Raw genomic sequence first — 72,089 nt, 5'->3', positions numbered from 1 at the left:
TAAGTACTTATGCTTCAAAATAGTATACAGATAGCAGGGGCATTTCATTTCATGAGCAGCAATGACCTACTTCAAACTTACAGTTAGGATTCTGCCTATTCCCAAGTTAGCAATAGTCAAATCCAATCCTGTTTTTAATCCTATGTTACATAATGCAAAGAGAGACCAAGCAATTTATTGGTATCCTGTCCCATAAGACAGGATCTCCTGGGATCCTGATGGAGATGAGGACCTTGGTGATTAATTAAAACTTGGAATTTGCTTGGAAGTCATGAAGCGCTCTTATCTGAGCATTTGAAACTCAAGAAAAGTTCCTGTTTATTTTTCTTGATTTGTAATTACATCGCCACTGGAATTTTATTCAGAAAGATCCACACCAGAATGTGCTCACTGGGGCTACATTAACCTTTTCATAGGTGCTGTCTCCAGTGGTAAAGTAGAGTAAATCTAAGAAAAAGGCTACAGCTTTCCTAGGTACATTATCATTACGTATCCTCCATGTTCCCCATTGCATGCTAAAGTCCTTCTGACTTGTCCATACTATGGGTCATTTAAATACATAAGAATCATACTGTACGAAAAATATCTGAAAAATTGGAGCTGTCTCTACTTGGAATGGACCGAAGTAACTAATTCACTATCCTTAAGTTCTTCAAATGGAGACTGGATGATCAGCTATAGGTAATGCTGTAGAAGAGGACTGTATTTGAAAATACCGAAAGCATCATGATAAGATTACAGGATTCAAAAAAAAGGGTTTGGCTAGGATGAGGATGCCCAGATGTCCCATAAGATAGGGAATTACTATCTGAGGGAAAAGAAGTCATTAAGTAGGGTCTTTTATCTGCTAGCTAATCTGGGTCAGTTTGGAGTTCAGTTGAAGGACGGATTTGCTCCTATTAATCCTATTAACCCAGGGTTTCATAAAAATACTTTTGGATAATAAGTACATATACATTTTGGATAATAAGGTACCTCCATCAAATCCAGGTGATCCATATATTCATATTAACAAAACCAACAATTATACCATATTATGTGATAAATATAAAATAAATAACACAACCTGAATATTAAAAATTATATCATCAGAAAAAGTGAAAGGGAAGGTAATCATGTACCTTTCACAGCCATGAGTAGGAGAGTATTCTTAACCAAATAATGGATAAAGATAATTGCAATAGATAAAATAGATCAGCTTGATCACACTAAATAAAACAACCTTTTTGAACAAAAATAAGAATTTAAACAAGATTCTAAGATAGGACTCGAAATAAGCAAATAGGGCAAATGTATGAAATTTCTCGGATAAGGTTTTGATTTCCAAGATGCTTAGAAAACTAAAAGAAATATAGAAGACCAAAAGTCACTTAAGTAAGTCAGAGGTACGTGGTCAAAGGATGTGAACAATGACTTCTCAAAAAAACTTCAACAACTAACCATATGAAAGATGCTCCAGATAACAAATAATAAATGAAATGCAAATCAAAACAACACTGAATTCCCACTAAATTGGCAAAGAGAACCAAAAATGAGAATAGTCAATGTTGGAGAAATTGTAGAAGGGACAGGAACACTAGTACATTGTTGGTGGATCTGTAATTAGTACAACTACTATGGAAAGCAATTAAATATTGCTGAATAATTAAAAAAATGACCTAGGAACCTCAAGAGCTAATTTATTTTACCAAAAGTAGAGAGAAGAAAACACCAAAATGCAAGAGTCAGTGATAAGAATGTTGGAGGCATTGAGCGTAGATTACTTTAGGAAAAGTTGGGCTTCAAAAGAGAAGAGAGAGTAGCTGATGAAGTAAAGAATCAAGAGAAAGCTTTTTTAGGATTGGGGGTTGTTTATAGAAAGGACAGAGACCTCATTCTGGATTTCAAGGCCTTCTGCAATATGTCTGCAACCTAAATTTTCAGTCTTATGTCACACTACTTAATATGCTTTATCTTCTAGTCCAACTATTACTTTTCCCCTTCTGTTCTTATTCTGTACTTCAATCTCAGTGTCATACCCTATGCCTGGAATGGTTTTTAAATGTTATGTCCTCCTTATAGCCTTCCTATATCCATCCAGGTAAAATGATGTGCCTTTCTGAGATTTCTCATAGCACTTTCCCTGAACCTCGACATTAACTCTTCCCTTTTTCTTTTTTTTTCTTTGTTTCTTTCTTTCTTTCTTTCTTCTTTTTTTTTTTTTTTTGGCACGGCAATGAGGGTTAAGTGACTTGCCAGGGTCACACAGCTAGTAAGTGTCAAGTGTCTGAGGTCACAATTTGAACTCGGGTCCTCCTGAATCCAGGGCCAGTGCTCTATCCACTGCACCACCTAGCTGCCCATATCAGTAGCTATTTCTGCCAAGTGGGGGAAGACTGCCTGGTACCTGAGCTCAGTAAGAGTCTTATAGAAGTCTCAGAAAGAAAAAGCATTAACAATTCATAGTGGGTGAATGAAAGTGGAGGCTGTTTCTCTTTTAAAATCGATGCTCCCCTGTTCCTAACAATTAATGGTCTATAATTTTTCCATATCCCCAAATCCAGAAAGGATTCTGAGACCCCAGAGAGAATCAAGCAATTTCCTTCAAGTGCCTCCAAAAAAAATCCACAAGTGACCTCTCAAGTACCACATAAAAGTTCCAAGCCAGGTCCTTCAACAGTTTCTCAACTATCCAAACTTACAGTCCTGAGGCCCTGGGGGAGGTAGTCCCTGACCAGGCTAAGGAGTAGGACTTACATTTAATAAGTCTGGAAATACGGTCACTCCAAATACAAGATATTATGCAAATTCATCCAACAGTTGTTTTCAGGATACACTTCTTCGTGACACAGAGCATATTTGACACTCTAATCTTCAAGATCTGAGGGAGGGAGCATCTCATGTTAATGCAACTACCATCCTATAGGCAACAAAATAACCATCAAAAACATAGATACCAACTTGGGCTCTTTTCTCACTTTGTTCTCCCGATCCCTCCCACCCACCCTCTCCCACCTTCAGCAAGGTAAGATCCTTCCACCCCAATCCTGAAGAACAATACCAATTATTCGGGGCTAGAACTGACTCAATCCAGTTCTCAGAGTGTACAGTCTCAATATTGGAATAAAAATAAGAATCTCAGATCATTCAATAGTTAACAAAGAAGATTTATTTAACCATAGAAAGGAAAGGATATCCAATTAGGATATCTATCAAGAACACTATTTCATTCAGCTAAACAAATCTCCTTGCCTGTGAGCATATAGGCTAATTTTCTCTCATTTCCCATTGCCAAGGAAATATCACATGGATTTGGGATGTAAACATGACTTAAGTTAAATCCAAAAAGGTTTAAAAAGATGAGTAGCTAGCTCTCCCTTCCAAAGTTGGCGGTGATAGCAAAGATGAAAAGTAGGCGAAAGTGATTTTGTACCAGCACCAGGGTAGTGGCAGAGGTATGGTTTACCCTCTCAGGCCCTAGGGGAGAAATAAAAACCATGGGACTTCATCCCAAATAAAGATTGCTCTTTATATTTTTCAGCTTGCCATGTGGCTAGAGCTAGATAGTAAAAGTAAATATGTTGCAGGGAATACAGAAGAATTTACGTCTTTATCTCCCCCATCTTACCATCCTTTAGCTGGGTGTGCCTGGCACCTGTTTTTTAGTTTATTCCTTTACTTTAAGTTAGTTGGGTTTTTTTTTTGTTTGGTTGGTTGGTTTTTTGTGGGGCAATGGGCGTCAAGTGACTTGCCCAGGGTCACACAGCTAGTAAGTGGTCAAGTGTCTGAGGCTGGATTTGAACTCAGGTACTCCTGAATCCAGGGCCAGCGCTTTAAACTACTGCGCCATCTAGCTGCCCCAGGTTTTTTGTTTGTTTTTTAAAAAAACTCACCTAGTTTTACTGCTAAGAGATATATTCGGTTAACCAAGACTTGTAGATTTTTTTTGAGTCCCTTTGTGTTATGAGAATGCAGTGACAACTATGGTGGTTTTATCCATAGAGGACATTGATTTGCAAACCTTCTCCGAGTTAAGGCCTTGGAATCCTAATCCCTGGTCCATTTTCAGAGATTCTCTCTCTGATTACAGGCATATGTATTATAAGCCATCTAGCCAGTATAGTATACAATTATAAGCTCTCAAAAGCAGAAATTTAAAGGGAATTTGGGACTTTTCACTTTTAAAACTGAAGAATCTGACTTTCTTTGCAGTCTGATTAGCAGACCCCTGAGGAAGCTATGGGGAAAAAAAATAGGAAGAGCAATTCTAATTTCAGTTTTGTATCTACCCTGAACCTCTAAACATTATTTTAAAATAATATTTTCCCAATCATATGTAAAAATTTTTAGCATTCATTTTTTTAAAATGTTGAGTTACAAATTATCTCCCTTACCCCCTCCCTAAAATGGTAAGCAATTTGATACAGTTATATACGTGCATTCATAGAAAACATTTCCATATTAGTCATGTTGTAAAAGAAAACACAGACACCCCCTCCCAAAAAAAACCCACCCTCTAACATTTTGAGTGTGTGTGTGTGTGTGTGTGTGTGTGTGTGTGGTGTGTGTGTATATACAGTGATCCCCTGGCTCTTTCCTCTCCTTCACCTCTCACAGCCAATCCATAACCAAGTCTTACTGATATCAAAATTATCTGGTGCTAGGGAAAAAATTCAATCATTGGAACAGCATAGTGATTCCATAATACAACTAAATATATAGAAAAGGTTAATGTTTGTTATATACCTGTTTATGTTCAACTATAGGGAAAGGAATCATTCATTATTCAGTCAATGCTGTTAAGGAAAACTGTGTAGCAAATATGGCAAAAAAATAAATTTAGATCTGTATCTGATACCATTTGTCACAGATTCATCTGTATCAACAAGTTAACCTTTTAAAAGTTAGAAGAAAAAGAATAGTATATTTATCCCAAATATAGGCAAGGAAATAATTTTTTATCCAAGAAATTAAATTATTGGGTCAAGGCAGATGAGTTTGTACATTTATTTTCATTCTACAATAAAACTCAAAAGTTGTGGGGAAAAAAGAGATTTGGGGAAAGCTCACATAAGATCACTAAATATGAGAACTGGATTAGAGCCCAGAGGTTGATTCCAAAACTATACCTTGATAGGAATTCCTCTATAAAGTCATCCAGATTCCACTTAAAGACCTCCAGGAAAGGATTATTAACTATTTTGGAGAGCAAATCTATCTTTAATATCTTAGAACCTGCCCATTCTGCTTCTAGACAGCTTTTACTATAAAGAGAGTCTTAATTAGCTTCTCTGCAACTTTCACCCATTGTTCCTCATTCTCTCTCTGTGTTGCCAACCAGAACAACTTTAATTCCTTTTTCCACATCATGACCCTTCAAGTATTTAGGCAAACAAGGGGCTAAAAGGGCCAAATTTAATATGGTGAGAATTGGGCAGCTCGCCTTAATATTGGGGTAAGAAAGGAGATTAAACAGCCTCTTTCAAAAAACAAAACAGGGTTTATTAATGAGAACAAATTTAAAAACACCAGTAAGATTAATAGAACTAGGAACAATGAAAAGAGGAATAGGGGAAAGCAAAAATTACAACTCACAAACTCACCACCACCCAGGACCAGCAGTTCCAAAAAGGACCAGCTGCTCAGCGTCTCACTCCCTCTCCTGCGCCTCCAAAGTGAAACCTCTCCTCCCTTCTCTCTCCCAGAAGCCCTCTCTCCCACAGGAAACAGGGGCTGACCATACACACACAGCCCCAAGCTAATTGGCTGGCAGCCCTGACTGACAGAACTAACAAGTGACTCTACAAATGCCAGCCCCCCCAGCTTCTGGACACTGAAGATCACCTGACCTGTCCTCACTGGGCTTCTAATCATTATAATTTGGTCAGGCCCATGCAGGCACAGGGGTGTCCAGCATGAGGCCAGCATGCACGGGCACGTGCCAGGGCCTCCAATCCCAGCCAAAGATGGGGTCACAGAAACCCCAAATCACAACCAATTCCTTACAGGGCCATCATGGCACCTATCAGTTTTCTTTTATCAAAGGTAACACCACCAAATTTCTTCAACTGATTCTCTGGTGATATCAGTTTTCATAAAGGACAACTCAGAAAAAAATGACATTCATAATTTATGTAGAACTGATATACATCGATACAGGCAGATTTCCAAATTTCACTTAAATAGTAAAAGAAAGGATATGAATAGACATCACAAAATATTAAATAGAAATGAATGTTCAGTCACACTAATAATCAAGAAATTCAAAATAAAAGAAGTACCCAGGTATCTCACCAGTAAGAAGCCCTACACCAGTGCTTCATTGTGGTTGTAGAGGTGAAACTGATTCTCCATACATTATGCCAGTAAGCACAGGCTCTGGCAGGTCCCATTGAGCTTAAAAGTCATTGAAATAGACACTATAATGAACTATATATCAGTTTCCAAAAAGTAACCTAACCAACTCCCAGGAAGTTCAACAGGTTGTATGGAGAATGATTGATTTTCTGGCCACAGAAACTTTTGAAGAGGATCTACTAAATTATAATAAGATTTAAAATCTGCATCAATGGAAGGATTACTCCTGCCAATAAATTACAGCTCTGTGGAGTGTTGAAGTATAAATTATCACCTCATATTCATCTCATTTTCAAAAATAAATAAAAACTTTATTTTGACACGGCTATGAAAAAACAGCTACACTAAACTCATTTTTGGTGACATTATGAATTAGGGCCATCCTTCCAGAGACTGCATGAGCAAGTACACAAGAAGATTGATAAATACCCATACCCTTTTAACCCAGTAGTCCCATATTGAGAATAAACACTGAAGAATTAAAGATGGTCAGAGGAGAAAACTATATGTAGAAAGTTGCTTATGTTATTATGGGTGATATAATTTTAAAAACCCTGTAGAGAGCCTAGCTGTGTGGTTAAATCAGACCTAAAATGAACTGATCCAAAATGAGGGTGCTGGGATAATGAGCCCACTAGAATAGTCTAAAGAGTAAGAATAGAGAGGAAGCAAAGAAAAACCCAAATTGTTGAGTCAGGAAGCTCAGTACAAGTAAACTGTGTCTAGGAGCTAAAATATCAGGAAAAAAACTAATGAGATACAGAAGTCAGTGATGTATGCAAACAAGACACAAGTTGCAAACCTATAGGTTAAAAGAGAAGTAATCCCTATGCTATGGAAAAGCCAATCTCTGGGTATCAGCCAAGGGTGGGAGACAACTATGCAGCCAAAAAGACTATTAGTGATTGCTCTACTTACTAGAGATTTGAGTAAGGTTTTTGTAGGACTCTTCAAGGACATCCCCCTGCCCATCTATACAGAGATGGGGGCCTAATTCCCTGTGGAAGATAAGCCAAAGCCCACCAGATGTTCTGAATTTAACCATTTGGGGCAGTAGAGTCTATCTCCCAGGTGCAGATTAAATAGAGGCCTGCCAAATGTTCTGACCTTGATGTTCTCAACAATGATGGTCTTATGCTAAGAGAAAGGGTAGGATATGGTAGTTTATCAGGATATACAATCAAGGCCAAGACATGAGTAAGAAGGGAAACTCAAGTTGTATATAGGACATTGCAAATGTTAAAAACCTCTTCCTCTTCCCTCATGATATGCATTTCTTCTGCTAGAACACTACATTTGGAAACTTTATTCTATGTTGCTTGGAGGTGACAATATTCAGTATGATGATAGCAATCAAAACCATTCTCCTTATATATACATTTATTAATCAAAGTTATGTGGAGGAGACTATGACCAACAATTTTATCTGTGATACTATTTCAGTTCTTAGAAAGTTATTTCTTAAATTCTCAAGGATAGTGTAGGTGTGTATTTCGAGTAAAAGGATTTGTTGTCCCTTACTTTAAAAAGGATAGTAATCTTCTGGTGTATAATTGTGACCACCTGTTTGTTTCTTTCTAGGTATTTTCTAAATGCTAAATTTTTACAATCAACAGTGATATATGTTGAACTGTCTCTACGATAATCTGCATTAATCAATAAATCTTGTCCCTTAAGGATAACATTTTTGTAATTTTTGTTGGTTATAATCTGACCTGAAGTGCTTTTACATGTCCCCTCCTCATTCTTTAAAAGGTTTATTGATGCGTTTTGGTTTTACATTACAAAAATTTACAGTTTATTTCCACTTGTAACAAAGGAAAAGACTTAAGAAACGAATACAGTGACTTCATCTGAAAATGCATTGCAACATTTCACATCTGTAGCATACCCCCACCTCTCTATTTTTTTAATTACAGAAATCTATTTTCTCTTCTCCCACCTGAATGAGAAAAGAAAAAAAACAAATTTCTTATAACAAATATAAATAGGCGGACCAAAAAAAATTCTTTTTTTGTACAGTTTTTGTTAGGATACTTCTAAATCTCATCCATTTTACTGTTCCAAAGAGACACTTAAATTGTATTGTATAAGTTTTTTTTCTTTTTTTGTGAGGCAATTGGGGTGGAGTGACTTGCCCCAGAGGTCACACAGCTAGTAAGTGTTAAGTGTCTGAGGCCAGATTTGAACTCAGGTCCTCCTGACTCCAGGGCCGGTGCTCTATCCACTGTGCCACCTAGCTGCCCCTTATTGTGTAAGTTTTAATTGTTTTAAACATGTTCTCCCTGATGAGCACTAAACTCAGAATTCCAATATGGCTTTTTTTTTTCCCCCAACCTGGGCTGAAAGTACAGTGGCCAGTCATGGGCCCCATTCTAGCCCTGATTGGTATGGAATCTTTAACCTGCTCCATTTTTTCCTGAATCTAAGATGATTCACCCATCCTTAGGTCACCTAGTGGCCCTCTGCTTTCAAGGGGTCTTCATATCAGTGGGGGATTTTGAGCAGACATCCAATTGGCTTTAGCCCTTCTGTAGCTCAGAACTCAAGAACTCAAGCCATCTGCCAGGCGTGCCTTTTGATGATTAGGGTGCACCAAATTTCCAATAATTAAATCCTTATGATGGTTATTCAGCCTGGTACTACAGTAATTTCTGACAGTTTGATAATAGCAATAACTTGTGTAAAGTACTTTATGTAAACATGTCAGCTCATTCACTTTTTCACAAAACAATTATACAGGGCAACACAGCTGAATTTCGCCAAAATTATTTTAGCCTAGTACACAATGTCACTTCAAAAATCAAGTAACAAAATTGGAACAGTAATGCATTGTTGGTGGAGCTGTGAAACTGATCCAACCATTCTGGTGAGCAATTTGGAATTATGCCCAAAGGGCTATAAAGCTGTACATACCCTTTGACCCAGCAATACCACTTTTGGGTCTTTTTCCCAAAGAGATCATGGAAAGGGGAGAGGGACCCACATGTACAAAAGTATTTATAGCTGCTCTTTACGTGGGTGGCAAGGAATTGGAAGTTGAGGGGATGCCCATCAATTGAGGAATGGTTGGACAAGTTGTGGTATATGAATGTAATGGAATACTATTGGGCTGTAAGAAACGATGAGCAGGAGTTCAGTGAAACCTGGAGGTCTTGCATGGGCTGATGATGAGTGAGATGAGCAGAACCAGAAGAACATTGTACACATTGTGTGTTGATCTACTGTGATGGACTATATTCTTCTCACCAATGCAACGATACAGAAGAGTTCCAGGGAACTCATGATAGAAGAGGATCTCCAAATCCAGGGGAAAAAAAGAACTGTGGAGTACAGATGCTGAATGAATCATACTATTTCTTTTGTTTTCGGTGCTGTTGTTTTTCTATTTTGAGGTTTTTCGTCATTGCTCTGATTTTTCTCTTATAACATGACTAATGCAGAAATATGTTTAATGTTATTATGTGTGTGTATGTGTATGTGTGTGTATATATATATATATATATATATACACATAACCTATATCAGATTACCTGCTGTCTAGGGAGGGGGGAGGGAGGGAGAAAAATCTGAAATTGGAAAGCTTGTATAAACAAAAGTTGAGAACTATCTTTACCTGTAACGGGAAAAAAATACTTTATTTTTAAAAATCAAGTAACAAAAAAACCTATGACATTTTGAAATATGATGATATAATAATTATTTTAATGAACTGTCCTGGCCTGCGGGAGGGTTTGCATTTGATAAAAAAAACTACTAATTAATCACTTCTCAGAAGAAAAAAATCTTCACTGTAACCCACAAGTATGGAAGCTACAAAAGTAAACATTTATATGGTAGATTTACCAGTGAATGCAGTTGACTACCATGAAATATCATAACCTAGCTTTCTCAAGGAAAAAAAATGTCAGTGGATAAATAATCCTTAGCAATAACTAGATTAAGTGGCATTAGATGGATCCAAAACTCAATACATAAATGTCCCAGATGAACTCCCACAAATGTAGCACCTCTCCACAGTCTCAGATCCTTATACCCTGAGTACAACTTGTGGTCTCAATTGGTTTACCCTATCCCTGTCTGTAAACATTAAAAACAGAACTAAGATCATCTATATCTGATTCAGATAGGGCTAGCATTTATATATCTCTTTAGGATTTACAAAGCACTTTGCATATGCTAACTCATTTGCTCTTCAAAACAACTCAATGAGGGTAGATGCTACTGTTACCCCTATTTTACAGATGAGGAAACTGATGATGAGAGAGGTTAAGTAACTTGGCCAGGGCACACAACTATTAAGAGTCTGGGTAGGATTTGGACTCCAGCTCTTTCTGATTCCGCATCTAGTTCTTTATCTATTGCATCACCTACCTGCCTGTTCTTAGGCAGACTGTGATGACTCACGTTTATACTTGTTCCAAACTAGTATATACTGGGCAAAATGTGGTATAAGCATCAACTCCACAAATACTACCCTATACACACATACCCACACACCCCAGTTAGCATACATAAGAAAAGGTGGTTAAGTAAACCCCAGGGGACCAAGTCTTCTAGCTTATGCACTTATACACTTCTGTCACTGCTCTCATAACAAAATTTACATCCAAAACAAGCACTCATGGCAATGGTTGTTTTAGTCACCGTCTCTCCTTTCACCCTGCCTCATTCTCAGTACCCTAGCTACATTTCAAATACTAGAATACACATGCAAAAGTTCTTTGCCTACTTCCTGACATACCTAATAACCACCAGGAGAATTCCAATCAGTTATTCACTCACTTTTGCAAATCACTCTTGTGGAACCAATGAAAAAGTAGGGAGAAAGTCTTCCCACATCTCAGTTCCTAAGCTCCTGATTGTCATTCTTCCAAGAATCCTTGATGTCACCAGTATTTGTAGCAGAAACCCTTTCTATGTGAGCTTGCTTCTCGTAAATATATACAAGTGTATAGATGTATAAAAGAATGAATGCCCATGTGTATGTGAGTGGCTATGTTTAGAGGGCTTTTTTCTGTTTATTCATATCAGGCAATTAATGAAGCTCTTAGACTCTATGAACTTCTGAATGTTCCTTTTTTTATTTATCCCAATAAACCTGTTCCTTGGAGTTCATATGTTTAATGAGATCACCTAATTTGGGGCATTGACAATTTGGCAGCTCTGCCACTAGTTCTTAGCAAGGATAAGGATAATACTTCCCAGCCATCTGACAGGTCATGGGGCACGGATACAAGCTGGAAGACAAACATAGGAGTCAACTCCTTTCCCTTTACCACACCTTTATGGTTGTAATTCCTGGGATCTGAATATGGCTGAAGACAATGTTAAAGTGAGATGCTGCTCTATCATTACCCAGTTTTAACCCTACCTTTCAGCCCCTACACACCACCCTAACTAATGTTCTTTACTTCCTTCCACAAAGCCACTATTGTCCCCTCTTCTGATCTGTTCCTATTTTTAGTAAGAAAGAAATTGTCTGGCACATAGTAAGCACTTAATAAGTGCCAGTTGACCTCAATAAATTCTAAACTCTTCCTTTATATAATTTGAGAAACAAAAAGAAATTTATGATCAAAGCCAAACACTTTATTTTACAAATGAGAAAAATTAGATGACTTACTCAAGGCTACACAATGAGATAGGAGTCGAGTCAAAGACAAGACAGTTCTCAATACATTTAATTTGGTGCCCTTTGGGACTTACTTCAATAAATGAATCTTCAGTTCCCACTGTAGGTAACACTTAGATTTGGCATTAAAGGAGATAAAAGGTTTTGATAAGATAAGGTCCCTGCTCCCATGTGGTTTACAATTCTAGCAGAAAGAAAAGACACAAACATCACAAAATAAAAAACAAAGTGCTATATTAAGTTTAAGGTAGCAAGTTATTACTGAAAAGAAAAATTCTACTTCCCCTAATGCCAAAAAAAATACTTCCAAAAACCACGGGGGGGGGGGGGGGGCGGAAGGGAAGGAGGAGGGAGAGGGAGAGGGAAAAGGAGAGGAGAGGGAGGGGAAAGTATTTCTGTGAAACTACTATAGTTACATTTTATGGAAAAAAAGCAAATTGCAAACATAAGAAGGTGTTTTCAACCATTTTATATAAATTTCCTGATAATTGAACTGAGCATACAAAGTTATCTTTTAAAGTACAATCATTACAATCTATATCCACACCTTTTCTTTTGGAATTACCTTCAACAGTCCCATCACAGTGGACAAACTAGTAATATACATATAATAAATTTTTACAAGAAAGGAAAAAACTTTCCTAAGCAAAAGTTGAGAACTCAAATATGTCTGTTGAGAACCTCGCATATTGTATTGAAACACAAATCTTTCTAGGATTTTTTGATGTTCTCAGGACAGGAACCTCAACATGTATTGACTATTTAGTATAATTCCTTCAATTTCAACCCTAAATAATATTCAATATTGCAAATGTTGTTGGCTCATGAACCAAACTAAGTAAAATGTCTTTCTATTGCAGAATCTACTTCTGATCTCAATTTCCCCAATTTCTGCTTCAATTTCTAATAGCTATTTGCCCTGTGGAATCAGGGCAGCCCAGATGATATCTGAGGAACCTTTTGATTAGGGACAAATCTCTGAATAAGTTTATTACACTTAAAATTATGTCATATTTTAAACAAATTCAAGATAAAATTAAAAGAGATCACCTGAGAAAAATAAGTTGTAAATAAAGGGAATGGGTGAGTCTTACTTTCTATTCTTTGGATGGTAGGAAGAACTGAGTCAGTTGTGGACATGATATATGCACATTTTAGCATAAAATGTTAAAGCCACATGTTACTACAAGGACTTAACTCCCTGGGTTACTCCCTAGTTACCTGGTACCCAAATAGCCCATGGCCCTCCAAGGGAAAAAATTCTAGAATAACACTCATTCATTTGACTTAGGCCATAGTTTTAGATGCTTTACTTTCCCACCTATGATTTCTTCCGAAGGATGAACAGAGTTACCTCCAAACAAGGAGAAAGGAAAAAAACTCATATTGCCTCAAGTAGCCAATAGCTTTTCTCTTTTTTCCATCAATTGCCTTCCCAAAATAGAGCATGAACACTGTTTACATTACTGTTTGGTACCTAATCAATACATTGATTCACTTATAGCTACATTCCAATGCAAAATGTCCCTTGCTCATCATTTCCCTTCAGATTTACTTCTGCAATTTACATTTCTTGTGTCAGTCCCTACTCCCCTTAAGTCATAGGGAAATGAAATCATAGTGAAAATGTCTCTTGTTTTGGAAACTGCTGTTCAGTACTGATCTCACCAGTGAAAATTTAGAGACTTCTGCTCCTACATAATCTGTGCAAGATTCTGAGTTCTCTGACATCTGGGTGCCAACACCAGGGTTTTAGACAAATAGCCATCAACTGAAGTGATTACCCAGTTTCTTATGTTCTTGAATATGTTCCTATAATGGTTTTTAATCTGATCTTATATCTAAATCCAGAATCTTTTGTTCCTCCAAATGTGGGTGCTAGGAACCTGTAACCCCCCTCACTACATCTTAAAAATTTGAACTCAGACAGGAGGGTGTTTTAGGTTCCACACAATAACCTTTTCCCCACTGATTAGAGCTTCTCATATGTCTAACATAGTATTTAAATCTCACCAGAAGCTTTTCCTTTTTTTAGAAGCTTTTCTTATACTTTGCCCAAGAAGAACAGAAGAAAACTTTTAACTTTTGCTTACTATGCCTCCTTGGAAAAAAGTAAGATTTTCCCCTACAGAAATGTCTTAAGAAATACATGGAACGGGGCAGCTAGGTGGCACAGTGGATAGAGCACCGGCCCTGGAATCAGGAGTACCTGAGTTCAAATCCAGCCTCAGACACTTAACACTTACTAGCTGTGCGACTCTGGGCAAGTCACTTAACCCCAATTGCCTCACTAAAAAAAAAAAAAAAAAAAAAAAAAAAAAACAGAAAAAAAAAGAAATACATGGGATTATCGTGAATAGCAGCAGAGTAACTATGGTACAGATGCATCATTTAAAAAAACATTTCAAAAGGATTTTTTTCTTTTGCCTTTTTTGTGGGTTAGCATGATGTAGTAGAGAATGGCCCTTAGTGTGGAGAAGACCTGGATTCAAATCGTGCCTCTGGCACATACTAGCTTTGTGATACTAAGCAAGTCATTTAACCTCTCTGGACATCAGCTCCTCGTCTATAAATTAGGTGGTTGAAATAGTTTATCTCTATGGTCCTTCCTAGCTCTCAATCTATGAGAGAAGTAGTTTAATTTAATGAAAACTTCTCTATGACAAATTAGCCTACTTGAGAAGAAGGGTAAAATTCCCATCTCCTATTGAAGAAAAAAGGCTCTAATAAATGAACAGATTATATAATCCCGTTATTGACATCAATGCTCTACCTGGTTGGCCCATAGCAGCTGCCCCTTAGCAAGAGAGACATAACATATGCTATAAACTTTATACCACCTACCTCTTTGCAATTTTTTCTTTTTTTCCTTGCATACCAGTCTAGGAAAATTATATGAAACATCTGGGACTAGAATCAGAATTAATTCTTTAAAGAAGCACACTTCTTTTTGTTTGTTTGTTTGTTTTATGGGACAATGAGGGTTAAGTGATTTGCTCAGGGTCACACAGCTAGTAAGTGTCAATAAGGTGTCTGAGATCAGATTTGAACTCAGGTCCTCCTGAATCCAGGGCCAGTGCTTTATCCACTGTGCCACCTAGCTGCCCCTTAAGAAGCACACTTCTTTTTTTTGCAGGGCAATGAGGGTTAAGTGTCTTGCCCAGGGTCACAGAGCTAGTAAGTATCAAGTGTCTGAGGCTGCATTTGAACTCAGGTCCTCCTGAATCCCACCGCACCACCTAGCTGCCCCAGAAGCACACTTCTTAAAAGACCTTTCCCAGGACATTTTTGGGAAATAAATCCTTCCATAAGATAAATAAACTGTTTCAGAAGATTAGTTAAATACTCCTATGATGGGGGGAAAGCATTCAAGTCAGTATCCCTTCAATAAGATACTACAATAAAGCCAAAAGAACTTTGAGTATTCTTGTTGACGCTGACCCTAGTCCTCATCAGAGGATCATTCTTTGTCTCATGATTTTCCTCATGGCCAATTTGACATCTTTATTCCTTAAACTATAGATCAGGGGATTTAGCATAGGCACTACAATGGTATAGAACACAGAGGATACTTTTCCTTGGTCCATAGACCCAATTGAAGAAGGTTTGAGGTACATGAAAGCTCCTGAACCAAAGAAAAGAGAAACAGTGATTATATGGGAACTACAAGTGCTGAAGGCTTTAGACCTGCCACCAGAGAAGGTGATGTGAAGGATAGTGGAAAATATGAAAGCATAAGATGTGAAAATGGTGGCACTGATCATTCCAATGTCAATGCTGGCAACAATGAAAGCCACTAATTCATTGGCACAGGTGCTAGTGCAGGAAAGCTCCAGGATGGGAAGTATGTCACACACACGGAGTGGTTGATGATATTGTTGTCACAGAATGACGGTCTCAGCATGCATCCTGTGTGGGCCGTGGTACCAGCAAACCCCAACACATATACACCAGACACTAGTAGGGAGCAAACCCGAGAGGACATTGTGATGGTATAAAGTAATGGGTTACAGATAGCAATGGAACGATCATAGGCCATGGCCGACAAAAGCAAAGATTCAGAAAGTCCAAAGAAACAAAAGAAATACAGCTGAGCCATGCACCTTGAATAGGAGATGACATTTTTCTCTGATACAAAGTTCATTAACATTTTGGGGGTGATGACAGAGTAGTAACAGAGATCTATGAAGGACAGATTAAAGAGGAAATAGTACATGGGTGTGTGAAGATGGGAATTCAGTCTAATCAGAGTGATCAAACCACAGTGACCACATAGATCACTAAAAACAGGAAAAAGAGAAGGAGCTGGAGCTCTGGTCGGTCTGTTAAACCTGCAAGAAAAAATTCTGTCACTGAGGAGTCATTCCCTTTGGCCATTCTTTTCTGAGAAGCATCTGTGGAGACAGGAAAGAACCAGATAAGAAGGGAAAATATTTCCTGACCCTACTGATAAAGAGTACTGATAAAGTATACTGGGAGACTCTAAACCCATTCCCCTCCTGGCCCATTAAGTCTGTACTTGTTGCCAAAAGAATAGACACTGGATCTGACTGTCCTCTGTAATAGTCTCTGAAACAAATTGTTGCCAAAAAAAAAATCTTCTGACCCTACCTCCAAAGTAAGACCTGTAGCTGTTAGAAGATCAAGGGGCTAGGGGAGAAGCAATAGTTTCCTTCCTAATCCAGCTACTGCTATGAGGTGAGGCTACCTAGAATTCTTCATCTCCCTTGTACAGGAATGTGTCAGGATGGGAACCATAACCAATAGCCCCATTTTAGGAATAAGAAAATAGGCTCTCTGAGATGCTTATAGAGTGAGAATTCCTGTGACCCAGGAGTGCCATCAAGACTCCCTCCCACTGTGGCACGTACTTAAGTAAAGCTCTATCTACACCATGAAGTTAATTATCTCTCTATATTCTCCATGGAACACTCACCAATCCACTTTAATCAGCCTCTTAGAGAAAGTGACTTTCACAGAACTCCGGGATCCCGCGACCCCAGCTTTAGAAATAGGAATCCAAAAAGACTCTTCCAACATTTACCCTCATTCTGGCTCACATCACCAGCAATGGGCCTTCCTGTCTCCTCACTGCTTGGGTTCTTGGGGAAAATGCCTTTGGTCAGGTTAAAAGCAATATACTTATAGGTCCTAATTCAGTCACTCAACCATGGAGCTCAGTCTCTGAGATTCTCTAGTAGAAATTCTAAGCTAAGAAGCACAATTACAAAGTGTGGGTTTACCAGCCAGATCTTCTCTTTTTATTGTTCCCATAATCAGCAGGTGACAGAGCACAGGAGGCTTATTTTGGGTCTGGAGATCAGAATCAAAACTCCTCTAGGGTCCCTAAAGAGAACAGCCTCTTCAGGGAGGAGAAACTAATAAACTCACATTCTACCCTTAGGATTGTGAATCTTACATTGGCTCCATAGAGAGTTAATCTCAAATTTTGACTGCACACCAAGGATTGCATGGTTAAGAGAATAGGTTCCTCTGGTTCCCTCTTATTTTTTTTTCCTGGAAGCTAGGCTTAACCTAATGGAAAATCCCATTCCTATTCTAGATACAAAAGGACCCTCATAAGTCACCTACTCTAATAACTGTTAGCAAAAGAAACTCTACACAACAACATCGATAAGTGGTGATCTGGCCTGTAAATGAGCCCCTCCCGTAATGGGAAATTCCTTGTCCAATGAATCACTTACTCTATTTTTATGGTATGGCTCTAATGGTGAGGATGTTTTTTCCTAAAAATTAAACCAAAACATAAACTCCTATATCTTCAAGCCATTCATTCTAGTTGTACACTTGGAGCCACGTAAAGTAACATTAATTCCTCCTTGACATGACCCTGAAACATGTGAACAAAGTTTTCATGAACTTACATCAACCTAAAAGACTTCTTCAGACTAAATAACTTCTGTTCTTTTAAGTCAATTCATCAAATGTTTACTAAGCATCTCTCATATGAAGACAGTGTGCTAAACCTTGAGGATCAATATGGCACAGGCCTTGTCCTCAAAAAGTTTGGAATATAATTTGTGGAAAGACAAGTAAACAAATAACTGAGATGTCAGCCTTCAAGGATAAGGGTGACAACTAATGAAGCAAAACTATGCCAAGAAGAGTGGTAAACTGCTTAAAACTTAGATTTTTGTATCACTAATGGGGATACATGGGGATAGTGTGTTGGGGGAGGTGAGTGAAGAGGAGAAGTAAGTAGTAACAGTGACATTAGCATTAACAACACCATTGCCAACAGTTAAATAAAGCCTAGTGACAGCATTCAGGAATAGTATCATTGGTTTGCCTCCTAATTATATGTTGATTCCTTCTCAGTCTTTGATAGATCTATATCAATGCCATGCCAACTAAGCCTGAGTATCCTTGAGACAATCCTGAGACCTCTTCTCCTTTCCCTCTGTACTATCTCACTTGAGGAACTCATTAGGTCCTATGGGTTCAGTTATCCCTATGATTATGACTCCTAAATCTAGGTCTCCTGACACCAGGCCCATAACTCTATCCATTGTACTACTGAACTGCCTAGAGTTCAGATCTCCTCTTAGATACTTATTTATGTAACCCTGGAAAATTCACAACCTCTCTCAGTCCTAGTTTTCTCATCTGTAAAATAGAGATAATAATAGTACCTACTTCATCAGGTTTGTGAGAAGGCTATATACATTTAAAGCTTGAGAGCAAATAAACCAATGGATCAAATTAATACTGAAAAATTCCATGGTCTTCTCCAGGTAAGACACATCACACATAAATTATTAAGGGAAAAGCTGGCATCTTGAAGTCAAATTTTAACAGAAGACTACATTTAAAGAAGTTAATGTTGATGTAATTACTTGCCAATATCCTCTTAAAGCACAATAAAATGGATCAAAATTTTGTCCAAACATAAACTCATACAATATTAAAGAATCATAAAACTTATGGGAACTATAGAACTATGACATTGAGGCAACTCTAGGAGGACTAGCACTTATCAAAAAGGAAAAACATAACTATTTTGAGAATATATAATAAACAAATTAAAATAGAGAGTAATACTTTTGGAACAAATAGACTTCATAAAGTAACAGTAAAAAACTATTAATAGGTATATACCTGTGGATTTGTCAAATGTAGCCAAAAGTAGTTTATCTCTAGATGAAACCTATAAATAGCTAAAATTCAATAGGGAAATCAAAAGGTACATTATGTATGACAGCCACATAAATTTAACTAACAATGTTAAAGAAGTTCCAAATAAATTACTGAGTTATGGATTTGTTTGTAGAAATTCAGAAGTTCGTAATAGTTTTTCAGGATCAGGTCAGTACCAGCAAAATTTATAGAAAGGTTATACTTAAAAATCCCAGGGTTATTGCTTGATGTAGATTAAGCAATAAATTGGTGGAATGTGTACTATTGCAGAGATTTAGCACTGACTAAATACCTAGCAAGATGTAACTTCATGGTTAGAATTATACATCAGGAGCCCACTTTCTTTCATAAAGTAACAGATACATCATTCTCACCTTATAAGTATACACCTGAAAATATCTTTGAGAAATCAATAAACTTTACTGGAACTGGAGTATTATCACAGACATAACAATTGTATACAATCTGTCAGACATGATTTAAATCCATCAAAAACTCAATAATGTTTTAATTGATGTTATAATACTAAATGCATAAACTATAAAATAAATAGAACAAAAACGTTTTCAAACTATAGAGCTAGAAAAATTAAAGTAGGTGGAAATAGTATTCTACTGAAGTTGTACCAATGATGTTTTCAGTGGGTCTACAGAAGATAATTTTGCATCCCAGTTTTCTTATTCAATTACCAAAAGCAGTTAGTTCTTTCATCTAAAAAACAGTCTAAAGAATCTTAAAAATAAAAAATAATAGCAAGAAAGTGGCTCATATTATGACTAGTCCTATCTGAATTTGATTTTTAGAAAGATGAAAAGAGCAAAAAAAAATTATCATAAGAAAATGTAAGAGTGGACTCAAAAAGGCTTCTTCTGGCAACACAAACACAACTAAAAGTATTTTAACAAAGAGGTGTTAAAAATGGCTGGGTAATAGGGCATTAGCTATGAAAGTGAAGGAATTTATACTGGCAATTCTAGATAAAGTCAGCACCACTAGAAAAAATCCCATAACAGTAAAGATTCCAAGCTTCTTTATAGATGAATATTACACAAGGAAATGGTTAGGAAAACAAAACAACTATAACACATAGGCAGGCTGCAAAAATTTAACACCTACTGGATACCTACCATGTAACAACTTAGTGGGTAAAAATACATGAGAAGCTCAATATTTTTCATAAGTTAAGTAACAATAAATTCCTGTACTATATATAAACTTCAAAATGTCCTTAAGAATTCAACAAATAAACCATACTCAAACTTAAGCATTACCAGGGATAAAGCTGTTGCCCACAATCACTCAGACATAACGTTGACCATAAAATTGAAGAACAATATTTTAATAGATGTTGTCATTCCCAAATGGTCATCATCTCCAAGCTATGTGGAATGAAAAGCTTTTGAAATATCAATGGCTATAGAGGGGGAGTATAAATGGCAAAATAGCAGGAAGAAGTATAGCAAGCTGCATGCTCTCCCAAACTCCTCCACACAGGCCTAGAAAATGCACAAGACCAAATCCTGATGGGAAAATCCAATACAAATACACAATAGGTCACTTTTCCAGATCAGATCGACAAAACGAAACAGAAAGATCTGGGTTTGGCCAGGAGCAGCTGGGAATCACTCTAGCCCAAAGGAAGGGCTGTGCACCTGGGCAGCAGGAGATCTTAGATACATATTAGGGAAACCCCACAGGAACAGCTGTCAACTGGCTGCTTTTTCTCCCACTGCCCAGTTCCAGACACAGGGCAAACTAAGGAGGGGACCTTGTATCTAGGACTGGTGTTCAGGGGTAAGAAGCATTGGAAGGCTATAGGCTATATACAGAGAGAACAGAAAATACAGAAACTAGCAAGTAGCAGTGTGGTTCAAACCTTCCAGGAGCAGAGGGGAGTCTCAGTTCCAACTTCAAGCCCAGAAAAAGCCTGCAGAAGAAAACTAAGGATGAAATCCCAGACCAAATGGGAGCCCACAGTTTTGGCACTCTGGACCAGCAAGGAGTTTCCTAAATAACTGATAAGGGTTAAGTCTAGCAACAGCCAACCATTGCTCAGACCCAAACCCAGATCAGACAGTTGCAGAGCTCAAACCAGGGGGTCATCAACCAGACTTTGCCCTATATCATACCACTTTAGTAGCACTGAAAGTTTTCAGATCCTCAGCCTTAGCTGTCCCTGAAATCCTGGATTAACAATACTCAAAACCTCAAGAAATCAGCAACAGGATCAGCCTCCAGAAGTGTACAGAGCCTTGGGTGACATACCCAGGGTTGAGCAGTGGGTGAGTGTCTTGTGACTGGGGCTGGATTTGGGCTCAGGTCCTTCTGGGTCCAGGGTGGGTGCTTTGTCCACTGTGTCACCTAGCTGCCCGATGATGACATCTTTAGGGTAGAATTAAGGGGGTCAGAGGATTGCACTGGGGGAGGGGGAAGGGGAGAGGTAGAATGGGGTGAAATCCCACAAGAAAGAAACAAGAAAGGGCTTATGGAATAGGGGTAGAAATGGGGGAGGAGTTGGGCAGTGAATGAACCTTAAACTCATCAGAGTTGGCTCAAGGAGGCAATAACATATACACTCAATTGGGTGGAGTAATCTACCTAACCCTGCAAGAAAGTAGGAGGGGAAGGGGATAAGGAGGGAGGGGTAAAAGAAGAGAGGGCAGATTGGGGGAGGGGGCAGCCAGAAGCAAATTCCCCCTTGAGGAGGGATAGGGTGAAAGAAGATAAATAATAGAGTAAATATCACGGGGAAGGGAATAAGATGGAGGGAAACTGTTAACAATAATAACTATGAAAAAGAGAAAAGGAAAAAAATTGTACAAAAAATATTTATAGGAACTTTTTGTGATAGCTAAGAATTGAAAATCAAAGGAATGTCCATCAACTGGGGAATAACTGAACAAGCTGTGGTATATGAGTGTAATGGAATATTATTGTGCTATAAGAAATTACAAGCAGGATGATTTTTTTTAAAAACCTGAAAAGACTTAAATGAACTGATGTATAGTGAAGTGAGCAGAACCAGGGGAACATTGTGCACAATGACAGAATTATTGTTCTATGAGCAATTGTGAATGACTTAACTACTCTTAGCAATACAATGATCCAAGACAATCCCAAAGGACTAATGATAAAACATACTATCCACCTCCAGAGACAGAACTGATATTGATTGAACACAAACGGAAGCATGCTATTTTGCATTTTCTTTTTTTTTATTTGAGTCTATGGTAATGTTTTACATAATTGCACATGTATAGCCTATATCTGATTGCTTACCACCTCAAGGAAGGGGAAGAATAGGGAAGGAGGAAATGAGAGAGGGATAGAATTTGGAACTCAAAATTTAAATAAATATTTTTTTTTAAAAATCCGAAGTCAGGGGCAGCTGGGTGGTACAGGGGCAGCTAGGTGCTGCAGGGGCAGCTAGGTGCTGCAGTAGATAAAGCACCAGCCCTGGATTCAGGAGGACCTGAGTTCGAATTCGACCTCAGACACTTGACACTTACTAGCTGTGTGACCCTGGGCAAGTCACTTAATCCCCATTGCCCTGCAAAATTTTTTTTAAAATCCAAAGTCAAGAAGTAGGTTGCAAGAACAAGAAGGAGGGGCAGGAGGAGGAGGAAGAGGAGGAGAAAAAGGAGAAAGAGGAGAATGAGGAGGTGGTGGAGGAGGAGGAGGAGGAGAAAGAGGAGGAAGAGGAGAAGGAGAAGAAAGAGGAGGAGGAGAAGGAGAAAGAGGAGAATCCCATCATTAAAAGCTATCATGGTGACAAGAACGCTCAAGATCCAAACCCAAAAGAAGAGAATGACTCCCAAGCATCAACAAAGCCTCAAAGAAAAACACAGATTGGAAATAAATTCAACTAAAATTCCTGGAAAAGATAAAGCAAGAGGTTATTTTATGAGTTTAAAATGTGTTATAAGTGAAATGAGTGTTACAAGAAAAATTGGGAAAAAAATATAATTAGATTACCTTTAAATGTAAAATATAATTGAATTAAGAGGGTTCAACCACAATTGACAACACCTAGAAGAAATCAAAATTATATGGGAACAGGATAAGGTATATATCATTCCCATCATCCTGTTTGTTACTAGTATTAACCCAAAGATGCTTTCAGAAACCCTACAAAAGCTGATAGATAGATAGATAAATAGATAGATAGATAGATAGATAGATAGATAGATAGATAGATAGATAGATAGATATACACATATACATAAACATACATATATGTATGGTATATATGTATGTGTGTATGTGTGATATATATATATATATATATGCCAACACTTTTCTTCAAGAACCAAAAGCAATTTTATCCACCTGTGTAATAGAATTCAGAACATTAAGTGACAAAGAATAATAAAAGTATAGTGACTTGTGCCTGCACTGTTTCTGTTCTAATTCCATTGAAAAAGACAATAATAAGGATAATAATAGTAATAATAATAATAATAGCTAACATATGTATATACATAATATTAAAGCAAAAACTAAATGTTCCAGGAAAGGGTGAGCCCATGATGAAAACATCTTTCAAATTTTCAGTTATATTTCTGATATATTTCTAGTTCTGAGATCATTCCTGATCACCTTACCAAGTATTTCGAAAGAATAGACATAACAGTTCTACCAGCATGCCATGGAAAGTGCTGCTCACAACAACAACAACTCTAACCAAAAGGGCTTTCTGCATCCTACATTGTAGGAAAGAACTATAAATATACTGGTATTATAGCAAAGAGAGCCCTTTTCTGTTTAATTTTTTCTATCTCTCTTATATACTTCTACCAACAAATACCAGATATATATCAGATAATATAGTTCTACCAATAAAGAGCCATTTTGGTCTGGAATAATAACAATTAATAAAAATAATAAATAACATAAATATAGAACTTTTAAGATTTCCAAAGCTCTGTAAATATGTTATCACATTTGATCCTCACAACAACCCTATGAGGTAAATTATATTATTGTTCCCATTTTACAGATGAGGAAACTGGGGCTAAGAGAGATTAAATTACTTGCCCAGGGTTACAAAGCTCTTAAAGAATCTGAGATAGGGCTTGAACTCAAATCTTCCTGACTAGAAGTTCAATAATTTATCTGCTACATCACCTAAGATAGTATGCATAGATACTGGACAAATTTGGCAGATGTGCTATAAAGATCAATAACTATGTGAAAGAGAGCAAGAATTTTAATACTCAATTTTGACAAATTGAATCAGTGGGGCAACAGGAGAATTCCAAACCTATATAGATAAAGGTCAAGCAGAAACTAAAGTCCCCCAAAAGGTGACAATCTCTGGCTCATGTATAATTCTAAAGGAATTAAACCCTCTAGACTCAATATTGTCATCCCTGTTCATGTGGCAGAGAGGTGCCATGCTCCTTCTTATTTAACCACCAAAGGGGAAGGAAAAGGTAAAAGCAGCACCAGGTAGTAATTGCTCTCATTTTTCACATGGGAGGAAGAAAATCCATGAGAGAAGGAGGACCAAAACTCTACGTGCCTTGCCTAATACTCATAATCATTCACCATCCTTCTAAGACCCAAGACTGTGCTCTACTCCCAAGGGTAATAATGCATACCCATACTGGAAGCTTTACCAATAAAAGGAGTAATCTTGGACTAAGGGGGGGTCCAACCCTAAATTCATCTTCTCGATCTAACCTACATGACCATTGGGAAACAAAAAATGTTGAATTAAGAGGGTCTAGCCACAGTTGACAATGATAAGCCACCCCTCAATCCTAAGGCCCATTTGGGAAGCATCTCTACCAGCCAGAGGTAGGTTAGAGAAGAACAGGCTATTCTACCACTCCTTCTCTTTTCAAACAGCTAGAACATAACAGTTAATAACTATATTACCAAGGAGGAAAGAACTGGGAACAACTCAAAGACTCCACCCTGAAAGGACAGAGTAGAGGGTATAATTGGAGTGGCCATTAACACTAACCAGTCCTTCAAAAGAAGAGCAAGGAGGAAGCATCATAGAAAAAGCAACAACACGCATACTGGCAAGTGGAAGCGGAATGTCTGTACCTTTACCTAGGTCTACCAACTTGTCCCCACCAAGGCCAAATCACACACTACCTCTAAGGGAGAGGAAGGAGGAAAGAAGAGCCTTAAGACAGGATATGCTGCAAGCTCTATCAGCAACATTTCCAGTAGTTCTAGTGAAATCCTGAGTAACTGAATTCAGTAATTAAATGGAGGATGGCAATATAACCCACACAGCTGGACTGCATTTCACAATTGTGGGTGCTATCAGTGAGTGAGGGCAACATCATCAGTGATGTTGAAAAAAGAGAAAGGGCAGATACTGGTGCTGGTAATTTTAATGTGAGTGGCCCACTTTTGTGGTCTGTCTCATACAGAGAATGAAAATAAGATTGAGGTGAGTCTCCAGCAGCTATTTTTCCAATTTATGCATGCCTTCATGCCTTTCCTGATCCGTCAACCTGCAAAGAAGTAGACAGAAGAATGTCAGTGGGTAGCAATGAGTACCACCCCATGTAGAATGGAACCAGTACCTTAGTAAAGATGAAGAGTGTTGTGAAAAGGCTTGTCAGTGACAACTTTGGCTATATTTGTTATCCAGTACAGGTTCTGAGTTTCTTCTTTTTTTGTTGTTTTGGTTTGGTTTTGGTGAGGCAATTGGGGTTAAGTGACTTGCCCTGGGTCACACAACTAGTAAGTGTCAAGTGTCTGAGCTGGATTTGAACTCAGGTCCTCCTGACTCCAGGGCCAGTGCTCTATCCACTGTGCCACCTAGCTGCCCCTAGGTTCTGAGTTTCTACCTCATCACCTAAAAGATATATTCTACTTCATCACCTAAAAGATATATTTTGAAAGTCCAAACATAACTGGAGTCTATTGCTGGTAATAAAAAATTATCTAGCAATCTTAATCAGCCAGTATTTATTAACATTGTATTAACTAGTTATCCTTCATTCTTCTTTTCCTCCTCCTGCAGTTGCCCCAAGCAACCCCACTCACTTCCCAGTCTCGCCACCCTGTAACCCAGGCATGCCCAGGATGGGAAGCCCAGCCAGGGCCTTGAGAACAGCGCTGCAACTCTGCAGAGTAGAGCATAACTAGGGGAAGGTTTCCATACTCTTCACCAAAATAGATTTTACTTTACTGCTATGTGGTAGTTGGGGAAGACAGTTTAAGCCAGCAAGCATTTTGGTAATTTGAAAAATAATAATTTAAACTTACTGAATTTTTTCACAATAAAATAAACACCTGGCATGGGTACCATTGTATTAATTAATGCAGCATGAAGTAGGAAGAACCACAGAAAATATATACAATGATTACAAGATATACAATGATAGCATAAAAGAAAAATCACTAAAAGTCATTCAAGTTCAATTATCATTAATAGTCTTAGTTCAGAAGAAGAGATAATTAAACATACTTTCTCCTCCCCGCCCACCCATTTGAGAGATAGAAAACTAAGGTTTTAAAATGTTGCAAAGCTAGTAGTTGATGTTGCTACGTTAATTGGCTTGAAAACTAATAGTTTTTCTTTTTTACAACATAGGGTTCGAGTTGAGGAGGGAGGGTACATTGGCAAATAATAGTGTTAAAACAAAAGGTATAAACAAAAAAGGCAGGAAATGGGATGGTAATCCAGTATGTTGAATGACAAAAACAGGAATTTTTAAAATCTCAACATCTTAGAACAAGGTGATAAAAAATAAAATTGAATAGAGTTATCTGCAAACTGATACTCTAGGATTACCAAAAACCAACTGTACTTATACAAAATGAGGGGAGGTTGTATGAAAAGCTCTGGAGGTTATAGTAGATCACAGTCACAATATGAGTCAGTAATGTAACATGGCCTCCACAATAACTGATGTGATTTGGTGGGTGGGAAGTCATTTAGACATGATTTCATCAGCATAGAGACCTCCTGGTCTCTAACACAGGAACTTCCACCAATACAGGTCAGCAACTTTTCTAGAATTTGTAGCCTTAAAGCATTTCCTGAAACAGGGAGGGATTGAGTGAATTGTCCATGGTCATAGTGCTATTATCTGGCATAAGTCTCTCTTCCTGACCCAAAAGCTATCTACTTTAAAGGGTTAATGTTTAACAATTCATAAATCAAGAGAGTTGTACTTATCTCATAATTTTACCAACTTTATTTATGCAAATAGTTTATTTAAAAAGTAATAAACATTTTAAACATAAATTGTTGAAATTCTAAAGTGATTGTGTTTAAAGCTATGATACAAAAACCTTGATCAAGTGTCTTAAAAGACAAAAACTATTTTGCAGTTTTAAGCACATTTCCCTGGTGTCACATATATTGGGTGGGAAAATATGGTTCCCCGGATTTAAATCTTCAAACTTTAGTTTTAGGATCCAATTAAACCTGAATTTGTAAACTTTTAGTATTCAAGATCATTTTCCAACTAAAGTTTTTAGCCTAAAAAGCAGTGAGATATCTTACCCGCTGGCTGCTTCTGAGTTAAAACAAAATTTCTTTCCACATTCAGCTTCAGTTAGTCAGTTAGTACTTGTTATATTTCTACTTGGATAATTTATCAATAGAAAGATTAGTTATGCAACTTAAAGAAAATCTATCTTTGAGATCCTTAGCCCTTACCTCTCCCTCTTCCTGCATAATTGTTTTTAACCCATAAAACCGCTAGGTGGCACAGTAGATAGAGCACCAGCCCTGGATTCAGGAGGACCTGAGTTCAAATCTGACCTCAGATACTTGACACTTACTAGCTGTGTGACCCTGGGCAAGTCACTTAACCCCCATTGCCCTGCAAAAACAAAAACAAAGAAAAAAAAACACTCTCCTTTTGATTTCTGGGGTCTCTTTTTCTCTTAAAAAGGGTTTTGAATGATGTGACCTTTCCTTCCACAGTAGAAACACTTTATGACTGGATACACACAGCCATACTGTCTATTTGGAGGTTAGAGTGAGATCTCATCAGCTTAGAGGTAAAGAAAAGTAGCTGTTGTACCATATTAAAAAAAAAAAGTGGGGTCAGCTAGGTGGCACAGTGGAAAGAGCACTGGCCTTGGATTTAGGAGGACCTGAGTTCAAATCTGGCCTCAGACACTTGACACTTACTAGCTGTGTGACCCTGGGCAAGTCACTTAACCCTCATTGCTCTGACCTCTACCCCCCCAAAAAAAAGTGGCTGGGTTTTTAGTTCAAGAAAGTGCTCAAAAGAAAAATTCCTCTTCTAATTCTACTTTCCAACCTTCAAACTTATAAACTGGAGGAAAGTTCTCCCTTTTCTGTCTATCTCTTGATTTTGGCCACAAACAAAAGACAGAAAGTTTTTAAGTTTTCTACTTAAATTACCCTTTAAACTTTAAATTTAGATAGCCTCAGCATGTTAAAACCTCATCCTGCTTCTCAGTTCTTCTACCTAGAAAATACAGGCTAATTCTGCAAATCCCTCAGAGACACAAACACAAAAAATAGACAAGAACACAGACCAGAAATTAAAGTTTAGATGTAAAAGTTACTTTCTTGCTTACCTCACTTGCCTCTACCACTTACTCTGCTCAAATCATTTTTTTCTAATACAACAAGAATCATTTTAGGAAAAAAAATATCTCTTTGCTTAGCTTATCTACCTCTTACTCTGCTTATATAATTTCTTCTCACTCAGAATAAAAATACTTAATTATTTCCTGCATGTAAGGAGATCCCTTTACACACAGCTTAATTTATTATCTGATATATCTACCTGAAAACCTGCTCAGCAAGAATCATAACTTTTTAGAAAGTTTATACTCCCACAGCAATGACTCGGTTTCCTGCTTGAAACCCTACCAGCAAGAACATTTTCATGGTACGCTGCTTATTTGTAACAGAGAGTAAGGTATGCAAGCAGTTGCCCCCAATTTCCCTGAGTTTCCAAGGTGGCACCCTAATAATTTGTGCACACAAATTATCACCCCAATATACCCCTGTGGCCCACATGAGAGGGTCTTCCCAATAAAATTAATAGGCCTTATTCTATTGACATTCCTTCTGCTTAGTGAAAATTAGAAAAGCTGCAACACAAGCACTTAAAACAGACATATAAATATATAAATTTGCCCAAAGAAGATCTAATTGTTCCTAATAGGAAGAGAGTCAAATCATAGCCAGAGTCCTAATAGAAAATTCCCCCTTATGTATAAATTTCTCACTTAGGTCCAAAAAGATATGAGACTTTTCTGTTAAGAATCTGGGGTTTGGGGGCAGTGAGGTGGCACAGTGGATAAAGCACCAGCCCTGGATTAACAAGGACCTGAGTTCAAATCCAGCATCAAACACTTGACACTTACTAGCTGTGTGACCCTGGGCAAGTCACACACTGCCCCACAAAAAAAAAAAAGAAAAAGAAAAAAGAAAAGAATCTGGGGTACAGAACTCTTATCCCTCCATGGTTGCCAAACTGGCTCAAATGAAAAGCCAAAGAGACATAATTTCTGGGTAATTAAGAAAGACATAGTTTCTGGGTAATTAATAATCAATTTATTAATTGGGCTAGCAAAAATAATCAATAAATGTGTGGTCAACGGTTTCTCTGGGCAATCAAAGACAAAAGAGCATAGAGAGCATCAAATATTTAAATACTGCCCTGACAGGAAGAGATCAACTGTGATTGGTGAACAATCAATGAGTAGACAGTCATATTAATGAGGAGATGGGCCTTCTGCCTTTAGCTTCTCCTGCTGAGAACTCAATCATGAGATTCAGCCTCTAGTACTCCAAACAAAAGAATCATCTCGACCCAGACCACTTAAGTTAAACAATGGGAAAGTTTCAAGGATATGAGCCTAATTTAGGACCAGAAGTAACCTAGATTAGGTTCTTTTTATGCTTTAATCATAAATAAATTCTACCAGTTGGGTGAGGTCCTGCCCAAGATGGAGGAGAATGTTCCAGAAGGATTAGGCCAATCTCATCAGCCCTATCCTTCACAAAGCCTGGGCTTTGCATGAAAAAGTAAAAAGAGAAAAAATCCTGGGTTCTAATATTAATAATTATTTATCTATTATGTTCCTTGCTCAGAAATACGTCTCACTTTCTTTCAATCCTGTATGTCCTTGTGCCTCTTACTCTAGTGGAAATTAACCTCTCCTATGAGGTACTGCTGCCTGGTGATATATTGCTGTAATCTCTTTGCTGGTATTTTATTTAAAATTTTTGCATCAATATTCACTAGGGAAATTGGTCTATAATTGTCTTTCTCTGTTTGGTCTTTTCTTGGTTTAGGTATCAGCATTATATTTGTGTCATAAAAGTAATTTGGTAGGACTCCTTTATCTGTTTTCCTAATTAGTTTACAGAGTATTGGGATTAATTTTTTTTAATATTTGGTAGAATGCATTTGTGAATCCATCTAGCCCTGGAGATTTTTTTTCTTAGAGGCTAATTGATGGCTTATTCAACTTATTTTTCTAAGATTTTGGTTATTTAAGCATTCTATTTCTTCTGTTGATCTAGGTAATTTATAATTTTGTAGATATCCATCCATTTCATTTAGATTGTTAAATTTATGGGCATATAATTGGGCAAAATATCTTACATTGTCTTAATTTCCTCTTTATTGGTGGTGAGTTCGCCCCTTTCATTTTTGGTACTAGTAAATTTTTCTTCTTCCCTTTTTTTGATCAAATTAACCAATAGTTCATCTGTTTTATTGTTGTTGTTTTTCATAAAAGCAGCTTCTAGTTTTATTTATTAGTTCAATGGTTTTCTTTCAATTTTTTCAATATTGTCTTTGTTTTTCAGGATTTCCAATTTGATGTTTAATTGGGGATTTTTAATTTATTCTTTTTTCTAGGTTTTTAGTTACATGCCCAATTTAGCGATCTGCTTTTTCTCTATTTTCTCCATGTAAGCATTTAGAGACATAAAATTTCTTCTAAGTACCACTTTAGTTGTATCCCACATATTTTGGTATGCTGTCTCAGTGTTGTCATTTTCTTTTTTTTCTTTTTTTAAATCATAAAAGTATTTTATTATTTTTCAGTTACATGTAAAGATAATTTTCAACATTTGTTTTCATAAGATTTTTAGTTCCAAATTTTTCTCCCTCCCACCCTTTCCTCCCCCTTCCCCAAGATAGAAAGCAATCTGATATAGGTTATATATGTACCATCACATTAAACATTTCGGCATTAGTCATATTGTGAAAGAAGAATCAGAACAAAAGGGGAAAACCTCAAAAAAGTAAAAACAAAAACAAAACAAAATAAAAGGAGAAACATTATGGTTCAAAGGGTATACAGTTTTATAGCCCTTTGTACATAGTTCCAAATTGTTCTCCAGAATGGCTGTACCAATTAAAAAATCCACCAAGAACGCATTAGCATCCCAATTTTCCCACATCCCCTCCAACATCCAACATTTTCCTTTTTGGTCATATTGGCCTATCTTAGGTGTGAGGTGGTACCTCAGAGTTGTTTTAATTAGCATTTCTCTGATCAATAGTGATTAGAGCATTTTTTCATATGATTATAGATAGTTTCGATTTCTTTGTCTGAAAACTGTTCATATACTTTAACCATTTATCAGTTGGAGAATGATTTGCATTCTTATAAATTTGACTTGGTTCTCTATATATCTGATAAATTAGGCCTTCATGAGAGATGCTTGTTACAAAAGTTCTTTCCCAGTCTTCTGCTTTCCTTATAATCTTGGTTGCATTGGTTTTATTTGTGCAAAAGCTTTTTAATTTTATATAATCAAAATTGTCTATTTTACATTTTATAATACTCTCTATATCTTCTTTGGTTCTAAATTCTTCCCCTGTCCATAAATCTGACAGATAAACTATTACATGTTCTCATAATTTGTTCATGGTATCACTCTTTATGTGTAAATTATGAACCCATTTTGACCTTATTTTAGTATACAGTGTGAGATGTTGGTCTATACTATGAAAAAAATTAACTATAAATGCTAATCTGAAAAATTTATAACTGCTGATCTAATCAGAAAAATTACAACTATAGCTGACAAATTATAACTGGCCCGCACATCCCTTCATGGTTCCCATTCAAATGTAAAAATTATATTAACTGGGCCCTAATCTGTGAACTCCTGGCTGGCTATCTGACTGCTTTAGCTGGTAAAGCTATAGCTGGCTATTAGCTGCCTAAGCCTGCCTGGGTGTTTAAAAATTCCCCCAGGTTCATTAAGCCCTGTACTGGGACCCAACGTGCAAGGGCCTGCCCCTTTCCCCACTGCCTCTCAGACTGATAAGCAAAAGCCTTTTTTTAAAAAAAAAAAATAAAACAAAGCAGGGTTTATTTATATTAAGCAAATTTAAAATTAAATACAAAGAGAAATATGATTTGACTGTGTTTTACTTTCTTTCCTGCAGTTGCCACTGCCACCTGCACGTACAAGCCCCAACCAGGTGAGAGCCTGTGGGTGTGGCTGCCTGTCTGCAACATTTTTTAGCATCCCCCTGTGTCTCCTTTCTCCTTAGCCTCTCCCTCTCTCTTCACTGCTCTGCTCCTTTCTCCATCTCTGTAACGTTCCTGTAGTGTCACCCCTTTCACTGTAGCGACCCCCTGCTTCACTACATCTCGTTGTCTCCCCTACTAAATGAATAGCCCCACAGCGCTGCTTCCACTTCTGCATAAAAAATCCTTTCTTTCATGGGAAACACAGGCTGGCTGACGCCCACACCCCTAAGCCAGCTGGGGCATGAAGCCCCTGTGCCAGGCACATGGGGCTCTGCAGGAGCCATGCAATTCCACGCCCAGGGTTTTTGGCCCCACCTCTTAGCCAGGCTCGGAGGCCCCTGCAGCTGAAATGGAGGAGGAGGGGCAGCTCTGCTCAGGGTGCCCGAGGCTAATTCTAACACTTACAATACCTAGTTTTTGCCATACTGCTTTCCAGTTTTCCAGTTTTCAAATAATGTTGTTTTTCAAAAGCTTGCATCTTTGGGTTTATCATTTACTAGATTACTATAGTCATTTATTATAGTGCAGTTTATACCTATTCTATTCTACTGGTCTGCCACTTTATTTCTTAGCCAGTACCAAATTGTTTTTGACAATTACTACTTTATAATACAGTTCGAGATCTAGTACAGCTAGACCACCTTCTTGCATATTTTTTTTCATTGATTCCCTTGATATCCTTGAGCTTTTGTTCTTCCAGATGAATTTTGTTATTATTTTTTTCTAGATCTGTAAAATATTTTTGATAGTTTGATTGGTATGACACTAAATGAATAGATAAATTTAGGTAGGATTGTAATGTTCTTATATTGGTTCAGCCTACCCATAAGCAATTAATATTTTTTCAGTTGTTTAAATCTGACGTTATTTGTGTGAAAAGTGTTTCATAGCTGTGTCCATATAGTTGCTGTGTTTTTCTTGGCAGGTAGGCTCCCAAGTATTTGATATTATCTGCAGTTATTTTAAATGGAATTTATCTTTCTATCTGTTACTGCTGGACTTTGTTGGTTATATATAAAAATGCTGATGATTTATGTGGTATTACTTTGTATCCTGCCACTTTGCTAAAGTTGTTAATAATTTCTAATTTTTTAGTTGATTCTCCAGGATTTTGTAAGTATAACATTGTATCATGTGCAAAGAGTAATACTTTTGTTTCCTCATTGCCTATTCTAATTCTTTTCATTTCTTTTTATACTTCCTTTTCCATTTGGCCAATTCTGTTTTTTTTCTAGGCAATGAGAGTTAAGTGACTTGCTCAGTGTCAAGTGTCTGAGGCCAGATTTGAACTCAGGTCCTCCTGAATCCAGGGTCAGTGCTTTATCCACTGTGCCACCTAACTGCCCCCCTCCCCCGAATTCTATTTTTTTTTTTTTGGTGAGGCAATTGGGGTTAAGTAACTTGCCCACGGTCACACAACTAGTAAGTGTTAAGTGTCTGAGGCCAGATTTGAATTCAGGTCCTCCTGACTCCAGGGTCGGTACTCTAGCCACTGTGCCACCTAGCTGCCCCCCAATTCTATTTTTAAAGAGCTATTTTCTTTGGTGAATTTTTGTGTAACTTTTTTTTTGCATGGGGCAATGAGGGTATTTGTAATCCAGTACAGGTTCTGAGTTTCTTCTTTTTTTGTTGTTTTGTTTTGTTTTTGGTGAGGCAATTGGGGTTAAGTGACTTGCCCAGAGTCACACAGCTGGTAAGTGTCAAGTGTCTGAAGCCAGATTTGAACTCAGGTCCTCCTGAAATCCAGGGCCAGTGCTTTATCCACTGCACCACCTAACTGCCCCCTGTGTAACTTTTTCCATGCAGTTGAATCTTTTTTTCTTGGTTCCCTTGCATTACTCTCATTTCTTTTCCCAATTTTTCTTCTACTTCTCTAATCTGCTTTTTAAGATCTTTTTAAGCACTTCCAGGAGTTCTTTTTGAGCCTGAGACAAAACTACATTTTTCTTTGAGGTTTCACATGTAGATATTTTGATACTGTTGCCCTCTTCTAAATCTGTGTCTTGATCCTCCCTGTCACTATAGTAACTTTCTATAGTCAAGTTATTTTTTTTGTTTTTTACTCATCTTTTCTCTTCTGTGACTTGGGCTTCAGGACCTAGCTACTGGACTGCCCCAGGGATAGGGTCTTGTTTCTATGTTGCAATGGAAACAGGGCCTCTCTGATGCAGGACCATGGGGGCATGGTCTCACTGCTGAATTGCCCAGGGCTTGGGGTATCACTGCAGGTCAGCAATGGGGGCAAAGACTCGTGTTGGCCTATGCTGGGAGAGGGACTAGTGGGGTGGGGCCTCACCATGCTAAACAGACTGTGAGCTTGCCTGGGGAATGCTGACTTGCAGGAGGCCAGGGCAAGGAAGAAAAGGAAGGGTTTGAAAAGGGAGAAATGAAATGGAAAATTTTGTTTCAGTGGTGAGAAGAGACACCAATGATGAATGCTCCTATGGGAGTAAGGTGCTCGGGAACCATAAAGGTATTTTACAATGTTTAGTGTGTGAAGGGATTTGGTTCAGAGAGAGTCTATTCACCCTGACTCAGGAGAAGGGGAGTTATACTCCAGAGGGTAACTGAAGAATGGGAAGTCATAGATGCAGGGAAGAAATTTCAAGTCAAATGAAGAAAAAAAAATTACCAAGGAGAAGGCAAAGTTCAATAATGAACTAGACAATCAAAGACATAGGAAGATTCCTACCATAGGGCAATATCCTTTCTATCACCTATAGGAACTGATATTTCTAAGAATGATATGCAACAGAAAAAAGGAGTTAAGGGGGGAAATGTATAAAAGCAACAACAGAAATTCTTTAAAGGAGAGAACCAAAAATAGGTACCTCAAAAGTTTTAATTCCATGAGGAATACAGAGAATAAAGAACTAAATAAGGAGAGAGGCCATGAATCTAAGAACAAAAGTCTAGAATAGACAGAAAGGGAAAATAAATAATAACAATAATAAAATAATAAAGAAGAATTCTTCTTTTAAAGGTGCCAAAAATTATATTTTAAAAGCTAACAAACAAAACAAGTTAAAGGAGAGAAATAGGAGGATGCTACTTGACTACTTGCCTGAGAGGACAAAAAGAGAGGAAGAATTAAATAGGGGCAGCTAGGTGGCGCAGTGAATAGAGCATCAGCCCTGGAGTCAGGAGTACCTGAGTTCAAATCTGGTCTCAGACACTTAACACTTACTAGCTGTGTGACCCTGGGCAAGTCACTTAACCCCAATTGCCTCACCAAAAAAAAAAAAAAAGAATTAAATAGCAAAATAAAATAAAAAATAAAGAATAAGCAAAACACCAAAACTAGAGAAAGGATTGACAAATTAGGATGGGAGTTCATGAGAGTAAAGGAGAGAGAACTAGTGTGAATAGGTTGCTTTAAATTTATATTAAGCTAAAGTAGCTGAAAAGAAATAGCACTGGGTTTATAGAAGAGGAAAAAATACTCATTTGGAAAAATAATATTAGAGACAAATAGAGGAAAATATAAACCTAACTCCCTAACTTTAAATGTGAATGGATTAAACAATAAAGTAAAACAAAAAATAAAAATAAAAAGAGTAGCATATTGGATAAGAAAACAAAATCCCATAATGTGTTGCTTAAAAGAAACATTTAAAAAAGGCATAGACTGAATACAAATGAGGGACTGGGAAAAAAATTTACTATGCATCAAGGGAATCCAAAAAAGTAAGAGGTGTAATCATGCTATCAGACAAAGCAAAAACTTTCCAAATCTAAAAAGGGAAAAACAAGAAAACTACATTGTGCATAAATGAACCATAGACAGCATCCAATATTAATATTAAATTTATATGCTCTAAATGACAGCATCTAAATTCATAAAAAATATTAACTGCTATAAGAAGATATAAACAGTAAGACAATGGGGCCAGGAGATTTAAACGGCCCTCTCTCAGTTCTGGATAAGTCCAACAGAAAGATAAACAAAAGAGAAAATATAAAACTGAACAAATCGCTGGAGAAACTAGAGCTAAAAGAATTATGCCTTATAAATGGGCCTACTAAGGAAAATATGAATTTTCAGTACCACATTGAATTGGCACAAAAATTCATCATGGATTAGAGTACAAAAATAAAGCAAATAACTGTAAGAGGTAAAAATAGTTGGGGGCTGAGAGGTGGTTCAGTGGATAACGCACCAGCCCTGGATTCAGGAGGACCTGAGTTCAAATCTAGGCTCAGACATTTAACACTCACTAGCTGTGTGACCCTGGGCAAGTCACTTAACCCCAATTGCCTCACCAAAAAAAAAAAAAAATAGTAAGGTGCTCGGGAACCTAAAAGAAGCCTAAATAATTAGTGTGAAATCCTAAATAATGACTGGGTCAAATAGCAAATCATTGTTGTTCAGTCAGGACCAACTCTTCATGACCCCATTTGGGGTTTTCTTGGCAAAGATACTAGAAAGGTTTGCCATTTCCTTCTGCAACTCATTTTATAGATGAAGAATTGAAGCAAAGTCAAGTAAGCATCTGAGGCCAGATTTGAACTGAGGAGTCTTTCTGACTTCAGGCCCTGCAATCTATCCACAGCATTACCTAGCTGCCAAAGAAGTATAAATAATAATTCCTGGGTGAGATGATAATGATGAAACATTCATTCAGAAGACACTAAGGAAGGGAGAAATTTGGGAGCAAAGATTGCTACTCTGTTCTACCTGTATAGTTCTGGTTCAGCAGTCAATTAAAAAATCATTCACTCCTATATATTATGAACACGTGAGCATGAGTCATCATGGCCAAAAGGCAGCAGTCACAAGATATTGCACTGCTCTGAGGTTAAGTGGGTGAGTCTTTCTTTCATGCCTATCCAGAAATAGGCCCACCCAAGTATCTATGTGCTTGCCTGGAATGCCCACTGAACTATCTCAAGGGAGGGAAGAACCAAGGAATGCGGCACTATTTTTGTCCCCATAACACAGATGAGAATATTGAGTCTGAGAAAGTTTAAGGGAAATGTTCAGAATCTCATAGCTACTGTCTGAGGCAGGATTTAAACACAGGTCTTCCAAACTAAAATTCCAGTGATCTAGACCAATCTGCCTCTTCTTTTCTTAGATCTAACATCCGTAGACTGAGTGCTGGGTCTGAGCAGATAACTACCTTCTTGACTCAGTTTGGACATTTTAAATGCTTGCTGATGTCTTTCAGGTTAGGTAATGTACCTTTAACATTTGATCAATGAACTACTGGGAAATAATCTTATTATACCATCTTATAGTCTACTTATATTCCATTCAGATCCTTTTCTGGTGTAAAAGAGAGTACATTGTATAGGTCTGAGAAAGACTGGTGAGTACTTAGGATGGTTTATATTAAAAATTCAAGAAACACATCTTCCAGAAAGGCCAAGTAACTGTCCTGACATAAATGACAGACCCAGGTGGACTACCAGCAGGACTGGTTTCCAAGAGTAGGAATCACAAAGTCTCAGAACTAGAACATAACTTGGAAGAGAGTTGGATCTTTTTGTATATATTCCAGACAAGTGGTCATGCAACTTCTGCATGAAGACATCTAGTTAGGGATGCCTGCTACCTCCTGAAGCAGTCCAGTTTCAAATAGCTCCAATTGCTATGCAGTTTGTTTCTTACATCAAGCTCAAATTTGCCTCTTCACTTCTATCCACTACTCTTAGTTCTGCCTCCGAGTCCAAGCAGAAAAAAAAAAAATCTAAACCTTATTCCATATAACAGTCATTTAGATTCTTCAAGATAGCTGTAGTCTTTTCCTGAGTTTTATCTTCTCTAGTCTTAATATCCCCAGCTGCTGAAAACAATTATCATGTTATATCATCATCTACCAGTCCTCTCATTATCCTAGTTACATTCCACTATACACACTCTAGCTTGTCGATCTCCTACCCAAATGCAGAACCTGAAATTGAAGCATATGTTCAATATGTAATTTTAAAAGGGGAGAGTATAATAGGACCATCTAAAAACCATGGCTGTCTCATGAAATCTAGGATATTAGCCTTTGGGGCACCCATTTCATTGCATTGACACAAATGAGATCACAAATAACTGAGATACAACTGAACAACACTAGTAATGAACATGTATTAGACAAAACTAGCATCAGTTTTCTGCACCCTAAAATCTGTTGCAGGAGCAGGTACAAAGGTGTGAGGCAACAAGAAAGATACTGTCCCAATTCTGAACTGACCTACTCCCCTTTGTTACCCATTCCTAGTATCATCTCATTCAATGAAAAGCTATCTCAAGGACAACAGTGTCTAATCCATATCACTTGCTTCAGTGGCAACTTGGCAGTTTCCAAGAGGTAACTACCCCCCACCAAATAGTGTGTCTTGTGCTGATTCCATATCTGTCCTGTAATTAGTACGTGAAATAAACCCTAAGCCAATAAGATGTGAGTTTCTCCCCATTTTTGGTCAAGGGAGTTAGGTAAGTCAATAAATTTTGCTTTAAAGTAACATGAAACAGGTTCTAAGTCTTACCACCAGGAGGAGTTCTTCCCCAAGTTCAGACACTGGCAGGATTGCTAAATTCCTATGGTAGAATCACTATGGAAACTGGGCACTTCAAACTGATCTCCTCTAGCTGAGCTAAGGAGCCTGTCCACAACCTTCTGTCCCATCCCCCACCACTCTTTTTACTCCACTCCCACGACAGGTTGTGCTTTTGAAATTCTGGGAACAAACGTACTACCCCAATCCTCTCTGAGTCAGTGGCAGCTTTCCCCCACACTATGGTGTTACTGCTTTCTTTTTTTTAAATGGAAATAAATAGGCCTGAGAAATTTTTCTATATTTGGCTTCAGACGGTTCTGAAAAGACTTGTACGAGACAACACTGGCTCCCTTTTTCCCCTACAGTAGTAGTCCCAAGACCAGGGCCGGGGGGGGGGGGGGGGGGGGGGGGGGGAGGGGGGAAGGGAAGGCGGAGGGGGAGAGAAAAATGAAATGATTTTCATTTCTGTACAGAAAAAGGGAAATTCCTTCTCTAATAGCTATCTGCTCATTGATACATCCCCCTGCTGGATTACTGCTTTGTCATGATGGAGGGGATTGTATAGTTAAATGAAACTCTGAGCAATGCCATGCAGTGTTACCCAAAAGAAGGCTACCCAACCAGTAACTAGTGAGTTCAATAAATGGCAAAGTAATATTTCTCCTTACGTGGCTTTCCTGTCAGTGTGCCTAAACAAACTGTTTACAAAGAAGAATTGAGAACTATAAACAATAATTATAATAATTATCTCTAGGATCAAATATAAATGCTTCTATTTGTCACTTAAAGCTTGTCACAACCTTGTTACATATCATTCCCCTCCACATACTCTATAATCTAGCCAAATTGGCCTCCTTGTTGTTTCTCATACATCACACTCCTCCTTTTTCCTTGCTTTGACTGTCCCCATACCTAGAATGTACTCCCTCTTCACTTATGCCTCCTATAATGCCTGTTTTTCTTCAAGACCCAACTCAAGCACCAACTTCTGTATGACATCTTTTCTGATCCCTCCAGCTCTATTTCAGTTTTGTTTTGGTATCCCTAGCATTTAGTACACTACTTGGCACATAGTACATACTTAATACTCACTGATTGATTTATCCAAGCATATCAAAATTGTACTTAATCACTAATAATAAAGAAATGTACATTTTTAAAAGCTAAGGTTTCACTTCACCTCACACCCAGAAAAATGGGAAAGATGACAAAAGTGGAAATAGTCAATGTAGATAAAACTGGGAATATAGGCAACATTGATGGTGCTATAAATTGTTGTATCCATTTTGGACAGCAATTTGGAATTTATGTTAAGAAAGTGATTAAAATAGGGGACAGCTATGTGGTGCAGTGAATAAAGAACCGTCCCTGGATTCAGGAGGACCTGAGTTCAAATCCGGCCTCAGACACTTGACACTTACTAGCTGTGTGGCCCTGGGAAAGTCACTTAACCCCCTTGCCCCACCAAAAAAAAAAAGTGATGAAAATAACCCAGAGTTCCTACTGCTAGGCATACGCCCCAAGAAGGTCAAAGATATAAAGAAAGTCTCATATTACATCAAAATAGATATAGCAAGATTTTTATAGTCATAAAAAACAAAATAAAGTAGATATCTTACAATTGGATAATGAATAAACAAACTGTTGTTCATGAATATAATGGAATACTACTTTACTATAAAATAATGAATAACAGGGGGAGGCTAGGTGGCACAGTAGATAAAGCACCAGCTCTGGATTCAGGAGTACCTGAGTTCAAATCTGGCCTTAGACACTTGACACTTACTAGCTGTGTGACCCTGGGCAAGTCACTTAACCCCCATTGCCCCACAAAAAAAAAAATTAATACCAAGAATACAGAGAAATATGGAAAGACTTATGTGGTAATAACAATATAAATGAAAAGAATAACAAAAAAGAAACTGAATTCTGTATAATTATAATGATCAAGCTTGGTACTGCTGAATAGAGTAAAAATGTAAATCACTCCATAAAGGAATCCATAAAGGACTCTTTAAAAGATGTGAAGGGTGTGGAATATTGTATATACTGTCAAAAATGGATTGGTGTTCTGGTTAGTTCAGCTGAACTGATTTTTTTCTCCCTTATTTTTTATTACAAAGGATAGTTCTCTGGAGAGGGGAGAGGAGAGAGATATATTTGAAAATGAAAATGACATGAAAACAAAATATATAAAATAAAATTTTTCAAGGTTATTGGTAACATTGGAGAAAGTATTTCCAAACTAGCAGTAGGGTCAGAATACAGACTACAAGCAACTAGAAATAGAGTAGGAGGTGAAGAAATGTAAACACCAAGTATAGACAAATTTTTCTAAGTTTGACTCTGATAGAAAGGAGATAAGATGATATCTTAAGGGAATGGAATAGTAAGTGAGGAATTTTTAAGGACAGAAGATACTTGGGCACATTTGTAGGCAGTAGAGAAGGAACCAGTAGATAAAAGATTGAAGATGAGAGAAAGGGGATGATTGAAAGAGCAAATTCTTAGAGAATATGGAAAAAAGTTTTATTGGGAAAAATAACTACACACATTATGTCACTAGATCATCTTGAAAGTATTCTTCTTGGAAGGAACTCTTCTTAAAACAACTCTGAGGTACTACCTGATACCTACCAGATTGGCTAATATGACAAAAAAGGAAAATAATAAATGTTGGAGAAGCTGTGGAAAAATTGGAACACTAATGCATTGTTGGTGGAGCTGTGAACTGATCCAACCATTCTGGAGAGCAATTTGGAATTATGCCCAAAGGGCTATAAAGCTGTGCATACCCTTTGACTCAGCAAAACTACTATTAGGGGTTTTTTTTCCCAAAGAGATCATAAAAAAGGGAAAAGGACCCACATGTACAAAAATATTTATAGCTGCTCTTTTTGTGGTGGCAAGGAACTGGAAATTTATGGGTTACCCATCAATTTGGGAATGGCTGAACAAGTTGTGGTATATGAATGTAATGGAATACTATTGTACTGTAAGAAACAATGAGCAGGTGGATTTCAAAGAAACCTGGAAGGACTTACATGAACTGATGATGGGTGAGATGAGCAGAACCAGTAGAACATTGTACACAGTATCAACAATATTGTGTGATGATCAACTCTGATAGACTTGACTCTTCTCAGCAATACAATGGTCCAAGATAGTTCCAAAGGACTCATGGAAAATGCTCTCCAAATCCAGAAAAAAAAGAACTGTGGAATCTAGATTCAGATTGAACCATGCTATTTCTATTGTTTTTGTTGTTGTTTTTCTTTTTTAAGGTTTTTCCTTTTTACTCTGATTCTTCTTTCACAGCCTGACTAATGCAGAAATATGTTTAATGTGATTGTACATATATAACCTATATCAGATTACTTGCTGTCTTGGGGAGGGGGGAGGGAGAAAAATTTGAAACTAGAAATCTTATAAAAACAAATATTGAAAACTATTTCTACATGTAACTGGAAAATAATAAAATACTTTTATGGGGCAAAAAAGAAGGAACTCTTTGTTTTTCATTCTTGGTAGTCAAAATTTAATATTACCACAATTGCTTAAAAGTTCTTTTAAGTTCCTAAGACTATTATCATTCTTTTTAATGGTTTGCTACCATCCTGTTTAAAATATAATAATTTCTAAAAAGAAATTTTATTGAAAAGTTCTATAAGAGAACTATAGCTCGTATTCCCACAGTAAAGAGATTAGCCTCTCTACTGGAAAAGGGCCATCTCTTTGTTAGAAAGTAGAACAAAAGACTGGACTATGCTGTAATTTTGAATTGTACAACAGAGACAAAAATAAACCTCATCCTAGAAAGTCTACAACACATATGAGGCAAGTTTCTCTGCAAAAAGGAAAGAGGAAGAAGAGAAAGGGTTTGGAAAGGACACAGTATGGAATATTATAAAAAGTTAATCAGAGAATAATAAAAAGAATATTCTGTAGAAATGAAAGCTCAACCAAAATCAGATAACAACAATGTGTAATGAAACCGTTCGTGGCTATATTAATTCCTCTAAGGACATTCAGCAACACGCTGAAGAAACTTAGGGAAAGAATGGTGGAGGAAACAGGTAGAACATGACAAAGAATGAAAAGCAGCAAGACAAGGGGACAGGGTAGAATGATTTGAAGCTACACCTTTACTTTAAAATAAGTTGAAATAAAGTTGGAAAATCTATAGAAAAAGATGCAGTGTATTTCTTTCATACAATATAACAACTATCCTCTACCAAATTTGCCCTGAAGGAATGATCACTGGCACCCAACAGAGTCCAGACCCAGGTTTCTAGAGAGCATGGAACAGTTACGAATTCTTTCCCAGATTTTACTTTTGAGAGATAATATATTATAATGTAGCAGGGACAAGCAATATACAAGGAAACAATTGACCTGGATCCTTATCACGAATCTACTAAGAACTGCCAAACACTTATTTGAACTAGAATAGGCCACTTCATCTTTTTGTTATCAGTATTGTCATCTGTAAAGAGTTGGATTAGATTATCTTTAAAGTTCGTTCTTTTTATAACATTATGGAATAGAAAAAGGTGAATTCCAAGCCTGGCAGTAATCTAGGTGAAAAGGTGACATCAACAAATTCTTCTCTTTTTTTCTCCCATATATCACAGGGAAACAAATGCAAATTGAATCCCAGTATTCATTGGAGTCCCACAATTGCCCAAAGTAGCTATGCAAAGTTATCTCTAATAGGGACCCTGGTTTTTATACCACATTTTCCAAAACCACTGGGGAAACATTTTAAATTACTTTGTGGGTTTTTTTGGGGGGTGGGGCAATGAAGGTTAAGTGACTTGCCCAGGGTCACACAGCTAGTGCCAAGTGTCTAAGGTTGGATTTTAACTCAGGTCCTCCTGAATCCAAGGCCGGTGCCACCACATGCCCCCAGAAACATTTTATTAAGTAGTGGAACTGTGGAAAAAAAGAAGAGGGAAGGAAGAAAAGGAGCATAACCCACCCACATAAAAGGTTTTCAGTGTAACCAGGCAGAGGAAGAAGAATAATTGTATACACCCCTAATAAAAAGGGCTATTAATTTGTGCTGGTTTGTGGTTTTCCTCACCATTCCTGCCAATCTGGTACCTCAAGCCAAGAAAAGCTCTTACATGGGCAAAAGCTAAATAACTGATGCATTAATAATTGAAATAGTGAAGTAAAGTTATTTAATGAATATACAATAAGTCAAAATAACTATCCTATATTATTTATTATATAAATGGACAAACTGGGGGGCAGCTAGGTGGCGCAGTGGATAAAGCACTGGCCCTGGATTCAGGAATACCTGAGTTCAAATCCGGCCTCAGACACTTCACACTTACTAGCTGTGTGACCCTGGGCAAGTCACTTAACCCTCATTGCCCTGCAAACAGATAGATAGATAGATAGACAGACAGACAGACAGACAGACAGACAGACAGACAGACAGACAGACAGATAGATAGATAGATAGATAGATAGATGAATGGAGGAATGAATAAATGAATAGATAAATAAGTGAATGAATGAATGAATAAATAGACAAACTGCAAGAAGCCCCTAAACTCTGAGATTTCATCTCATACTCAGCATATTGGCAAAAATGGAAAAATATCAAAATAGTAAATGTTGGAGAAAGCTATAAGATAGAAACAATAATACACTATTAGTGAAACTGTGAATGGATCCAACCATTCAGGAAAGTAATTTAGAATTATGCTCTTAATTACTGAAAATGTCTATACCATTTGATCTAAGAGATCTCACTGCTAAGGCATAAACCATGAGAAGGTCAAAGATAAAATGTCCTGTAAATATCAAAATATTTATAGCAGCAATTTTTGTACAACAAATCATAAAAAACAAAGTAGATGCCTATTGTTTGGAGAATACCTAAACAAATTATGACACATAAATATAATAGAATATTATTGAGATATAAGACTATATATAAGTACATTAAGTGTTCATAAAAATATAGGAAGACATGAAATGATGGAGAATTAAGTAAGCAGAACTAGGAAAAATTTATATGACACAGCAATAGAAAAAGAAAAAAGAAAAAGGAACTAAACACTGTGTAATTATACTAACCAAGAATCTTGAACCTGAAGAAGAGTTAAGAAACTGCATTTTCCTCCCTTCTTTAAAGAGGTGGGGAACTATGGGGATAAAATATCCGCATACTGTCATCCTCATTTCATTTGATGTAAGTTTTTCTGGACTGTTTTTTCCTATTTTGTTTATTTTTTTGTTACAAGGAATGGCTTACAGGATAGAAGATGGGAGAGGGATATGTTCAGTAATGAATATGATCTTTTTTCCCTATGATAGTCATTTATTTAAATTAAATAAATTTGTAGCACACAGTTGCAAATGGTTAGCTAACCTCATACTTTGCACAATCATACTTATTAAAAATATTTTGAGGACTAATGTATTGATAGATTCCTTTGACATGATTACTTCTTATTCCATTCTTCTTTCTCTTTTCTTTTGCATATAACCTCCTTCAGATATAGTTGAAGGTATAATTTGTCCTTTACGTATTTTTTTCCACTGGTTTTTAGGCAAGATCTGCTGCCTCATGGTCAGGTCCAGAGCTCTTTTGATATAAAACATTCGATCATTGTACAGATTCTCTGGAAGCCTCCTAATGGCCTCTTTAACATCTTCATCTTCATAAAGTATGTCATCATGCATTAAACCAAATTTGTTGAATCCTGCAGCATTGAAATACCATTTTCTAAGACTCTGGAGTCATCGGCTTGATGCTACAATAGATATCTGCATCACCATCTTGATCTGAAGAGACGGACGTTTTGCCTGCTGGGTAAGTCCTAGAGGATACATGAATATGATCTTTTACAAAGATATCAAATGCTATATAGGGCTATAAAACTGTGCATACCCTTTGATCCAGTAATACCACTGCTGGGTTTACATCCCAAAGACATCCCCAAAAAGAGGGAAAAAAAGATCTATTTCTACAAAAGTATTTATAGCAGCTCTTTTTTTGTGATGGCTAAGAATTGGAAATCAAAGGAATGACCATCAATTGGGGAATGGTTAAATAAACTGTGGTATATGATTGTGATGGAATATTATTGTTCTATAAGAAATGACAAACAGGATTATTTCAGAAAAGCCTGGAAAGACTTATACAAATTGATGTATACTGAAGTAAGCAGAACCAGGAGGACATTGTGCACAGTGACTGCAGTATTGTTTGATGAAGAATTGTGAATGACTTAACTATTCTCAGCAATACAATGATCCAAGACAATTCCAAAGGACTAATGATGAAGCATACTATCTACCTCCAAAGAAAGAACTGATGTTGATTGAACACAAACTGAAGTATGCCTTTCTTTTTTTCTTTTCTTTTCTTTTCTTTATTTTGTTTCTTATACAAAATTACTAATATGGTAATGTTTTATATAATTGCATATGTATACCATATTTGATTGCTTACTACCTCAGGGAGGAGGGAGGGAAGGGAAGGAAGGAGAGATTGAATTTGGATCTCAAAACTTTAAATAAAAATGTTCATTAAAATAAAAAAGAAAAGAAAGAAATGTTTGTGATGAAATACACTATATAGAATATTGTAGATGAAAGTTCAGATGGGAAACAGATAAGCAGGATAGTGTTGGCACTACCATGGCAAATGTAATTATTTTAAAAATAATCTATATATAATATGTTTATAGTTTCACATATAATACATTTTATATTATATATAAATTCATTTTTATATTTCTCAAGCTCATAATAAAAGATTGAAAATTAAAAACAAAAATTATATCAATAAAATAATTTTTTAAAGAAACTAATTAAAAGCTGCCATAATTCTAGCAAAGTAAGAAATATTATCATCCTATTCATATTTGTTAGTCTGTATGGAAACACCAGTAATCTGTTTCATTATCTGGGAATTTCCTCCAATGATGCAGATCAAAGTCTGTCCATTCACACCTACCAAACTTGTAAGACTGTTGCCCATGTCCTCCCATAAATCGTTGCATAGAAAGTGCTTCCAATCAATCAGTCAAGAATTATTTATCAAGGACCTGTTATGTGCCAGGCACTGTTCTCAGTGCTGGGACTAGAAAGACAAAAAGCTGATATAGTACCTGGGCTCAACACACTGAAGGCCTTTTCATTTTCTTAAAATCATATGGATATTAATGGAGCACGTGTGCTGTCCATCGATTATCCCATTTCTCTCCCTATGTGACTATCTCATCTTTTTTCCCAGTAATATGTTTCTATGAATTGCTTCTTCTGAAGAATGTCTCATTTGTAATATGCTATAGACTTCTCATGGCCACCATGTACTCTCCATTGTCTTTTGGGTGATTCTTTGTAAGAATATAATATTTCATGACTCATAGCTATATAGTATCACCAAAATAATATTGATGTTAAAAGAAGAGCCTATATTTTAGAGAGAATATTGGGGCGAATAAAAGAACTGTGAGATTCTCCAATAGAAATCTAGTCTGTTTTCCCTCTTCTTCTCCAGTTCTGGGCCCCATCCACTGAAAGCTACCTGTGAAAATTACTGCACTGCTAGGAAATTAAAAGGATTAAAGGCTACACCAAATAAGAAAAAAATAAATCACTCAGCTGACAAGGAAATAATCTCACCAGGCCTTAGAACAATACATTATGACTGAAGATGCAGGATCCCCCTCTGTTTGAGACAGTTATGGCAAAGGAAAATTCCACACGCAGCCTGAGAATAGCATAGCATATCATAGAAGGAGAGAGAAGTCTCAAATAAGGCTGTGATTGCACCAGCCTTGAACAATTCCTTATGGTAACTTTTTTAAAAATATACACAGTGAAATGGAATTCTAGGGAAATTGCAACCTGTATACAACAAAAGTTCTTTGATATATCTCAATGCCTGCAGTAAAGAATCCCCTTTTCTAGGGATGAGAAAGAGTAAGCTTAGCAAGTATACTTCATATAGACATCTTTTGCTTATTCTTCCATTCCTGGTCAAGACATGTGTGGCCTTAGAGGAGGACGACCCACTGTGAACACTTTCAGTCACCACAATTAAGGCATAAGAGAAAAAATACTCAGGACCCCATACAGTGATATATTCTGATGAACCAATGACAGACATAAGGGAAAGACATAAGGTGCAGCTGCTACACACCATATCCTAGTCATAATTGGCCTCTCTGCTTATATTCACACCACTCTCTTTTGCCATACACTCCTCCCAGAGAGAGAAAGAGACAAATCCTGGTTTGATTGATGTTGCACTAGCCCCATTCCTACTATCTGACTTCCCTAAATACCATAACAGAAATACCAGTGCAATCAGCTGCCACTCAATTCAGCTGCTTCCAGCAGCTCATGTCACGGTAGCATCCCATGAGAATGTCCCATATGCAGCACAAGACACCACCTGCTCTCTCTATACCCCACAGTGCCCCATGCTCCTTACTTTTCTGACACTATTGAAAGCTCTGTAACTCCCCCATTTCTCTGTGATGTCTCTAAGATTTATCCTCATCTCCACTCTCCATATCAAGTCACCACCAGAAAGATAAGAATGGAGCATCTAAAAGTATAAATGAATGTCTGAATGTTTCATTTTGTACTAGTGTATGTGAGAACTAATCTAACACAGTTAATCAGTCTTTTAACATCTAATTTCATGTCCTGTGGCAATTTGTACTAATTACTCTTTCCTTGAATTACATATCCTGAACAGGATTCCCTAACTTCGAGTATTGCCAGTTTGAGAACTTTGCCTACTGATTTTCATTTGAAGGACAAGATCTTCTGATGGACAAATGAAAAACACAAAGGAAGGGGGCAATAGAAGATAGAGACACATGTTTAGGGGAAGAATATGACAACTGCCAATTCTTATCCCTAGACCACACCTTTGTAGTAACAGAAGTGGTTGTTGGTATCAAAGACAACATTTTATTGAGGGCCTGCTCTTACAACAACACAGTCCCCCTGAACCTCCTCTGAGCCCCTTCCCCTCCACTTCATTTGCTTTCCATCATTTATTCCTATACCACTTAATTAGCCAAGTTCCCTGATGAGAGAGAATAAAGAATTGGGAGGGTGGTGTCTTCAACAAATAGAAAGAAACCCATAGAAAAACTTCTTTCAAAGTATGAGATATGTTTTCACATGGGCCTTTTTCTAAAGAGTTGCATGCATTTTTGGGGACTGGAGTAAGAATTCAATCCTTTAGGGAAGCATACTGTTAAAAAAATATTTTTGTAAAATCTTTTCATAAAATAAGAATTTAATTTGAACAGCTATATGGCACAGTAGATAGAGTGCCAGGCCTGTAGTCAGGAAGACCTGAGTCCAAATTTTACTTCAGATACTCACTAGCTGTGTGATCATGGGCAAGTCACTTACACCTCTCTTTGCTTCAGTTTCCTCAACTATAAAATGCGGATAATAATAGCACCTACCTCTCAGAATCATTGTGAGTATCAGAGATAATATTTATAAAGTTCTTAGCACAGTTTCTAGTATATGATAAGTGTCATGTAAATGTTAGTTCTTATTACTATTAATTAAGGCAGAGATGGACCTGTTTGAGAGTAGAGACTGATGTTCCCTTCCTCTGTAAAGGAAAAGAATTTGAGTTAAGAGTCTCCACAAAAGATTTCCAGTAAAGAAAATGGAACCTTGAGTCCCCTTGTTGACGCTAATCCTGATTCAGAATATTCTCCTGCTTAGGATTTTCCTCATGGCCAATTTTACATCCTTGTTCCTCAGGCTGTAGATCAGGGGGTTCAGCATGGGCACCACAATGGTGTAGAAAACAGAGGATACTTTCCCTTGGCTCATGGATAGAAGAGAAGAAGGTTTGAGGTACATGAAAGCACCAGACCCAAAAAAAAGAGAAACAGCAATTATATGGGAGCTGCAGGTGCTGAAGGCTTTGGACCTGCCCTCTGTGGAGCTAATATGGAGAATGCTAGAAAGTATTAAAGCATAAGAGATAAAGATGGTGACAGTGGGGACTCCAATGTCAATGCCCACAACAATGAAAACAACCAACTCATTGATATAGGTGCTAGTACAGGAGAGCTCCAGGAGAGGGAGTATGTCACACATATAGTGATTGATGATGTTGTTGCTGCAAAAAGACAGTCTCAGCATGCTTCCTGTGTGGGGCATGGCACCAGAAAATCCCATCACATAGGCACTAAATGCTAGCAGAGAGCAGACCTGATAGGACATAGTGATGTTGTAAAGCAGTGGCTTACAGATAGCAACATAACGATCATACGCCATGGCTGACAGAAGGAAGGACTCTGAAACTACAAAGAAACAAAAGAAAAATAACTGAGCCATGCACCCTGAATAGGAGATGATATTTTTCTCTGACGCAAAGTTCACAAGCATCTTAGGAATAATAGATGAGGAGTAACAGAGATCTACAAAGGACAGATTGAAGAGGAAATAGTACATGGGGGTATGAAGATGAGAATTAAGACCAATCAAAACAATCAAGCCCAGGTTCCCCACCACAGTGACTACATATATCCCAAGGAACAGGAAGAAGAGAGGGAGCTGGAGCTCTGGTTCGTCTGTTAAACCAACAAGGATAAATTCAGAAACTGAGGTGTCTGTGTCTGAGGTGTCATTTCCTGTGCCCATTCTCCTCAGAGAAGAATCTGTGGAGAGAAAAAAGATCACATAAGAGAGTTGCCTAGTTGTCTCTCGCTCTATTGTCCATTTACAAGAAGAGAAATCAATCTTGGAAATGGGTTATACTAGAATCAGCTTGAACCAGATCACCAGAACTTATTGTTAAATTTTCAGTGTGAACATTAACACATCAGAAATGGGCAAGAGTTAGAAATCAAGACTTGATTCATTCTCTTGTTGACTGTCTAGGTTTAAGAAAATGATGAAGAAAGTGTTAATAATGCAGATTAAACTTTAAAGTGTGTCCTGGCTACTTTTTAGAGAACTGGTTGTTAAACTTATACAAGTACACCACTGCTCAGATCCCATCTGCCCCTCTATTGGGTCTACTATGGCTACCACCAAGATAACCAGTGACTCTAATTATTCTCTGTAACAAATTTTTTGAGACAAATTGTTAAAAAAAAAAAAAAGGAGATAAGCCTGACTCCAGAATGAGGTCTTAGGATGCTAGATCACTAATTGAAGAGACAATGGTACCCTTCCAGTCCAGCTACTGTAAAGTGGTGAGACTCTACCCAGAGCTCATCACCTCTCTTATGCTTGACTCTACTAGAGTGGGGACCAAAAGCTGTGGCACCATTTTGGAGAAAAGGAAACAGTATATGAGTTGCTCTGTGATTAAAAAGTCAAAAAGGGAAGCTTGGATCTCTCTCCATAGAGTCTTCAGAACTTGATCTACCATAACCCATTAAATAACACAATCTAAGCAGTTCCTCCTGCCTTTTTTCAGTGCTGTAGGATCTCACAATATGGGTTTAGAAGGAGAAAGATAGGGAATTAGTCTGAAACCCACCTTACTTCTACCTGAAGATGTCAGCATTGGGCCTTTTTTAATCTTTCCTCACAGAGTCCCAAAGTTTTTCCATGGTTTTAATGATGTGATGGTAACAGAATATTATGTTCTGTTTCTAGCTGAGATTCCTGGACCATGGACCTCATTCATGCAGTTTGGGGAGAATTTCTGATAGAATAGCCACAATTTCAGACTAGGCAAAGGCACAGAAGGTTCTCTCCAGCTTCAGGAAATGAAACAAAACTAGTCATGTTGCTAGAGTCAACAACTGATAGGATGCAAAGAAATTTAATTGTAGTATGAAGATCTCAGAGACCTCAAAACTGCACTAACAGACACTCCCAAAGGATATCCATATTAAAGCAGAGGGAATAGAGATTATTGGTAGTGTTTACACTCTGGACTGTGAAGCTCCTTTGAGGTTTAACTTTATACTCAAACTTTTTGCTGCACAAGATTGTACATCCCCCAGGGAAGAAGAGGTGAAAGCATCTTTTGTCTCCTTCCTCCTTTTTTCCTTAAGTCTGTACCTGGGGGCAGCTAGGTGGTGCAGTGGTAAAGCACCAGCCCTGGATTCAGGAGGACCTGAGTTCAAATCCGGCCTCAGACACTTGACACTTACTAGCTCTGTGACCCCAGGCAAGTCAATTAACCCCTATTGCCCCACAAATTTTAAAAAAGTCTGTACCTGAATCAAAAAAAATTCTATTTCTATAGGAATTCTTTATACTTACTCCATTTCCAGTGAATTTCTCTGTGACTGTTAGAGAGGGATAGAAAAGTGATAGATAAAAGTTCTTAGCTGGGCTCCCAGGAGAATATCAGGAAACATGTATACCCTACATTTACTGCTAGCAATATGGTAGAGAAGCCAGGCCCAAAACTATTCTGCTCCTGCTCAAAGGGAAAAAAACATTATTCTCCTTGCTCCCATTTAAACACGCAAGTCTCTGGTGGCTTTGAGAAGAGTTTAAAGTATCTCCCTCCTCCATAGTTTTAGATTTTAACAGTTCATTGAACCACTACACAGATATTCAAATCCATTCCAGGAATGGTTGAGAGCAAGTCTGATCTGCAGATCACACACCTGTTATTCCTACCATATACTCCAGTGATTTTTAAAGAAACTTTCAAAGCTATTATTTAGGGAATGATAGAATTCCAGAGTCAGACAAAGCTTTAGAAATTATCTCATATAGCCACTGTCCATTTCATGAAGCCATTCAAAAATATCTCCAGCAAGCATGCATTGCAGGTTCTGCTCAAAGACCTCCAGTGATGAGGAACTCACCACAGAATAAACAAACCCTTTCTATTTTTAGGCAGCTCTAATCACTAGTAATTTTGTCCTTATGTATGGAAGCAAAATCTCTCTCTCAATAATTTCTACCCATTGTTCCACCCTCTAATATACAAAATAAATCTAATTTCTTTTCCACATAGCTCCCCAAATTCTAATTAACTTTATCATGACTTACATTTCTCTCCCCCCCCCAATCCCCCTAAAAGGACTTCTATTCTCAATGCTAAACACTGTTTATTCCTTCATCTAATATTCCTACGGCATGGCTTTAAGTGACAACTTTTGAACAAGCTGCAGCTTCAGATTATGCATAAACAAACTGACAAGAAAGCTACCTCTGATCAGCATAAACACCAATCATATAGAATGGGATGGCAAACAGAGGTTTATCTCTAGAGAATATGAATTCTAGGCCTTTACATTGTTATGTTACGCATCTATAAAACGGTGCATTTAGGTAATGCAGTAGATAAAGTGCTGGGTTTAGAGTCAGGAAGACCTGAGTTCAAATCTAACCTTAGTTACTTACTAGCTATGTGTCCCTGGACAAATCAATTACCCTCTTGTTTGCCTCAGTTTCCTCAACTGTAATACAGGGTAATAATAGCACCTACCTCCCAGAATTATTGTGAGGACCAAATGAGATAACATTTGTAAAGTATGTAGCACAATGTTTGGCATATTGTAAGTGCTACATAAATGTTAACTATCATTATTATTACTAAACTTGACATTACTGATAAGGTCTATGGGTATAATATAACTTGCTACCTTAAAAGAGAAGTATATAAAAAATGTTTCCCCTGGTAAACTTTTCCCTTGCTCAACTTGTTGATACATATTCTGATTGTTATTATTGTTGAAGTTTAATTTTATTTTTTGAAAACTTAATCCTCAAAGCAATTATTTCAATATGCAAAGAAGAAAAAGAAAGAAGATTCTATATGAAACTGAACTTTGGGGGCGGCTAGGTGGCGCAGTGGATAAAGCACCGGCCCTGGAGTCAGGAGTACCTGAGTTCAAATCCAGCCTCAGACACTTGACACTTACTAGCTGTGCGACCCTGGGCAAATCACTTAACCCCCATTGCCCCGAAAAAAAAAAAAAGAAACTGAACTTTTCTTACATATTTTATTTCTTAAGAAGCATATATGCAGACATACAGATATATTTAACAAAGTAATAACAAAACTGCCCTATTTGTGTTTCTATTCTGCATTTTTTTCTTCTGAGCATATTTAAACAAATCTATTGATGCTCTTTTTGCATATCTATCACTATGAAATAATCTACCATAAACCTAAGTAAAAGTTATCCTTTTTAAGAAATGTTTATGGGGCGGGTAGGTGGCGCAATAGATAAAGCACTGGCCCTGGATTCAGGAGTACCTGAGTTCAAATCCGACCTCAGACATTTGACACTTACTAGCTGTGTGACCCTGGGCAAGTCACTTAACCCCCACTGGCCCGCAAAAAAAAAAAATGTATATAATCCAGCAAAAACACCGGCTAATATGTTACTAGTTACCTACACATCTTCTAAGTTGATACTTACCTTATTTATCTACCTAACTCACTTCAAAAGAAGGTAAAATATTCAAATATTGTTTAACTAAGTGAAGATCTTGGCTATAACATGTTAATGTGTTTGTAGCCTATTCTTTCCCTTGCAGGTGCAAGTAATAAACAATGCCTTGGCTAAGCAAGAAAAATGCAGAGTACTGAATCACTTCTTCAACATCACCAATGGATGATTCTAAAGGAGCACTGTGGTACCCTATGGCAATAATAGCGAAGGATAAGGTGGTGTTGGCTGTTAATTGTGTAGTAGTGTATTATCTCCCCTTCAATAACAAAACAGGGTTATATATTCTCTGTAATTCTCAGCTTGAAGCAGAGTCTTCTTATATGGAGGCTGCTTTATTCATTTATTCATTCAATGTATATTGCATGCCTTCAATGTTCAAAGCATGATGCCAGGCATAAAGGAGATAGAAAGAGGAATAACACATAGTTCCTTTCCTCAAGGAGTTTTTAGTAAAGCAGAAAAGGGGGGAAAATGAAAAAAGAATGCACATGATAATTAAGAATAATACTTCTATATTATATCCAAGATATATAGGAAGTTGGTATAAATATAGGAGCCAAGATGGCAGAGGAAAGTCAGTGACTTCATTGAGCTCTCCCCAAGACCCCTCCAAATACCTTCAAATAATGTCATGACAATTCCTGGAGCAACAGAACCCACAAAAAGATGGGATGAGGTCATTTTCCAGCCAAATATGACTTAAAAGGTCAGCAGGAAAGGTCGGTTGTACCAGCCTGAGAGTGAAACGCAGACCCAGCCCCAGAGAGCCAGGCTTCAGGAGCCTTTGAATCAACTACAGCAACAGCTGCTTCTGGACTTCAGCCCACAGACAGTGAAGGGGTCAAGCAGTTGGACAGGGGGAGATTTCATGGGTCTCTTTACTAGTGCTGAGGCAGGACTCTGTTGTTTTGCCCATGCTCAGATATGGGTCACAATCTTGGGTGGTGGCCTAAGCAGGGGAGGAACACAAGTACACCAGAGCTTGCAGATACAGTGGAACAGGATTCTGTTCTGGAGTAGAGGGCAAGCAGTCCTGTGGTTACTTGCAGATCAGAACACAGGCCAGGGGAGTGGTAAACATGCCTCTCCTTAAATCATACCACGTTGGACCCCCTGAAGCTTGGAACAGTGCATCCTGGAAGCAGGGACCCACTTTAAGTAGTTAAAAGTCAAGAAACAGGCTGGGAAAATGAGCAAATAGAAAAAAATGTTGACCCTAGAAAGTTTCTATGGTGTCAAGGAAGATCAAAATACACCCTCACAAAAAGATAACAAAGTCAAAGCTCCTACATCCAAAGCTTCCCAAAAAAATAGAAGGCCATAGAAGTGCTCAAGAGGGATTTAGAAAATAAAGTAAGAGAGGTATAGGGGGCGGCTAGGGGGCACAGTGGATAAAGCACCGGCCCTGGATTCAGGAGTACCTGAGTTCAAATCCGGCCTCAGACACTTGACACTTACTAGCTGTGTGACCCTGGGCAAGTCACTTAACCCCCATTGCCCCGCAAAAAAAAAAAAAGAGAGGTATAGTAAAAAATGGAAAGAGAAATTAGAGTGATGCAGGAAAATCATAATATGAACAAATTGTGGGATGAGATTATAATGTAACACCATTGTGCTATAAGAAATGATGAGCAGAATGCTATCAGAAAAACCTGGAAAGACTTACATGAGCTGATGCAAAGTGAAATGTACTGTATACAAATATCAGCAATATTGTAAGATGATCAGCCGTGAATGACTTAGTTATTTTCAACAATACAATGATCCAAGACAACTCTGAAGGACTTATAAAAATGCAGTCCATTGACAGAGAAAGAATTTATGGTATCTGAATACAGATTGAAGCATAATTTTTTTTGTTAGTTCCTTTTTTCTAAAGTTTTTTTTTCTATATAAACCTGACTAATGTGGAAATGTTTTGCATGACTACACAAGTATAACTTATATTGAATTGCTTGAGTTCTTGGGGGGAGGGAGGAAGAGAATTTGGAACACAAAGGTTTAAAAATCTAGCTAGGTGGCACAGTGGATAAAGCACTGGCCCTGGATTCAGGAGGACCTGAGTTCAAATCCAGCCTCAGACATTTGACACTTACTAGCTGTGTGACCCTTGGCAAGTCACTTAACCCTCATTGCCCTGCCCCCCAAAAAATTGATGTTAAAATTTGTTTTTACATGTAATTGGGGAAAAATAAAATTCCAAATAAAGCTTTAAATAAATAAATGGATAGATAGATAAATAAATAAGTGAATAAGTAGATGAATGAATAAATAAGCAAATAGATAGATAGATGGATGGATAAATAAATGGATAAATAAAAAAAATGAGAACAATAGCCATTCTCCAATAAAGGAGGTCAACAGACATGAAAAGGCAATTCTTGATTGAAGAACACAAGCTATCAACAACATACATTGGTTGTTGCTCCAGAAGTATATTTGGAGAAGAAAAAAAGCTCCAAATCACTAATAAAAGAAATGAAAAAAATAAAATAACACTGAGGTTCTACATCCCACCAAACAGAGATTGCAAAAGAGGAAAATGGACATCACTGGAAGGGTTGTGAGAGGACAGGCACATTAATTCATTGTTGGTGGAGATGTGGATTGGTCCAACAATTCTTAAAAACAAGTTGGAACCATACCACAAACATCACTATATTATATACGTGTGAGTGTGTATACATATATATGCACATATGCATATATGTAAAAGATATATATATATATATATATTATATATATATAAACTGTGGGGACCAATTTTTAATTGGGGAGTGCTAGCTAAGCAGCTCACCACAATATTGGGGCAAGGAAGGAAACCGGCCGCCTCCCTCAAAACAGAACAAGATTTATTTTAACAAGAACGAACTTAAAAAAAACACACAGGGGCAGCTAGGTGGCGCAGTGGATAGAACACCGGCCCTGGAATCAGGAGGACCTGAGTTCAAATCCAGATTCAGACACTTAACACTTACTAGCTGTGTGACCCTGGGCAAGTCACTTAACCCCAATTGCCTCACCAAAAAAAAAAAAAAAACCACACAAACAGGATCAGTAGAATCAAGGGAAAGGAAATAAAAATGGGGAAAGGGAAATTATAATACCTGAAAAATACCACCGCCCAGGAATCAGCTGAAAATACGCAGCAGAACGCCTGTCGCTCTCCAGCTTTCACCTAGAATGCCCAATTCTCCTCCCCCAAACCTAGAAACACCCCCACACAGTCCCAGCCAATGGGATGGCCGCTCTGACAGTCACATGACTGCCCTCACTAGGCTTCCAATCATTATAATTTTGCCAGGCCCATGTAGGCATCTGAGAGTGGTGATGACGTCCATCACTTGTCCATCATTTGAGAAATAGGTGAATAAATTGTAGTCGAATGTAATACAATATTATTGTACCATAAGAAAAAACACATAGAATACATTTGGAGAAACTTGTGAAGATTTGTATGAACTGATGCAGAGTAAAATGAACAGAACCAGGAAGATAACTGATATAATAATCACAACACATCACATCCAGTGTTTATCACACTATATGGAACATAATAGGTGCTTAATAAATACTTGTTGACTATAATACTATATGGAAAACAACCTCAAAAAACTTAAAACTCTTTCAATGTAATTACTAACTGCAACACCAGAAGACCAATGGTGAAACATGCTTCCCACCTTTTGACAGAGAAGCAATGGACTAGAGATGTAGAATAAGACATACAGTTTCTGACATGACCACTGTATGAATTTGTTTTTCTTGACTGTGGTTATTTACCACAAAGGAGAATGATTTGGGGGGAAGGGAAAGAATCAATATGTTGAGGTAGAATAGTGATAGTGGTGCCAAGAAAAGAAGAAAAGAAAGAAAAGAGTATTGATTAAACATAAAACTACACAGAAGAAAACAAATGGGTTCAAAAGAGGACACAAGTAGGAAAATTCTATTACCATTTTGGTAAATTTAATATGTACTTTTTTTCAAAACGATATAAAAGAAGTTCACTATTTCTTATAAAATCCTAATTTCACTCTTCTTTGTGAATTTAAATTGGTTTTTTTTTGTTATCAAGTTCATAGAAAAATTAAATAAAAAAGAGATGTTCCTTTCTGAGTATTACTATGGAAACTGTATTAACCACTTATACATATTATGAGAAATATTAAGCTGGTGTAGTGGTAGAAGATATTTCATTCAGTTTTAATAAGAGGCTGAATCTATGCTAATTATTAGACTCAGAGTTGTTTTATTAAAATGAAAGGGTCATGGCTCATTACTGGGAAATTTGGGGGAAGAATGAGGAGCAACAGAGATGTCAGGAAATGAAAAACAATAATTTAATGGAGCTGTTAGGTAGCAGAGTAACTACAGCACTGGGCCTAGAATCAGGAAGACCTGAATTCAACAGCCCCAGATACCAGCTCTGTGACCCTGGACAAATCATTTAACCTCTGCCTACCTCAGCTTTCTCAACAGTAAAATGTGTATAACCCATTAACCCTACTTCCCAGGGTTATTGAGAGGATTAAATGACATATTTTGAATTTTATAAGAATAGTTATTCCTCAACTTATTAATGGTTAAAAGATATGAATGGGCAGGTTTCAAAGAAATCTAATTTATTCAAAGTCAAAGGAAAAATATGCTGCAAATCATTAACAACTATAGAAATGTAAACTAAAGCAGCTCTGAGGTTTCATCTCATGGCCAAGAAATTTTCAAAGGTGTAAGAAGGGAAAATGACAAATTTTAATAGGCTACTGGAAAGGAAAAAATAGTGCACTAATGCACTATCGATGACACTGTGTTGACACAAACATTATGGAAAACAAGTTGGAACTATGCCCCCAAATCACCAAACTGTGATTTAGACCCAGTTATACTATTATTAGGCATCCTCCCCAAAAGAGATTTTAAAAAGGGGAAAGGACTCATGAGAACAGAAATATTTATAATAGCTTTTTGTAATGAAAAAATAATTAGAAACCAGGGAGGGAGGGCAAGATGGGGCAGTGTTCAACAACTGGAAAATGACTGAACAATTTGTGGCATGTGAATGCAATTAAATATAATTGTGTTGAAAGAAGAGTCAAATGGTCTTAGAGAAACCTGGGATAAACTGATCAGCAGGTACGTAATCAAAACCAGGAGAACAAATAATACCACGACAACAACACTGTAATGACAAACAGTCTTAAAAGGCTAATAAATACAATACAAACAGTCTTAAAACTCTGATCAATACAATGACCAACCATCAATCATTTCAATGTAATGATGATGAAGCATGCTACTTATCTGCTGATAGGAGGGATGGACCCAAGGTTAAAAAATAAAGATAAATTTTACATGGACAACATGGGAAACATGGACAATGTTTTTCAGTTGAGGTAGAAAATGGGAAGGAGATAAAATAAATTATTTTAATTGAAAATTTAAATTAAAGGAAATACATCATCAATCAATGAATGAAGGTTAAGTCAGAAAAAAACAGATCATCACAGGAAATCTAAGTGTTGGAGAAATTCACATAGAGATGATAGTTGCAGAAGTGAGAATGGATAAGAGGGAGAAAGCATAAACACCAAAAAAAAAAAGACAAAGCTACCACCCTCAGAAAAAAACAATATTTAAGTTTCTGGAACACATTTGGCATTATGCAGAATTTATGACTCCCTCATTTCAGGTTCATCCCTAATCATAAACTAATCACTATGAATTAAGAGTTCAGCCAAATTTTAAATGTATATGTTTGGCATAATCATAAAAGACCTTTGGGACTTTTGGGATTTATTGTCACTTGATTGTCACCTGATCTAATATCTTACTTTGGAAACCTAAGATAAATCTGACTGCCCTCAGGATCTTATAATCTGTTAACAGAGAACACTAAGAAACAATTAATTATAATATAAATTAGATTAATAGAAAATGCATATAATTAAGTACTATGAGAGAGATTTCTTCTTTCTAGGATTATTTTCCACATGAACCAAAATTCAGTCAATTTAATGATTTTAGTCAATCTCTGCAATTTTCTCAATACAGGCTCTAAGAAGAGAGTAACCTCTAATCATATCAAGTCTACACATTGCTGCCTTAGTGCCCCTTAGCAGATAGTCACTGACCACCATTATACATCTTTTTTTTTTAATTTTGGGGCTAAGTAATAGATTTGTTCCTACTTGTTTAAATATTTCCAGTGGTAGAGTTTCTTCTCTTTCCCTTTCTCTTCTGTTATATTTTTCTACTCACCAATATATCAATATGGATTTTGTTTCCTCTCTACCTCTTAGAAACCTTTTTCATCTTCATTTTCAGTTGCATCTAGGATTATTTCATGCATCCTAATAAAAAACATTCAGTTTTATCTAATAAACCAAAGCATAAAATTCCTAAAAGATTTTCACCTTATCAAACAGAAATTAAATACACACTTCATTGATAAATGCCTTTGAAAGGAAGACAAACATAGTACAGACTCTATAACAGATCTCCAGGTTTCTTTAATTCCTTTACCTCAAATAGAACTAGCTATTTGTTGCTCCACCTGAAACCCAAATAATTATAGAATTCTAGAGCTTTAGAGCTGGAAGGGATATTAACAATCATCTAGTCTATCCTGGTTTTATAAGACCTTTGTCCAAAGACACATAGTTTTCACTATAGTTAAGGTACTTCTTTATGCTTCCAACGGCCATAAAGGCCTGCCGATTTGCCAACTCTCTATTCCTAGATTAAAAATCCACTAGAGGGGCAGCTAGGTGGCGCAGTGGATAAAGCACTGGCCCTGGATTCAGGAGTACCTGAGTTCAAATCTGGCCTCAGACACTTACTAGCTGTGTGACTCTGGGCAAGTCACTTAACCCCCATTGCCCTGCTAAAATAAAAAAATTTTTTTAAATTAAAAAAATTAAAATCCACTAGAGAACCAGTTTGTTTGTTTGTTTGTTTTTGCAGGGCAATGAGGGTTAAGTGACTTGCCCCAGGTCACACAGCTAGTTAAGTGTCAAGTGTCTGAGGCTGGATTTGAACTCAGGTACTCCTGAATCCAAGGCCAGTGCTTTATCCACTGCACCACCTAGCTGCCCTCAAGAATCAGTTTTTAAGCTAGACTCTCCACTCATTTTCTCTATCATCCCCATTGTCCTTCCAGTTTACTTCTAGCTTGTTCAGATATGAGATAACTATAATTAACACTAAAATACAAAATTGCTCTACTCTAGCCTGGAACTTTATGCAGTCAGTATACACCATGTGTTTGTTGATTGCAGAGCACTGTCTAGACATTCATAAGATTTCTTACTCAATATTTCCTTCATTTCCCATGCCACATCTGTTACCTGAGCAGCTACTAGGTAACAAGCTCCACTAAAATGATAATAGTTCTTAGAAGCTGTTTTTTAGTTCCTAACTTCTGCCACAAGTTTCCTGCCTACATGAATAGCTCCAAAGTCTGTCCATTGTTGAACAGTTCAGCACTGAAGTATCAGCACCACCACAAGAGGACAGCTCCTAACATTGTCCCTGCTGAGCCCCCTAGTGGCAACTACAATGTTACACAACTCCTTTAAGCAGTAGCTCTAATAAGGAACTTACTCAAAGGTCTTTTAAACTGTCACTAAATAAGCAAGCCTATTTTGCTAATGTTACATTCATAATTATCCTCTAGATTTCTGACCTAAGGAAGATCAAAAATCCTTTGGTTCTCCTTCAGTTCGGTACTTTCAGCACCTTTGGTTCATTTAATCTTAAAAAAAAAATCACTAACTAAATGCAAAGCAGCACCGGTTTAGAGGCTGGAGAAATGTAAATTTTAGATAAACCATAATCTGTCTCTAGCCTAGATTAAGGGGTTTTTTTGTTTGTTTTTGTTTTTTTGCGGGGCAATGAGGGTTAAGTGACTTGCCCACGGTCACACAGCTAGTAAAGTGTCAAGTGTCTGAGGTTGGATTTGAACTCAGGTCCTCCTGAATCCAGGGCAGGTGCTTTATCCACTGTGACACCTGGCTGCCCCCCCTACCCTAGATTAAGTTTTGATAAACCATAGCCTTTACTTTCATGTATGTTATTATAGTTTAGTGGGCAGATAAGTCACAAACATAGATTATTATCATATCCAATATTGCATGATAAGTATGTAGCCCCTAGGTCCAATAACATGAAGCCCTGCTGGCTATTCCCAGATGCATGGTATTCAAGGGATAATCATCTATTTCAATTCACAATTCATAAGCCACTAGAATCCAAACAGTTCAGAACAAAACTTGTGACCTCACAATAAAACAAAGGACGTTTACTTAAAACAGAAGATAAATATCAAGTATATCAATCAATCATCTACCACTCTCACAAACATTATACAAAACTAATATTTCCCATATTTATCCTCCAGAAAGTACTGATCTCAGATCTTGATAACTACTCTGTCTCTGCAATGCAGTGGGAACTATACACATCAAGTCATTCCTGTCAGTCTTATGGTTGGTATCCAAAGCAGCAGTATTGGCTACACTGGGTTTCTCGGTATGGGACAAAAGCAATCAAAAAACCACAAGGCCAAAGATTTGATCACAGCTCATCTATCTCTCACAGTCATCACGGTTCAGGATCCTGCTACAATTTTTTTCTTTCTGTCTCCCTCCCTGACTCTGCTACACCCTCCCTACTCCCATAAGCTGAATCTCATCCACACAAAGAAATCCATTGCAGATACTTCAATTAGACATAACATAAGTGCACCCTATCCAAACAGAGTCTGCAGTGTCCTCATAAATAGGCTCCTAGCAAGTTTAGTTCAGAAACTCTCAGGCCTCTTTATAAGTCCATTATAAAGGTGGTTTTTAAAATGCAATGTGTGGCCTGAGGGGGATGATCATTACCAACTAAAGGAATTGGGAAGATTTCATAAAGGAAGTAGCATTTAAGTTGGACTTTAAAGTTTGATTTCAATGGCTACAGAAGGCAGGAAGGGTAAGTCAGACACAGAGAACAGTGAAAGGGGGCAAGGAAGTGAGAAAGTGCATAGTACATCCAGGGAACAAATACAAACATACCTTATTTTATTATACTTCATTTTATTGAATTTTTCAGATTTGGGGTTGTTTGTTTTTTCAAATTGAAGGTTTATGGCAATCTTGCATTGAGTAAATCTGTTGGCACCATTTTTCTAACAGCATATGCTCATATTGTGTCTCCATGTCACACTTTGATAATTTTTATAATATTTCATATTTTCATTATATCTGTTACAGCGATCTGTGACCAGTGATCTTTGATATTACTATTGTAATTGTTTTGGGGTGCCACAAACCATGCCCATATAAGATGGTAACTTAATTGATAAATGTTGTGTGCTCTGACTGCTACACAAATCAGCCATTCCCCATCTCTTTCCCTCTCTTCAGGCCCCCCTATTTTCTGAGACACAACAATATCTAGGAGCAAACCTGGTACATCCTTTTACTAACCAGGTGATTGGCATAAATCTCAGGCTTCTTTTCCCATTCAAAATTGATAGCCTTTCTGGCTCCTCTCATTAGCCTACAGAATCATAACTTCAGGCTACCAAAGACCTGCCACATATGTAAAGCTCTACCAAGACTGATTAAATCATTCAGCTTAATTCCCCTTCATTAAGGAAATATTAAAAGTTTTACTATATCACACACATCGCCTCCCCCTTACCTCAAAATACCATCATAAAACATACAATTTACACCAACAGAAAACAGGGGATTTCTTCATAGTCAACTCTTCTACTGTATAATTTCCATGTACCCTATCCAAGAGCAAATATTTCTATTACTGGCTTAGAATAGGGTTGTCTTGTTCTCCATCTTCTCTGTAAAACATAGTCTAATTGATGGGTCTCAATAATCTACAGTACTGTTCAGAGTCACTGCTTCACAGGGGAATGGCATCATGTTACAAGAACTACCCACAGCTCCATAGTTTGTGGATGAGTTTATGGTCACTGCCTAAACCAAATATATATCCTGGTAACTTTGTAGGCTAGCACAGCTGACTTTTACCGAAAATAAAAGTAAAGTCCACATACAAAAATTGTTTTTAAATGAGATTAGGTAAATTTCTCTGTTTATTGAGCTAAGCACAGAATGTCACAGTCCCCTAATTCTACCTTCACCTTCCTCATTTCCCTCATCTGTCTCATTACAGAGACCGACAATGACAAAATATCCATTCATTTTTCAGTGTAAAAGAAACTTCCCTAAGAAAAATCTCATAAATTAAGTCTATTTCTAGGCCATCACAAATATTGTCACAGCTTCACAAATTTTTTCTACTCACAAGTTTTTCTGACCATAGAGATGTCCTCCTCAAAACTGTACTTTCAATAGCCACTGATAGTTTATGGTAATTCCACTATGACAGATATGCATTCTTTTACACAATAACATTGGTACCATCATTTCGCAAATCTGTTCAACCCAAGTATTTATATTGCAAAAGACAGAACTGTCAGGTAAGATTGGCTAGCCCTAGGAGTGACTGGATAACTAGGGAAAACTCTAAGTAGATTCAAGTAGGAAAAAATCATACATTGTGGAACCACCCAATATTCTCCCTTGCTCCCCATCTGTACTACCTAACCTCATTATTTTTATCCATTTAAAAAAATGTAAAGAGCAGTCTAGATGACGAAGCTGTCTCACAAGTTATGAAGAGGAAATTCATCAATGATTTGCTTCAACTAGAGTATCCTTGAGTCAATTGTCTTTCCTACCCATGGCAGGTGCTAAAATAACCTGAAATACCATGACTTCCTACCTTCTCACCCTGGAGAAGGCACTAGACTACCCAGTGTTACTTCCTAAAGCTGGTCTTTGGGGAACTAAAAGTAATGGTGTGTTTTGGTCCCCTGACCTGAAACAAACTGCAAAGTGCCCCAGAGTCAAGTGACTGTCTATCCTGGGGCAGAAGCTAGAGTAAGATGGATTGACTCTAAAAGTCTGTCTTTGGGGACAGAATGTGAAATCAGAATAAAGAAAACAAATAATCACCCTTCTTCTGCCTAGTGACCTCAATATTAGACCTTATTGGAGCTTCACTTCCAATTCCCAAATAAGGTGACAATACCTAGCCATTTACTTCAGGCATCCAGTAGCCTATTATCCACCCCACTAAAAAAAAACCACCACTGTTCTTGGCAAGGGAGCCGATCAATCTATTCAATAAGTTATAAATAAATAGACTGAAAATCTTTCACCTACAAAAAATAATCATATATAGATGATAAATTGGAAATAATGATCAGAAGAGAGGCATTAGATTCAAGGGAAATTGGTAAATAATAATAATAATTTGTTCAAAAGTTCCTTGTAGAAGATGGCATTTTAGCTGGGACTTAAAGGAAGCCAGGAGGTGGCAATGAGGATGGAGATAATTCCAGGCATGTGGGAACGTCAATGAAAATGCAGTAAGAAGATGGAGTGTGTTATTCAAGAAAGATCAAGGAGTCCAGTGTCACTGGATGTTAGAATAGAGGGAAGTAAGATATAAGAATTCTAGAAAGTTAGAAAGGGATCAGATTATTGATGGCTTTTAAAGTCAAGCAGAGGCTTTTATACTTGATCCTGGAAGTAATAAGGAGACAATGGAGTAGTTTTTCTAATAGGGAGATTATGTAGTCAGATGAATTTGACAGCTAAGTAGAGGATGGACCAAAGTTAAGGAGACTTGAGGCAGAGCAACCAACCAAAATGCTATTGCATGAAATAATAAGGGCTTGTACCATGGTGGTGAATGTCAGACAGTGGAAGGGGACAGAGAGAGAGAGAGAGATGCTCATGATGTAGAATCAACAAGACTTTAGAATTGATTGGATACAGGGCTGGGATGAGAAAGAGGGAAGAATTGAGGATAAAACCTAGATTGCAAGCCTGAGTAACTGGGAAGATAGAGATGCCCTAGACAATAATACAAAAGTTAGGAAAAGAGGAGAATTTGGGGGAAAGGTGAGTTCAGTTTTCACAATGTTGAGTTTAAGATATCTCCTTCCAATTCAAGACATTCAATGGGAAACTGAAGATGTAGGGCTGGAAGTCAGCAGAGAAGTTGAGCTGGATAAGATGATCTGAGAATCATTTTTATAGCAATGATAATTGAATGAAGGGGAGCTTATGAGGTTATCCAATGAAATTAGTATAGAGAGAAGAGAAGAGACAAGAGGTGCAGGAACAGAGCTTTGGAGAACATCCACGGTTAGCAGGTATGACCTAAATTATTATCCAGCAAAGGAGACTGAGAAGGAAGAATCAAATAAATAGGAGTACAACAAGGAGATAGTAGTATCACAGAAATATACAAAGAAGAGAGTATCAAGGAGAAGTGGTTGACCAAAAATGTTAAAGTCTGCAGAGAAGTCAAGAAGGATGAAGATTGAGAAAATCTTATTAGGTTTAACAATTAAGATACTATTGGAAACTTTGGAGAGAGCAATTTCTGTTGAATGATAATGTCAAAATCTAGGCTACAAGGAGTTAATAAGAAAATGAAAAGAAAGGGAGTGGAGGCACTTATTTTAGCTGGCCATCTCAAGGATTTCAGTCACAAAAGGGAAGAAAGATATGGAATAATAGTCAAAAGAGATGGATTAATCAAGGAAGGAATTTTAAAGGACAGGGGAGATGATAGCACATTTAGAGGTAGTAGGGAATCAGCCTACTATAGCAGACAGGAGATTTTGAAAATAAGTGTGAGAATGATCTGCCAAAAAAGAGAGGACGGAATAGTATTACTTGTGCACTCATAGAGGGATTTGCTTTGTCAAAAAGAAAGGCCACTTCATTATGTGAGCTAGAGATCTTGAGGGTTGATAGTGGCAGAAGGTATCTAATTGATATGAAATGAAGAGGAAAGAAGAGAGAACTCCCTTGGAATAGCCTCATTTTTTTCAGTAAAATATGAGCAAAGGTTCTCACCTAAGAGATTGAGGGGAGGGAAACCATGGGGAAACTGAGGAGGGTTGAGAAGGTTTGGATAAGACACTGCTGTGAATCAGAGAGGTATAAAAGGATTGCCTTGCCACAGAGAGGACCCAGTTGAGATTATTTAACATAAATTTGTAGTAGACCCAGTCAGTATGCTTTCATGATTTCTCTGGCTTCATTCAGTTGCATGTGTGTAGAAGTAAAGGCAGTGAGTGGGTGGTGGGAATATTCCAAGGCTGAAGCTTGGTAAGATAAGATCAGCAAAGGACAGCTAGGTGGCACAGTAGATAAAGCACCAGCCCTGGATTCAGGAGGACCTAAATTAAAATCCGGCCTCAGACACTTGACACTTACTAGCTGTGTAACCCTGGGCAAGTCACTTAACCCTCATTGCCATGCCAAAAAAAATGTTATATATGATATAATAACAGAATGAGACAAACCCAACTCACAAAAGCTTACATTCTAAAGAGGGAGAAAACAAATACACATAAAAATATATACAGCATCAATATCAAGTTAATAAATACAACTAAATACAAAGCAGTTAAATATGAGGTTGTTTGAGTGAAAGGGCACTAGCAGTTGGGGGAATCAGGCTATACCTAGCAAATGATGAGCTGTGTCTTGAAGGAAAAGATGAAGTATATGAAGATATGAGGAGGAAATACCTTCCAGGCATAGAGAAAGAAACAGAGATGTGAGATGGAATATTGTATCATGTGTCAGGCACAGAGATAAGGTTAGTTTGGCCGGATCACAGAGACCAGGAGAGAGAATAATATATAATGGGGCTGGAAAGATCAGTCACGACTAGATTATATAGGATATTAAAAACTAAAGATAATTTTTTTCTGGAGGCAATAGGAAAGCCTGGTGTTTATTAAATAGGGGAGTAACAAGGTCTAATCTGAACTTAAAGAAAATTATTTTAGCAGCAGTGTTAAAAGTAGACTGAAGCGGGGAGAGATGAGGCAAAATCAATTAGGAGAACACCACAATAATTTAGAAGATGAACAGAGAAAAGGGGTCTTTCACCTTTCCTGGTTCAAGAATCCCCACTTGCATCACAAAGTTCCAAAGCTATCCAGGCTTCTATCACTTCACATCTATCAGAATGGCAAATATATTTTTTTAAAAAAAACAGAAAATATTGGATGTTGGAGGGGATGTGGGAAAGATGGGACACTAATCCACTGTTGGTGGAGTTGTGAAAAGATCCAACCATTCTGGAGAGCAATTTGGTACCATGACTAAAGGGTTATACAACTGTGCATACCCTTTGATCCATCAATACCACTGCTAGGTTTATATCCCAAAGATATCCCCAAAAAGAGAAAAAGACCTATTTGTACAAAAATATTTATAGCAGCTCTTTATGTGGTGGCTAAGGATTGGGAATCAAAGGAATGCCCATCAATTGGGGAATAGCTAAACAAGCTGTGGTATTTGCTCATGATGGAATATTATTGTGCTATAAGAAATGACAAGCAGAATGATTTTTTAAAAACCTGGAAAGACTTATATGAACTGATGTATAGTGAAGTGAGCAGAACCAGGGGAACATTGTGCACAGAGACAGCAATATTATTTGATGAACTGTGAAAGACTTCACTATTCTCAACAATACATAATCCAAGATAATCCCAAAGGACTATTGATGAAACATACCATCCACATCCAAAGAAAGAAGTGATATTGATTGTACACAGACTGAAACATGCTATTTTTCACTTTATTTCATTTTTTCTTTTATTCAAGTTTTCTTATACAAAAGTGACTAATATGATAATGTTTTATGTAATTGTACATGTATAACCTATATCTGATTACTTACCACCTCAGGAAGGGAGAAGGGGAGGGAGGAAAAGAGGGATAAAAATTGGAACCCCTAACTATAAATAAAAATGTTTATTACTTTAAAAACAATTTGGGTGATGGGAAACATATTATCTTACAAAGCAGCTCATTACATTTTTGTGCAGCTCTAATTGTTAGAAAGTTCTTCCTAGGGGCAGCTAGGTGGCGCAGTGGATAGAACACCAGCCCCGGATTCAGGAGGACCTGAGTTCAAATCCAGCCTCAGACACTTAACACTTACTAGCTGTGTGACCCTGGGCAAGTCACTTAACCCCAATTGCCTCAAATTTTTAAAAACGATCGAAAAAAGTTCTTCCTTATATTGATCTAAAAAATACATTCCTGCAACTTCTCACTGGGAATAGTTTTTCTCTCTGCAGATTTTTTTTCTTTTTACATTTGTGCTAGCACTCATTAAAAGGGTTAACAGGACTTCAGCCAGACTGATTCAGCTCTTTTTAAAATGAAATCCCTATGGCAGCAGAATTGGAAGTGACATAAACACAGAAGAACTTTTCTTGGCTGTTGCATCATCACTTTAAGAACCCTCTAAGGCTACTACAGAAAGCACAACTTTTAATTAATCAGCAAGGACTTCATTTCCCCCAAGTGGAAAGGAGAGCCTGTCTTATAAGCCCACTTTAAGTGATGAAAACTGATGAATTATTAGTCCCCAGCTGTGTGTCATATGCACAGGGGATTATGAACAGGAATTGGGCTCATTATAGTAACTATGAAATGTGGCTGAATCCCAAATGGAAGGCCTTCAGTTGAAACCTAGCCTTTTGCCTCAACCCACCCAAAGAGAACAGAACACACGAGTGAATGCTTACACACACAGGCCTTAGCAGATGAAGTGGAATTATAACATATTAGAAGCATAATGGTACAGTGTGGGATTGCTGGTCTGAGAGTCTGAGTACTTGAATTTAAATCCCAAACTTTTATTTATTATATATGTAACCTTAGGAAAGTCATTTAAGCCCTGTGAACCTCAAAGTCTTCATTTGTCTAATGAAGGGACTGAGGTTCCCTCTAGCACTGTAATAAGTCAATGATCTGACTATAAACAAACAGCTAATTCAGAAGTAGCTCCAACCAGTCATTTCCAGTATTTAGAATATAATTAATGTCATTTTCGATGATGTTATAATCAGTTTCATTTTCATCATGTCCAGTGCCTCCTCTCACTTCTAGAAGAAAATATTTATGACATATAAGTGTAAGATTTCTATGTAGTCTAAAAGCCTTTGGCCTTTCTTGTTTCTTTCTCCTAAACCATATTTTCCAGTATATTTTTACCATCCTTTCCTATGCCTACCCTTGTATTGAAGTCACTCATTATTAAAGCATATGTTGGTTTAGTTTTTAAAAGTCTTACAAATTCTTCATAGAATTTCTCTGCCCTTCAGTCTTTTGCAATAAATGTTGATACAAAAGCTGCAATTATCTTTATTATCTCTCCCTCTCCCTCCTTGCCTCTACCTCCTTGATTTTCCTGCTTCCTTCAAAACTCAGACAAAATCCTACCTTCAAAAAGAAAGTTTTTCTAATGCCCCTAAATGACATAATCCCTCAGTAAAACCCATTGTCAGTCACAGTAGTTTACATCGGTAATTCCTGCTACTGGTGCAGCTGAGGCTGATGGATCACTTGAGCTCAGGAATTCTGAGCTGCAGTAGGGCTAAACTGATCAGGTATCTGAAATAAGTCTGGCCCTAATAAGCAGAGTCCCCACAGAGAGCAAAGGACCACCAGGCTGCCTAAAAAAGGATAAACAAACTCAAGTCAGAAATGGGGCAGGTCAAAGCTTCTGTGCCAGTAAGGAGCGGGATAAGGCCACTCCAACATGGGTAAGATAAGTAGGCCCAGTCAATAATAAAGTAAAATAAAAGTAAGCTCATAGAGAATAGTCTCTTCAGATTGGATTGAAGCTTAAATCCATTTGTTTTCATTCTGTCCACTGTAGGCCTAGCAAGCAGTCAAAATCCTCAATGAACTTGATGACATTCTTAAAATCATTCATTAGCCTTCCCTTCTTTAAAGAACTATAGCCTCCATGTAGAGATGAACATCTTTATAATAGGGTCATTCTCATCACCATAATCACAATGACTAGTAGGCTTCTGCCAGTCTCAGACAACCACAGATCAGCAACTTGAAGAGCCATGGGCCACATTGTGGCTGTGGAGTCCAATACAGGAGCCACAGCTCCTGATGCAAGGAGGACATCGGAAAACTGCGCTCTCTGTTGCCCGTCAGTTCCTGCGTCTCATTCATTTTTCTTCCTCCAGAGCTTGGAGGCCCATCTCAGCTGTGTGCAAGCTGCTTCTGAGTACTGAACTCAGTCGGGAGCAGTCCTTGGCCATCTCCTCCCAGCTGCTAGTGTCTATTCCCAGAGCCCTCAAGTCTCGCTTGCATACATCTCTGTAGTGAAGCTGGGGGCATCCAGCAGGTCTTTGGTCTGAGGCTAACTCGCCATAGAGTAGGTCTTTAGGAATGCACCCGTCTTGCATTCGGTGCACGTGACTGAGCCAGCACAGTCGTCTTTGTTTCAGTAGCATGTAGATGCTCGGAAGTTGCATGCGTTGGAGCACTTCTGTGTTGGTGATCCTATCTGACCAAGATATACCAAGGATGAGCCAAAGGCAGTGCATGTGGAAGCTGTTAAGCTTCTTCTCTTGTCTAGTGTATGTAGTCCATGTTTTGCTGCCATACAGTAAGGTACTCAGGACACATGCTCTATAGACGGCAAATTTGGTTCATCTTGTCAGTTTA

The 72,089-nt window shown here is 37.5% G+C and overlaps 2 protein-coding genes and 1 pseudogene across 4 annotated transcripts; all 3 read right to left on the bottom strand.

The window, feature by feature from the left end:
* Positions 1-15,423: 15,423 nt before the first annotated feature.
* On the bottom strand, positions 15,424-16,348 carry LOC122748908 (olfactory receptor 8B8-like). Its single transcript, XM_043994961.1, is given in 3 exon segments — positions 15,424-15,828; positions 15,831-16,234; positions 16,237-16,348. Coding segments are annotated over 3 exon segments (921 nt in total).
* A 29,207-nt stretch (positions 16,349-45,555) lies between these two features.
* On the bottom strand, positions 45,556-45,892 carry LOC122751415 (annotated as a pseudogene).
* Positions 45,893-49,807: 3,915 nt separating this feature from the next.
* On the bottom strand, positions 49,808-53,358 carry LOC122751414 (olfactory receptor 145). Of its 3 annotated transcripts, none has more exons than XM_043998462.1 (2): positions 53,352-53,358; positions 49,808-50,724 (listed from the first exon to the last, which is right to left on the bottom strand). In XM_043998462.1, exons 1-2 carry the CDS (start codon positions 53,356-53,358, stop codon positions 49,808-49,810), a joined length of 924 nt encoding a protein of 307 aa, XP_043854397.1. The 3 variants fall into 3 exon arrangements, with proteins under 3 accessions (XP_043854397.1, XP_043854396.1, XP_043854398.1); XM_043998461.1 differs by lacking the exon at positions 53,352-53,358 and adding an exon at positions 51,737-51,752; XM_043998463.1 differs by lacking the exon at positions 53,352-53,358 and having other exon boundaries at positions 49,808-50,782.
* Positions 53,359-72,089: the final 18,731 nt, after the last annotated feature.

This window comes from Dromiciops gliroides, chromosome 3 (genome assembly GCF_019393635.1).
Source record: "Dromiciops gliroides isolate mDroGli1 chromosome 3, mDroGli1.pri, whole genome shotgun sequence".
Lineage (NCBI taxonomy): Eukaryota > Metazoa > Chordata > Mammalia > Microbiotheria > Microbiotheriidae > Dromiciops > Dromiciops gliroides.
Note: the sequence above shows the minus strand (reverse complement) of the source record. Positions and strands in the feature narration are given on the sequence as shown.

What these genes read in the sequence shown, in the direction of transcription:
- LOC122751414 (XM_043998463.1), bottom strand. Translation starts at nt 50,755, where the DNA reads ATGGGCACAGGAAATGACACCTCAGACACAGACACCTCAGTTTCTGAA.